Consider the following 72089-nt stretch of genomic DNA (forward strand, 5'->3'; position numbering starts at 1 on the left):
ACTCATGCCAAACACAGTGCTGCTAAAGGACAAGCAGAGACTATATAGCTATGGTGGAAGCGCACTGAAAGTGAGAGGTTACTGCAACCTGGGAAGCAAATACAAAGACCGATCAATATCAGTTCAGTACTACATTGTGGACTGCAATGGCCCACCCATTCTAGGCTACAAAGCATGCAAAGCACTAGGGCTTATCAAAGTCGTGTATGCAGTCACAGCCCCAATCAGAGAGTGTGACATACTGAAGGAGTACTCAGACATCTTCAAAGGAATTGGTGAATTCTCGGGTGAGTGCAGTTTCAGAATAGACCATAATGCAACACCAGTGACGTGCCCGCCAAGGAGAGTTCCTTTTGCACTCAGACATCGTCTGAAAAAAGAGCTAAAAAACATGGAAAGAGACAACATAATCCGTAAAGTAACAGAGCCCACTCAATGGGTGAATGCACTCGTAATATGTGAAAAACCCAAGACACAAAAACTACGCATATGCCTGGATCCACGTCCTCTGAACAAAGCTATAATGAGGCCGCATTACCCCCTTCCTACACTCGAGGATGTAATGAGCAAGTTGGCTGGAGCACAATATTTCAGTATACTCGCTGCAAGATCTGGCTAATGGGCCTGAAGCTGAGTAAAGAGTCATCACTGCTCACCACTTTTAATACTGTCTTTGGCAGATATCGCTTTCTCAGACTGCCCTTCGATATCGTGTCTGCACAGGATGAGTTCCAGTGGAGGGTAGATTAAACTTACGAAGGCTTGCAGGGAGTGGCTGGCATTGTAGACGACATCATCGTTTTTGGAAAAACAAAGGAGGAGCACGACTGCAACCTCAGAGCTATGCTCACCCGTACCAGAGAAAGAGGTTTAAAGCTGAACCCAGATAAATGTCGCATCTGCGTCACTGAGGTGAGTTTCTTTGGACACAGACTCACAGCTAATGGACTGAAACCCGGTCCTCTCAAGGTAAAGGCTATAAGGGACATGCAGCCACCAGAAAATGAGGCAGAGCTGGAAACAGTGTTCCAATGGAACAAAACACATGACAAAGCATTTCAGCAGATAAAAGAGACCATCCCAGCTGAACCAGGGCCAGTACTTGCCTACTTTGACCCTGAGAAAGAAGTAACCCTGCAAGTGGATGCATCAAAAAGTGGCTTGGGAGCAACAATCATGCAGGAGTCAGACCACAAGCCACTGGAAGCCATAAACCAGAAACCCTTAGCCCTCTCACCACCACGCCTGAAATGCATGCTGCTTGCCCTACAGAAATACAGCATAACTCTCGTCCACAAACCAGGCCAGGGAATCCCAGTGGCGGATACATTGTCCAGAAAATCTGTGGATGATGAGGACAGCTCGCTAGCTGAAGCTATGGAAACCCAAGTGCACACTGTCATCAGCACAGCACCAGTGAGTACGGACCGACTTGACGACATCAAAACAACCACAGTAAATGATGTGCTACAGCCTGCTCTCTAACGAGCTATTCAGACAGACTGGCCAGAAATAAGGAATAAATGTCCTCCACTCATCAGTGAGTTCTGGAACCACCGCTGTGAGATTGCTGAAGCAGACGGCATCGTCCTGAAAGGTGAAAAGATCATAATTCCTCACAAACTCAGACAAGATATGCTACAACGCATACATACTGGACATTTTGGCATAGAGGAGAGTAAACAAAGAGCCAGGGACATAATGTTCTGACCAGACATGACCAAGCAGATAGAGGAGATGGTAACAAAATGTGACATTTGCCAAAGCAAGTGTTGGAGCAGGGATTCATGGAAAACCTGCAGAACAACGGCCCTTGAGGACCCACATTGGACACCCCTGATTATAGCAAGCAGCGATGATTTGTGCATTTTAACTTTACATACAGATGTTGTAAAGTTATTTATTAATAATAATGAAAACAACAACTGTGGTGATCATTTTGCTGCCTCTGTATGTGAAACAGACGGTGTGACAAAAAACCAATTTATATCACATTTAATTAAGTAATAATACCAGTTCTTTCCTACAAACCAACGGATCAGCCTTTATGTGTTCCGGAGCCGAGAATAAAGTATTACAGGACAAAAAATCAGCGATTTCTTCCGTTATTTTCCCTTTGTTTAACCATAAATCAATAAGAAAATTCAAATTTCAGTAATGTTGTTCTAGTTTACCTCTGCAGAGCTTGAAACAAACACCTTATAATCTTTAACTACTTGTGTTTCATGATTTTATTCGAGTAACAGGTTTTGATTTCTGTTTTTAGTTTTTGTTTTAGCTAAAATTGATTTTAGTTTTCTGATAACATGCAAGTTAACAAGTTAAGAACATTTGAAATTCGGTTAAGATGTAAAAGGTTTTAACTGTTTTCTCACAAACTTCAGTGATGTGATTTCACACACACACACACACACACACACACACACACACACACATCTGGGGATGAATGTGTGGAGCTGGGTGCATCGTACATCAGATCACAAGCTTCATGGTGACCGTTATGAGGCGCTTTGAGATTTAAAACCTAATCTGAAGCCAACATTATTACCATTGATGGACAGTTTTGCTTTAGTCACACCCCTGAAATGAATAGAAAAATACTTTATTAATCTCCAAAGGGAAATTCAATATTGCAGTAGATAATAAACTAGAGGAGGTCTTGTTCCGGAGGCTGATGGCTGCTGGCAGGAATGATCTTCTGTATCTTTCAGTCTTACATCGGACCTGAAGAAGCCTCTCACTGAACACACTTTGTTGTTTCATCACTGTGTTGTGGAGAGGGTGTGAAGAATCCTCCGTCATCTTCATCAGCTTGTGCAGCATTCTTCTTTGGACAATCAGCTCCAGCGGCTCCAGAGTTACTCCAAGCACAGAAGCAGCTTTCTGGATCAGTTTTTTTGTCATAAAGGCTAAAACAGACATCTCCACGTAGGAAGTCTTTTTGGTATATAAAGAACTCTCCAATTGAGAAGATGAAATATATGTATTTTAGGTTAAAAGCGCAAACCTCCACCAAGGGCCACAGTAGTCCTCATACTGTAATTATTTCTTCTCTTCCTATGATGAAAAGTCCAAAGGCCCCGTATTTTGTCATATTCTGGATCACAGTATCCAGAAAGATTCTTCTACCTGGATCCGTCTTCGATATATTTTACAACCTGTTGGAAGTTTGTCCTGTGTTTTTTTCTAAGTGCTCCGACCATTTTTATTGGAGTTAAGTGCAGAAATGTTGAAAATAGCCCTATCTCACAGTGTCAAAGAATCCCTGTAAAAGTCCCTGGACATTTCCAACAACTCCTGAAAATTTAATTAAAATCCGTCCATAACTTTGAGAGGTTTTTTTTTAACACAAGCAGACAAACAAACAGATACAAACATGACCTCCTTGGGGGAGGAAATAAACATTTACTCTACATGAGTCCTTTCAGCCTGTTTCTGAAACAGTGAACTTTATTCTCCACGAGGCTGCAGAAGCAGAGAACTCTGCTGCCACCTGCTGGACAGATCGCGTTAACAACGTGAAATTAATTGATCTTTTTCATGTTTCTCTCCTTTCACTCTTTAAAAAGAATAAATAAGACTCTGAATTAATAAAAACATGTTTTCAAATCCTTTTCAATCCGTTTTTACCGAACATTGTTATGTTCTAGCAGTTATGTTTGTGTCGCTGTGGCCTGAAACAGCCACACTGTCTGTTTAATTTGCTAATGACCCACAACTATTCAGTGATATTTGTTTTGTAATAAAAAAAAACCCATTAATTTCCAGTTTGTACAGAGGAAGAACCCACACATATGTGGGGAAAACATGCAAAGTCCTCCCCAGCTGAGACTGGAACCAGCTGCTCGCTGTGGGGCAGCAGTACGAGCCATTACCCCACCATGCAGCCCCAACATGTAATGATTAAAATGATATTAAACACATATTATAAATGTTTCATGTTGTTTGTGTGAAATTCTTTTAAAGTGACAACGTCTTCACTTCATGTCTAAATTGTAATTTTATTCAATGTTTTCTATTTAAATCCAGAAATTATGGAAACAATAAAATGATATAAACAAGTGAAACCTTTTAATATGCTTTTATTTGTATGATTGATTCAGACTGATGTGAAATCATATTTATGAAAGTATCTTTTAGCAGACATGTTAGTGACGTCAGTGGAAACGATGTGACATCACGGTGTCAGGAGACGATGCACTACTGCACACGTCTCTGACAGATAAAGGATCTTCTGCTGCTGCACCTTTCATCGTTGGCGGAATATTGTCCTGAGAAGAGAAATTACAAACAAACATTTAGTGTATTTACTTTAGTTTAACATAACAAAAACAGATTTCATCTTTAAAAAGAGAATATTTGATCTTAAACAACGAGACCTTGAGATGTAACGAAGAATGGGGAAAAAATCTAATATCATCACACAACTGAATCATTTAGTTAAACAACCTGCAATGTGTTTGACCTCTGAAACAGTCATCAACAGGACATTTACTCATCTCTACCTCTGAGGTTCATCTCCATGCAACTTTCCCGCCCACCATTGTTGTTTGGTTCTCCTTTGGCCCAGGAGCTGAAGGTGAACCTTGACCCATCGCTCCACAGCCACACACCGTCCTGCCAGAGACGTAGAAACACATTTCCTTATTTGCAACCAGGCAGACTATGTAGAACTTTCAACCGTGGACTGCCAGGAGGTCGTTTTCTCACAGCAGCGTCGAGCCAGATGTTCTGCTTTTGGGATTTTATTTTCATGTGTGTGTGTTGAGGAGATCGCTGTGTTGTGTCCGTTGGTGTGTGAAAGCTTTATTTTAACGTGGACATTTTTCTTTTATTACGTAAAACACTTTGTTGCATGAAAAGTACTTTATAAATGAAATTTCATGTCATCAATATTAATAGTTGATATTAATAATAACGATAATAATTTTCTCATCACCGTCGTCATCACCAGTTAGATCCATGTCCAGGTTTCCGCGTGGTGATCTCCATGGCAACAGGATGAGGTTGATATGAGGACAGAGGGATCAAACTTTCTGATTGTCAGCTGATCACTCCTCAGTCCAACTCTAGCAGCTGGACTCAGAACTGAACTGGTTCTCAGACCCAAACAGAAGATAGCCGACCCAACGCGGCCCCCCTCCGGAGCGAGGGGGGGGGGACCTCGTCGTCAGCTGGACTGTTTATTCATTTCGTTTCATATAATCTATTTTCTGGTGTTTTAAAACTGAACTTTTCAGTGAGCTCTCTTATCTGCTGGTATTTTCCTGTCGTCCAGGTAACTGACTGAATGACTGACTCTATGATGTCGTGCGTTTCCATGACACCTAGAATTGCACAAAAAGCAAATATTGAAATAAAAAAAACTGATAATGGACACACATTGAAAAAAATACTGAAATATAGCTAAAAGGTTTTGACACTCACCAGGTGGTTTTTCAGATGTTTTGATATAGAAATATATTACAAAAGTGTAATGGAAACACGTTTTTTTACGTTTATGTGTCCGCGGACGTGACGTGGGGGTCATGACCAGGTCATTTTCAGTAAAGATGGCGCGGTATGGAACAAAAAACTGCAAGTTTCACAGTTTTAGGAATGAAAATGAGGAGAAAAGCTTTGAAAAATTGTCGAAAAGCCCAAAGTAACGCTACGTGGCTACTTTACATAAGCCAGGGAAAAAAAATACAGGAAAAGGTTTATTCTCAAGTTGCTGGTATATTTTATCACCCAGCAGAAACAGAACCAAAATCTTTTTTACCGTCTTAATTTTTAAGAATTTTGCTTTAATTATTAACAGTTGAAAATGATGAAAAGAGGTTTTATTGCTAAAGACACCATGATGCAGCAGCGGTTCCACTCCCTGCGTTTGGGACTAATCCCACTGAAAACATCCCTGTAAACAGCATATAGCAGCTTACCTCATCAGTTAAAGTCTCACCTTTACAGCATCATGACCTCCAACCCAGGTTCGTTTGTGGGAACTTGCGCTGCTGTAGATGAGATTTGTCAGGAAGGTATACACTGCATTGCTTTGGATGGAAGCCAGATTTCCTTGCTGAGAAATGCAGTAACTCTGCAGGGGAAGACAGAAAACTAACTAACTCATCACGTCAGCAGCACTAATGTCCACTGTTTATACCAGTTTACACCCCAGTTGCAGGTTTTCTCTCCCCAGTACAAGAAACATGATCTACACTGAATGGAAGGAAAGTAAATCCTGTAAAACAGCCTGATGTCAGGACATCTAACCCGTCTAACGTGGACGTTGGTGGATAAAAATGTTGCAACTGTTTGGTACCGATGAAGTCAAAAAGTCGTAAATCTGTTCATTTGCAAAACTAAAGCTGTCGTACCTCAGCAGAAGCCCAGTCCGTTTCAGTGTTTTGAAACAGGTAGCAGAAACTTCCATACTGCGTCCATCCGGAAGGGCAGGCTGCACAGCGATGGGAACATCAGAGGGGCCAACAAAGAAATAAAGTCATTTATTAACATTTCTTCACCTAAATCTTTATAAATCTAAATGCAATCAAAATTCTGTAAAATTCTGATAATGATGAAGCCGGGAGCATTGAAATATGTTGGAAATGGCTTCATAAAATTACAGACAAATTCAAAATGCTTGATAATTTTATTGGCTCTTGTTCTTTACTGGATTCCATCTGTAGAAAAAAAACAAACACTAACCTTGTCGAACACAAACACTCTGTGGATACAAAGAACAATGTATCAGTAACAAATACTGCATGAGCTTAATTCTCTTTTTAACATAATCATTTATGTTATTGGTTAAAGTTTTCTATTCAACAGCCTGCTGCTAGAAACAAGATCTTTGATTGAAGAAAAAGCATAAAATATAAAATAGGACTTGTCATCAAGTAATTTGATAAACAAATCAAAGCAAAAAGTGTATAACTAAAAGAATCAGGATCAAGTTCCAACCTGACTTAGGTCTGCTCCAATCAGCAGTCCACAGAAGAGCCAAAGAAGACGAGACGCCATCTGTGGAAAAATGACAGTTCATTCACACAACCTGCTCACAGAAAGAGGATCTGACTTAAATATGTTTGTTAAAAATCCTGACAGACAGGCATTGCCTGATGCTATGAGCTTCTGTAGGGACTTGTCTCCACGTTTACAGCCAATACGCCCGTTAAACCCAACAACAGAAACCTTTACCTTGCTGTGACAACGTGACGAGGAAGAATCAGCAGCTGCTAACAGGATGACTTGGAAAAGACAAGTCTGTCTTTATAAATTACCCTTTTGCTTTTATAAGCATGCATGTGATGATAGACCATCAAAAATAAATATTATCACAGTATTGATGAGAAACACTCAGTAAAAACATGGGCGTTAACACAGTTTAAACTGTAACCGAAGTGATGATCAATTATGAGTTTACATATCAGAGCGACACCCTGACGAACCTGACTGAGAAATAACCAGGATGTAGAGCTTAAAGACAAAAACATGGAGTTGATGAAAACGGTTATTTCTTGCTTTAATTTGATGGAAAACATCACGAGGTATCGTCGCCTCACTGGGTGTGTATTGATTTGAAATAATAACAGCAAGGTAAACATTTGAATACATTATTAGTGGTTGTTTTAATATGATTTAGTTGAAACACATTTATGATATAATTTACGTTATTCCAGCTAATAATCCAATTTATGAAAAGATCTTTCTAATAATAGTATCAAAAAGCCCCCGCTAGAGCCCCCTGTGGCCGCGGTAAAAGTTTCACATCATCACACATACACTACTCACAAAAAGTTAGGGATATTTGGCTTTCAGGTGAAATTTATGGAAAATGCAATATGTTCATGCTACAGTGATATAATATCATAAAAGCTAGACATTTAAGTAGAAGGATGCACTACTGATTTCCTCATCTCAAAAAATTCATTCAACACAAAAGGTAACAACAATGGTAGTTACACCACAACAAAAAATGTGAACGTCTCAATATCTGGTCATGTGCCCTTGAGCATCAATTACAGCTTGACAACGACGTCTCATGCTGTTCACAAGGCAACTTATTGCCTGCTGAGGCATGGCATCCCACTCTTCTTGAAGGGCAGCCCTCAGGTCATTGAGGTTCTGGGGTGCAGGGTCTCGAGCCTCTACACGACGGCTCAGCTGATCCCACAGGTTTTCCAATGGGATTCAGGTCTGGAGAGAGTGCAGGCCATTCCATTTGAGGTACACCAGTCTCCAACAACCGTTCCCTGATGATGCGGCCTCGATGAGCAGGAGCATTGTCGTCCATGAAGATGAAATTAGGCCTGTGCTGTTCATGTAGGGGCACAATCACTGGATTAATGATGTTATTCAGGTAGTATGGGCTTGTCACTGTACCATTCACAAAGTGTAGGGCAGTTCTGTACCAAGTGGACACCCCTGCCCACACTGTAACACTGCCACCACCAAAAGCTGGCCTGGTGACAACAGTGGCTGATGCATAGCGCTCTCCCTGACGTCTCCAACATCGTTGCCGGCCATCATTTCTGCTCAGTGTGAATCGACTTTCATCAGAGAACAGCACTGAGGCCCACTGGTTCCTCGTCCAGCGTAAATGCTCCCTGGCCCATGCAAGACGATGATGCCTGTGCCTGGTGGTGTGGTCAGGTACCCATGCAGGTCGTCTAGCACGCAGACCACGCTGATGGAAACGGTTTGGAATGGTCTGACGTGACACTTGGGTGCCTCTCACCTCTCTTAAACGTGCCTGGAGTTGAGTGGCATTCATCATCCGGTTTCTCAGGGCAGTGTTCACAATGTAGCGGTCATCAGCACGGGATGTGGCCAAAGGACGTCCACTTCTAGGCCTTTCTGTGACTCTTCCAGTCTCTCCATATCTCTGTTGCAACCTGCTGATGACACTCTGTGACACTCCAAGCTCAGTGGCCACTTCTGTCTGAGAACGTCCTGTTTGAAGCATCGCAGTGGCAAGGGACTGTTGTTCCATTGTTAGGTGTCGTCTTGGTCTCATGATGTCAAAATGTGAACAGCATGATGAGGACAACTGTTTAAACACCAGCTCTAATTGAACCAGGACATTTATTGGTCAATTCAAGGATCACACACCTGCCGTGATTTTTGCCGTTAAGCTCCTTGTTAGAGAACAGCAACTTGTGCAAAATTTATTGAAACATTTAACAGTTGGACATGTGCATTTAAAAGCTTAGAGAAGATCACATTAAGTTCACCTGTACAGGTTTGAATGCATTTTAGGCTTGTTGTGAAATTTCACCCAAAAGCTGAATATCCCTAACTTTTTGTGAATGGTGTATGTTCCTTTTCGACTAACATAACCCGAGGAAATACAAAATGCAGTTATTAAAATGTGGTTTGTTTTTATTAAGGAAAAAAAGCTACTGCCAGACCTGACCAATGAAGAGATGACTTAAACAGAAGCTGTGTGAGGAAGTGAAGCAGGCTGGAAGAGAAACACATCAAGCCGCCATGCAGAGACATTCAAGAACAAGTGAGACATTCAAGAACAAGAGAGAAACAAAGTGACTGAAATCTGACAGTTTGGAAAGGTTACAAGCCGTTTCTGATGCTTTAGGACTCCAGCCAACCAGTCAGACCCATTACCCACACACGGAGACAACTGGGAACAAGCCTTCCTGGAGGCGGTCGGCCTGCCAACACGACTCCAACAGCACGACGACGACTCCTCCAGGAGTCACAGAAGAACCCAGAACAACATGTAAAGAACTGCCGGCCTCATCTGCCTCAGTTTGGGTCAGAGTTCATGATTCAACAATGGAAAGAGACTGGACTGAAATGCATCATGGGAGAGTTCCAAGGCCAAACCACGACTGACCACAAGAAACACAAAGACTCGTCTCACATCTGCCAAGAAACATCTGGATGATCCCCAAGACTTCTGGAAGAATATTCCTCGGACTGACGAGACAGAAGCTGAACTTTCTGGAAGGTGTGTGTCCGGCTACGTCTGGTGTGAAAATAAAACATCATACCAGCAGTCCAGCACGGTGGGGGGAGTGTGATGGTCTGCAGCTGCTTTGCTGCTTCAGGACCTGGACGGCTTGCTGTGATTGATGGAACCATAAACTTCACGTCTACCAGAACATCATGAAGGACGATGTTCCGCCATCAGTTCATCACCTCAAGCTCAAGCAGAGTTTGGTTCTGCAACAGGACGACCCGAAAGACGGCAGCAGGTCCACCTCTGAATGGCTTCCAAACAACAAAATAAAGGCTTTGGAGGCGGAGTCAAAGTTCAGACTGGAATCCATTTGCAACGCTGTGTAATGGGACCTTAAACAGGCAGTTCATGGTGGAAAAGCCTCCAATGAGGCCGAGTTACAACAGTTCTGTAGAGAAGAGTGGGACAGAACTCTTCCACATCTATCCATCCATCTATCGGTAATTTCTTCATGTGAGGAGACAGAATAAAACAGAACTGTCCAGAACGTCTGTGTGTACACGTGGTTTCTGCGTGACTTGAACATGCTTGACTGTGAAAAATCAACTCGACTGAACTCACAGCAGTTCCAGTTGTTTACATGACATGAAGAACTAAAAGTCCTGCAATAACATGGGGGTGTATAACTTATGATCATCTCAAACTACACCAGTTATTTGATATAAATATGTTTCTCCGTTTATGCAGGTTTTGTGTTTAATTTGAATACCAACACTACAAATATTTGCATTTCCTCAGGTGGCTGTTTGTGTTGTAGCTGCAGTGCAACACAAACAGTGATGACCAACAAGCAGTGATGACTATTTGCATGGCTGTTGGGAAGATGCTTTGACACGGTTACTTTTGAACTGTAACTTTCTGAACTCTGCTGGTTGTTTGCAATGATCAAACTCAAATATTTACATAAACTATACTTTGTAACAAGTATTCCCAATACAGTAGAAAATCATGAACAAAATAAGCTTTTTTTTTTTTTTTTTAAATCTAGTTTTTAAAGACCTTATATTTCTTATTTGACTCCTGCAGTTCCGCTATCAGCTTTGTCATCTGTGTAAAATACTTTAATTTTGATCAGTTTTAACCCGTCTTACGTGCAACAATTTGCACAACTTTTGGCTCCATCTTTACACCGCTATATGACTGGATTATGACAAGTGATCCAGCTGGTGTTGGAGAGATTCATCTGTAGATCTATTCCAAGCAGCAACATCCAGCGCTTAAAGCCAGGCTAGGTGATGTTGGGGAGCTAGCAGGATGTGAAAGTGGTGCCCTGTCTTGGCCCCTCCCCTCTGGTTTTGCTCCTTGCATGATCCAAGGCTTTTTTTTTATTCACAGCTTTTTCCACCAACAATTTACTCGGCTGGTTAGCGGGAGGGTCGGGAAATCTTTCCCGCTGATATGTCCACTGCATGTCTGATCGGTGACATGCAATTACCTGTGCTGCTCAGCTGGAACACTGGAGAAAACGCAGGACTTCAGACGTGGCTTGGTTTGCTTTCTCCTACGAAATATGGAAAAAGGCTGTGATGTGCATGTTTGGGGGAGTGGGAGGGGTGTAGTGTGGCGCAGGCAGCTGCGTATGTCTCAGATTGGAGGGGGAGGAGCTAAGAGATGGCGCTACATTCAAATTGTTTGCCCCACTTTTAAACACATAAAACCCACTCTGAATGAAACTTGTGGCGTTGTTGAAACTCGCCATGAAGAGTCAGCAGTGGAGTTAATCGTCCTAGATCATCCATGAAAAAATAAATAAAAAAATAAAGACACCGGAAGGATGCATGACCAAAGTGTAAGTAAACTTGATTTTATTAACCAAAGCCTCACATGGCAGAGGAGTCGTCGCCTGCCGAGGTGGCGTCGCCAGCAGAGGAGTCATCGCCCGCCGAGGTGGCGTTGCCAGCACAGGAGTCGTCGCCCGCTGAGGTGGCGTCGCCAGCAGAGGAGTCGTCGCCTGCCGAGGTGACGTCGCCAGCAGAGGAGTCGTCGCCCGCCGAGGTGGCGTCGCCAGCAGAGGAGTCGTCGCCCGCCGAGGTGGCGTCGCCAGCAGAGGAGTCGTCGCCCGCCGAGGTGGCGTCGCCAGCAGAGGAGTCGTCGCCCGCCGAGGTGGCGTCGCCAGCAGAGGAGTCGTCGCCTGCCGAGGTGGCGTCGCCAGCAGAGGAGTCGTCGCCCGCTGAGGTGGCGTCGCCAGCAGAGGAGTCGTCGCCTGCCGAGGTGGCGTCGCCAGCAGAGGAGTCGTCGCCCGCCGAGGTGGCGTCGCCAGCAGAGGAGTCGTCGCCCGCCGAGGTGGCGTCGCCAGCAGAGGAGTCGTCGCCCGCCGAGGTGGCGTCGCCAGCAGAGGAGTCGTCGCCCGCCGAGGTGGCGTCGCCAGCACAGGAGTCGTCGCCCGCCGAGGTGGCGTCGCCAGCAGAGGAGTCGTCGCCCGCCGAGGTGGCGTCGCCAGCAGAGGAGTCGTCGCCTGCCGAGGTGGCGTCGCCAGCAGAGGAGTCGTCGCCCGCTGAGGTGGCGTCGCCAGCAGAGGAGTCGTCGCCTGCCGAGGTGGCGTCGCCAGCAGAGGAGTCGTCGCCTGCCGAGGTGGCGTCGCCAGCAGAGGAGTCGTCGCCTGCCGAGGTGGCGTCGCCAGCAGAGGAGTCTTCGCCTGCCGAGGTGGCGTCGCCAGCAGAGGAGTCGTCGCCTGCCGAGGTGGCGTCGCCAGCAGAGGAGTCGTCGCCTGCCGAGGTGGCGTCGCCAGCAGAGGAGTCGTCGCCTGCCGAGGTGGCGTTGCCAGCAGAGGAGTCGTTTCCTGCCGAGGTGGCGTTGCCAGCAGAGGAGTCGTTGCCCACCAACAAGCAACAGCTTGGTCATTTGGCCCAAATCCAAGCGCCCTCTCAGCTTCCACTTCATTGGCTTCCACTTGCACTGAAAGAAGAGTCAAAGTTTCCATGACAACACTGACTGTGGCTCCAGGTAATGGCAGATGTCGACCAGCAGACACACTGCTTACCCCCATCAGGTTGCTTCCACATGCAATTCAGTGACTGGAGGAATGAGATGGTCTTCTTGAAAGAAATCTTATTTGGAGAAAGAGCTGCAATACAAGAGGCAGGAAGTTAATAAAAAATAATTTCTCCTTATAGTCTGCATTTAATCTACTCCGTTTGTTTGACCACCTGGCATTAGTGACCCTGTAAGCATTGCAATGCAAGTATATTTTCAGCAAGTCTTTGAATACCAGTCAACAATTACAACAAGAAAAAGAAAAAAAAAAAAGAAAAACAACAAAGCGAACCTTGGCCAAGCTGACTGGTCAGGACACACAGAAGCAGAACCCAAACAATCCCCATTGTTCCACTCTCCAGCTAAAGGTGCAAAAGCTCAACTGAAGTTTAAATACGTCTCAGGCGTCAGGTGGCACAGTGTTCCCCCAAGTGATTATGCAACTGCATCTCAATCGTTCAGCATCAAAGGGCATTCAGAGTTGCTCTTCTGCTCTTTAGAGTTTAAATAGAGGATCAAACACGTTCGCACCTCCCGCTTATTTACACAGTCACTCGTACTAAATCACCTGCAAACTGGGTACTCTAAATATTTCATCCTTGTTTTAAAAAACAAAACAAACAAAAGAAAAATAGCTCAGAAAGACATTGTTTCATAAAAAGTGACATGTAAGACGACTAGTTAGTTCACCCCAAAAATCCACCAGTATATTTGCACATTGTCACATAAATTCTGCTCTTTGGTTTCAGGGAGGAAGAGTTGTGAAATTACTAAACCGATACTGGCACATAGAGCTGGTGAGAGACAAGCTCATAGACTTATGTACATATATCTTCATTATGTCTATGTTCAAGCTGAAGTTAATGCAGCTGATGGCTAACGGCACCAGTGTAGCATCGCTAACCTTAGCTTAGCTTAGTTTAGGGACGTTTGTATTTATAAAAGCAGCATCACAGGGGGTTTACAAGTTTAGAAGTGGGTATACTCTATGCTGTGTTACAGCCCGGCTCAAAGGCTGTAACTGAGAAGGGAGGCAGGCACAAAAGGGGGTGTTTGCTCCCACCTAAGCAATGCTAAGCAAAAGCCAGCTGACTGAAAAAGAAGTGGGTATACTCCATATACCCGCGTATACCCTGGACTACACCACTGTATCTAATACAAAGCCTTCCTACATGGAGATGTCAGTTTAAGTCTTGATGAAGCTTCTCAGATGAGTGTTACTGATTAGTATTTAGATTGTCAGCAGTCGACCAAAGAAAAACTATCACTCAACGACACTGTGGGTGATTGGCTTATTTAGGATCAGGTTTTAAATCTCAAAGCGTCGCAGTAATGGCTATCATGAAACTGTATGTACATCTATGGCTTATAAGTGTAGCCAACCTCCTCTCCAAACACAATCTGTTGGCTTCCGGACTTCCTCACAGAACGATCGCCATGTAAAAGTAAATGGTGTATTATCTGACATTGTTTTGTCATCCGCTGGATCCCCCAAGGTTGGGTCTTATCTCCACTTCTGTTTGTTTTGCATAAAAATTCTTTTTTTTTTTTTTTTGTCTTGTCCAGCATTTAGGTAGCAGAATGATGGTCTGGATGTTCTGCTGAGCAAATTTTCTCTGCCAAGGGAAGCTTTATAGATATAATGATCCCCTTGACTTTCTGAATTTTTATTTTATTTCTATATTTATTTTGTATTATTGTTTGAATTGTAGAATTTGTACTGCTGGACCGGAGAGGACAGACGAAAGACAGAAAGAGAAAGGAGAAAAAATACCTCCAAAAGGGTGTTTTGCATATAAATTCTTAGCGCAGTCAGTACGAAATTTGGGAAATTTGCTGATGTGTCTGTTATCATTTTATGAGCTGATCAGGGCAACTCTGACCATGGCCATTGCTACATGATATGTATAACACTGATTGTTTTCCTACAAAATTTGCTTTACTTTTACATTAAATCACCACTTTAATTGTGGTAATCAGTTTTTTCCCAAAGCTGTCATAATTAAATAAAGGGGACACCATTCTTTTTCACCCAGTAAAAAGCCTGGCTCCTCATTTCACCATGATGCACTTACCATTCATTCATTCATTCATTCATTCATCATCATCCTAACCATTTAGTCCCATTACGGGTTGTGGGGAAGCTGGAGTCTATACCAGCAGTCTTTGGGGAAAGGCAGGGTACACCCTTCTTACCATTTACATAAAACATATTTAAAAAGCTGTAAAACTACTTCATCTTTACACATTCAGACTCCTTTCATCTTTTAGCAGCATTTAAATGATTTGTTCTGTTACTGCCTTGAAAGAAGCACAAAGTAACTTTCTGATCTTAAAAATATGTTTCTGACTGATTTTAATGGCACATTAACATTCATTATGCAACAGATGCCGTTGCCCAGCAACCCCCTGAGACTGAGAAACCACACACAGCATTTTGCTTTATGGCACCATGTCAGACGCTAGCAACGGGACGTCCACACACACGAAGCGAAAACGTTAAAAACGTACTACGACGGATTTACAGCGTACCTCACCCCAAAGGCAAACCCCATATTTGCCAGGTACAAATTCCATGAAAAAACCCAAGGAGGCGGTGAGTCCTTCAAGCATTTTGTCACAGAGCTCAAACTTCTCATTAAAGACTGTAACTACAACAAAAGTGATGAGATGGTAAGAGACCGTATCGTTTTTGGCACCAACTCCCCAAAAGTAAGAGAAAAACTGCTAAGCCAAGGCCCTGAGCTAACGTTAGAGAAAGCAGTTGACATAGCCCGCTCCCACAAGCTAGCACAAGTTCAGCTAAAGGCTATGGCTAACGACAGCCACGAAGTAAATGCCATATGTTGCAAGACTGGAAAACCAGAATATGCTAAGCATACTAAAAGATCAAGTGAAGGCTCCAGAGTATCCACTAAACCTTGTAGTGCCTGAATGTCCAGCAAAGGGGAAACAATGCCTGAAGTGTAAAAAGTTTAACCACTTTGCTAAAGCATGCAGATCTAAGCCCCACACTGTATACAGAACAGGATACAAGGAGGCACACACTGTTGAAGAGCTCAGCCACTCCAACACGGAGCTGTTTGTGGACACTGTTACAGCAGCTGAATAAGATGAGGAGGACTGTGCATTCGCAAGCATCGAATCGGGACCAAACAGACTAAAGCTGGCGTTCAAGCTAGATACTGGAGCACAGACAAGTGTTATACCTGAAAAGGATTTCATCCAACTCATGCCAAACACAGTGCTGCTAAAGGACAAGCAGAGACTATATAGCTATGGTGGAAGCGCACTGAAAGTGAGAGGTTACTGCAACCTGGGAAGCAAATACAAAGACCGATCAATATCAGTTCAGTACTACATTGTGGACTGCAATGGCCCACCCATTCTAGGCTACAAAGCATGCAAAGCACTAGGGCTTATCAAAGTCGTGTATGCAGTCACAGCCCCAATCAGAGAGTGTGACATACTGAAGGAGTACTCAGACATCTTCAAAGGAATTGGTGAATTCTCGGGTGAGTGCAGTTTCAGAATAGACCATAATGCAACACCAGTGACGTGCCCGCCAAGGAGAGTTCCTTTTGCACTCAGACATCGTCTGAAAAAAGAGCTAAAAAACATGGAAAGAGACAACATAATCCGTAAAGTAACAGAGCCCACTCAATGGGTGAATGCACTCGTAATATGTGAAAAACCCAAGACACAAAAACTACGCATATGCCTGGATCCACGTCCTTTGAACAAAGCTATAATGAGGCCGCATTACCCCCTTCCTACACTCGAGGATGTAATGAGCAAGTTGGCTGGAGCACAATATTTCAGTATACTCGCTGCAAGATCTGGCTAATGGGCCTGAAGCTGAGTAAAGAGTCATCACTGCTCACCACTTTTAATACTGTCTTTGGCAGATATCGCTTTCTCAGACTGCCCTTCGATATCGTGTCTGCACAGGATGAGTTCCAGTGGAGGGTAGATTAAACTTACGAAGGCTTGCAGGGAGTGGCTGGCATTGTAGACGACATCATCGTTTTTGGAAAAACAAAGGAGGAGCACGACTGCAACCTCAGAGCTATGCTCACCCGTACCAGAGAAAGAGGTTTAAAGCTGAACCCAGATAAATGTCGCATCTGCGTCACTGAGGTGAGTTTCTTTGGACACAGACTCACAGCTAATGGACTGAAACCCGATCCTCTCAAGGTAAAGGCTATAAGGGACATGCAGCCACCAGAAAATGAGGCAGAGCTGGAAACATTTCTTGGTATGGTGAACCACCTTGCCAGGTTTTCCCCCAAGCTAGCAGAAACAAGCGCACCACTCCGGGGCCTGTTGCGTCAGGAAACAGTGTTCCAATGGAACAAAACACATGACAAAGCATTTCAGCAGATAAAAGAGACCATCCCAGCTGAACCAGGGCCAGTACTTGCCTACTTTGACCCTGAGAAAGAAGTAACCCTGCAAGTGGATGCATCAAAAAGTGGCTTGGGAGCAACAATCATGCAGGAGTCAGACCACAAGCCACTGGAAGCCATAAACCGGAAACCCTTAGCCCTCTCACCACCACGCCTGAAATGCATGCTGCTTGCCCTACAGAAATACAGCATAACTCTCGTCCACAAACCAGGCCAGGGAATCCCAGTGGCGGATACATTGTCCAGAAAATCTGTGGATGATGAGGACAGCTCGCTAGCTGAAGCTATGGAAACCCAAGTGCACACTGTCATCAGCACAGCACCAGTGAGTACGGACCGACTTGACGACATCAAAACAACCACAGTAAATGATGTGCTACAGCCTGCTCTCTAACGAGCTATTCAGACAGACTGGCCAGAAATAAGGAATAAATGTCCTCCACTCATCAGTGAGTTCTGGAACCACCGCTGTGAGATTGCTGAAGCAGACGGCATCGTCCTGAAAGGTGAAAAGATCATAATTCCTCACAAACTCAGACAAGATATGCTACAACGCATACATACTGGACATTTTGGCATAGAGGAGAGTAAACAAAGAGCCAGGGACATAATGTTCTGACCAGACATGACCAAGCAGATAGAGGAGATGGTAACAAAATGTGACATTTGCCAAAGCAAGTGTTGGAGCAGGGATTCATGGAAAACCTGCAGAACAACGGCCCTTGAGGACCCACATTGGACACCCCTGATTATAGCAAGCAGCGATGATTTGTGCATTTTAACTTTACATACAGATGTTGTAAAGTTATTTATTAATAATAATGAAAACAACAACTGTGGTGATCATTTTGCTGCCTCTGTATGTGAAACAGACGGTGTGACAAAAAACCAATTTATATCACATTTAATTAAGTAATAATACCAGTTCTTTCCTACAAACCAACGGATCAGCCTTTATGTGTTCCAGAGCCGAGAATAAAGTATTACAGGACAAAAAATCAGCGATTTCTTCCGTTATTTTCCCTTTGTTTAACCATAAATCAATAAGAAAATTCAAATTTCAGTAATGTTGTTCTAGTTTACCTCTGCAGAGCTTGAAACAAACACCTTATAATCTTTTAACTACTTGTGTTTCATGATTTTATTCGAGTAACAGGTTTTGATTTCTGTTTTTAGTTTTTGTTTTAGCTAAAATTGATTTTTTTCTGATAACATGCAAGTTAACAAGTTAAGAACATTTGAAATTCGGTTAAGATGTAAAAGGTTTTAACTGTTTTCTCACAAACTTCAGTGATGTGATTTCACACACACACACACACACACACACACACACACACACATCTGGGGATGAATGTGTGGAGCTGGGTGCATCGTACATCAGATCACAAGCTTCATGGTGACCGTTATGAGGCGCTTTGAGATTTAAAACCTAATCTGAAGCCAACATTATTACCATTGATGGACAGTTTTGCTTTAGTCACACCCCTGAAATGAATAGAAAAATACTTTATTAATCTCCAAAGGGAAATTCAATATTGCAGTAGATAATAAACTAGAGGAGGTCTTGTTCCGGAGGCTGATGGCTGCTGGCAGGAATGATCTTCTGTATCTTTCAGTCTTACATCGGACCTGAAGAAGCCTCTCACTGAACACACTTTGTTGTTTCATCACTGTGTTGTGGAGAGGGTGTGAAGAATCCTCCGTCATCTTCATCAGCTTGTGCAGCATTCTTCTTTGGACAATCAGCTCCAGCGGCTCCAGAGTTACTCCAAGCACAGAAGCAGCTTTCTGGATCAGTTTTTTTGTCATAAAGGCTAAAACAGACATCTCCACGTAGGAAGTCTTTTTGGTATATAAAGAACTCTCCAATTGAGAAGATGAAATATATGTATTTTAGGTTAAAAGCGCAAACCTCCACCAAGGGCCACAGTAGTCCTCATACTGTAATTATTTCTTCTCTTCCTATGATGAAAAGTCCAAAGGCCCCGTATTTTGTCATATTCTGGATCACAGTATCCAGAAAGATTCTTCTACCTGGATCCGTCTTCGATATATTTTACAACCTGTTGGAAGTTTGTCCTGTGTTTTTTTCTAAGTGCTCCGACCATTTTTATTGGAGTTAAGTGCAGAAATGTTGAAAATAGCCCTATCTCACAGTGTCAAAGAATCCCTGTAAAAGTCCCTGGACATTTCCAACAACTCCTGAAAATTTAATTAAAATCCGTCCATAACTTTGAGAGGTTTTTTTTTAACACAAGCAGACAAACAAACAGATAAAAACATGACCTCCTTGGGGGAGGAAATAAACATTTACTCTACATGAGTCCTTTCAGCCTGTTTCTGAAACAGTGAACTTTATTCTCCACGAGGCTGCAGAAGCAGAGAACTCTGCTGCCACCTGCTGGACAGATCGCGTTAACAACGTGAAATTAATTGATCTTTTTCATGTTTCTCTCCTTTCACTCTTTAAAAAGAATAAATAAGACTCTGAATTAATAAAAACATGTTTTCAAATCCTTTTCAATCCGTTTTTACCGAACATTGTTATGTTCTAGCAGTTATGTTTGTGTCGCTGTGGCCTGAAACAGCCACACTGTCTGTTTAATTTGCTAATGACCCACAACTATTCAGTGATATTTGTTTTGTAATAAAAAAAAACCCATTAATTTCCAGTTTGTACAGAGGAAGAACCCACACATATGTGGGGAAAACATGCAAAGTCCTCCCCAGCTGAGACTGGAACCAGCTGCTCGCTGTGGGGCAGCAGTACGAGCCATTACCCCACCATGCAGCCCCAACATGTAATGATTAAAATGATATTAAACACATATTATAAATGTTTCATGTTGTTTGTGTGAAATTCTTTTAAAGTGACAACGTCTTCACTTCATGTCTAAATTGTAATTTTATTCAATGTTTTCTATTTAAATCCAGAAATTATGGAAACAATAAAATGATATAAACAAGTGAAACCTTTTAATATGCTTTTATTTGTATGATTGATTCAGACTGATGTGAAATCATATTTATGAAAGTATCTTTTAGCAGACATGTTAGTGACGTCAGTGGAAACGATGTGACATCACGGTGTCAGGAGACGATGCACTACTGCACACGTCTCTGACAGATAAAGGATCTTCTGCTGCTGCACCTTTCATCGTTGGCGGAATATTGTCCTGAGAAGAGAAATTACAAACAAACATTTAGTGTATTTACTTTAGTTTAACATAACAAAAACAGATTTCATCTTTAAAAAGAGAATATTTGATCCTAAACAACGAGACCTTGAGATGTAACGAAGAATGGGGAAAAAATCTAATATCATCACACAACTGAATCATTTAGTTAAACAACCTGCAATGTGTTTGACCTCTGAAACAGTCATCAACAGGACATTTACTCATCTCTACCTCTGAGGTTCATCTCCATGCAACTTTCCCGCCCACCACTGTTGTTTGGTTCTCCTTTGGCCCAGGAGCTGAAGGTGAACCTTGACCCATCGCTCCACAGCCACACACCGTCCTGCCAGAGACGTAGAAACACATTTCCTTATTTGCAACCAGGCAGACTATGTAGAACTTTCAACCGTGGACTGCCAGGAGGTCGTTTTCTCACAGCAGCGTCGAGCCAGATGTTCTGCTTTTGGGATTTTATTTTCATGTGTGTGTGTTGAGGAGATCGCTGTGTTGTGTCCGTTGGTGTGTGAAAGCTTTATTTTAACATGCAGATTTTTCTTTTATTACGTAAAACACTTTGTTGCATGAAAAGTACTTTATAAATGAAATTTCATGTCATCAATATTAATAGTTGATATTAATAATAACGATAATAATTTTCTCATCACCGTCGTCATCACCAGTTAGATCCATGTCCAGGTTTCCGCGTGGTGATCTCCATGGCAACAGGATGAGGTTGATATGAGGACAGAGGGATCAAACTTTCTGATTGTCAGCTGATCACTCCTCAGTCCAACTCTAGCAGCTGGACTCAGAACTGAACTGGTTCTCAGACCCAAACAGAAGATAGCCGACCCAACGCGGCCCCCCTCCGGAGCGAGGGGGGGGGGGGGACCTCGTCGTCAGCTGGACTGTTTATTCATTTCGTTTCATATCATCTATTTTCTGGTGTTTTAAAACTGAACTTTTCAGTGAGCTCTCTTATCTGCTGGTATTTTCCTGTCGTCCAGGTAACTGACTGAATGACTGACTCTATGATGTCGTGCGTTTCCATGACACCTAGAATTGCACAAAAAGCAAATATTGAAATAAAAAAAAACTGATAATGGACACACATTGAAAAAAATACTGAAATATAGCTAAAAGGTTTTGACACTCACCAGGTGGTTTTTCAGATGTTTTGATATAGAAATATATTACAAAAGTGTAATGGAAACACGTTTTTTTACGTTTATGTGTCCGCGGACGTGACGTGGGGGTCATGACCAGGTCATTTTCAGTAAAGATGGCGCGGTATGGAACAAAAAACTGCAAGTTTCACAGTTTTAGGAATGAAAATGAGGAGAAAAGCTTTGAAAAATTGTCGAAAAGCCCAAAGTAACGCTACGTGGCTACTTTACATAAGCCAGGGAAAAAAAATACAGGAAAAGGTTTATTCTCAAGTTGCTGGTATATTTTATCACCCAGCAGAAACAGAACCAAAATCTTTTTTACCGTCTTAATTTTTAAGAATTTTGCTTTAATTATTAACAGTTGAAAATGATGAAAAGAGGTTTTATTGCTAAAGACACCATGATGCAGCAGCGGTTCCACTCCCTGCGTTTGGGACTAATCCCACTGAAAACATCCCTGTAAACAGCATATAGCAGCTTACCTCATCAGTTAAAGTCTCACCTTTACAGCATCATAACCCCCAACCCAGGTTCGTTTGTGGGAACTTGCTCTGCTGTAGATGAGATTTGTCAGGAAGGTATACACTGCATTGCTTTGGATGGAAGCCAGATTTCCTTGCTGAGAAATGCAGTAACGCTGCAGGGGAAGACAGAAAACTAACTAACTCATCACGTCAGCAGCACTAATGTCCACTGTTTATACCAGTTTACACCCCAGTTGCAGGTTTTCTCTCCCCAGTACAAGAAACATGATCCACACTGAATGGAAGGAAAGTAAATCCTGTAAAACAGCCTGATGTCAGGACATCTAACCCGTCTAACGTGGACGTTGGTGGATAAAAATGTTGCAACTGTTTGGTACCGATGAAGTCAAAAAGTTGTAAATCTGTTCATTTGCAAAACTAAAGCTGTCGTACCTCAGCAGAAGCCCAGTCCATTTCAGTGTTTTGAAACAGGTAGCAGAAACTTCCATACTGCGTCCATCCGGAAGGGCAGGCTGCACAGCGATGGGAACATCAGAGGGGCCAACAAAGAAATAAAGTCATTTATTAACATTTCTTCACCTAAATCTTTATAAATCTAAATGCAATCAAAATTCTGTAAAATTCTGATAATGATGAAGCCGGGAGCATTGAAATATGTTGGAAATGGCTTCATAAAATTACAGACAAATTCAAAATGCTTGATAATTTTATTGGCTCTTGTTCTTTACTGGATTCCATCTGTAGAAAAAAACAAACACTAACCTTGTCGAACACAAACACTCTGTGGATACAAAGAACAATGTATCAGTAACAAATACTGCATGAGCTTAATTCTCTTTTTAACATAATCATTTATGTTATTGGTTAAAGTTTTCTATTCAACAGCCTGCTGCTAGAAACAAGATCTTTGATTGAAGAAAAAGCATAAAATATAAAATAGGACTTGTCATCAAGTAATTTGATAAACAAATCAAAGCAAAAAGTGTATAACTAAAAGAATCAGGATCAAGTTCCAACCTGACTTAGGTCTGCTCCAATCAGCAGTCCACAGAAGAGCCAAAGAAGACGAGACGCCATCTGTGGAAAAATGACAGTTCATTCACACAACCTGCTCACAGAAAGAGGATCTGACTTAAATATGTTTGTTAAAAATCCTGACAGACAGGCATTGCCTGATGCTATGAGCTTCTGTAGGGACTTGTCTCCACGTTTACAGCCAATACGCCCATTAAACCCAACAACAGAAACCTTTACCTTGCTGTGACAACGTGACGAGGAAGAATCAGCAGCTGCTAACAGGATGACTTGGAAAAGACAAGTCTGTCTTTATAAATTACCCTTTTGCTTTTATAAGCATGCATGTGATGATAGACCATCAAAAATAAATATTATCACAGTATTGATGAGAAACACTCAGTAAAAACATGGGCGTTAACACAGTTTAAACTGTAACCGAAGTGATGATCAATTATGAGTTTACATATCAGAGCGACACCCTGACGAACCTGACTGAGAAATAACCAGGATGTAGAGCTTAAAGACAAAAACATGGAGTTGATGAAAACAGTTATTTCTTGCTTTAATTTGATGGAAAACATCACGAGGTATCGTCGCCTCACTGGGTGTGTATTGATTTGAAATAATAACAGCAAGGTAAACATTTGAATACATTATTAGTGGTTGTTTTAATATGATTTAGTTGAAACACATTTATGATATAATTTACGTTATTCCAGCTAATAATCCAATTTATGAAAAGATCTTTCTAATAATAGTATCAAAAAGCCCCCGCTAGAGCCCCCTGTGGCCGCGGTAAAAGTTTCACATCATCACACATACACTACTCACAAAAAGTTAGGGATATTTGGCTTTCAGGTGAAATTTATGGAAAATGCAATATGTTCATGCTACAGTGATATAATATCATAAAAGTAAGACATTTAAGTAGAAGGATGCACTACTGATTTCCTCATCTCAAAAAATTCATTCAACACAAAAGGTAACAACAATGGTAGTTACACCACAACAAAAAATGTGAACGTCTCAATATCTGGTCATGTGCCCTTGAGCATCAATTACAGCTTGACAACGACGTCTCATGCTGTTCACAAGGCAACTTATTGCCTGCTGAGGCATGGCATCCCACTCTTCTTGAAGGGCAGCCCTCAGGTCATTGAGGTTCTGGGGTGCAGGGTTTCGAGCCTCTACACGACGGCTCAGCTGATCCCACAGGTTTTCAATGGGATTCAGGTCTGGAGAGAGTGCAGGCCATTCCATTTGAGGTACACCAGTCTCCAACAACCGTTCCCTGATGATGCGGCCTCGATGAGCAGGAGCATTGTCGTCCATGAAGATGAAATTAGGCCTGTGCTGTTCATGTAGGGGCACAATCACTGGATTAATGATGGTATTCAGGTAGTATGGGCTTGTCACTGTACCATTCACAAAGTGTAGGGCAGTTCTGTACCAAGTGGACACCCCTGCCCACACTGTAACACTGCCACCACCAAAAGCTGGCCTGGTGACAACAGTGGCTGATGCATAGCGCTCTCCCTGACGTCTCCAACATCGTTGCCGGCCATCATTTCTGCTCAGTGTGAATCGACTTTCATCAGAGAACAGCACTGAGGCCCACTGGTTCCTCGTCCAGCGTAAATGCTCCCTGGCCCATGCAAGACGATGATGCCTGTGCCTGGTGGTGTGGTCAGGTACCCGTGCAGGTCGTCTAGCACGCAGACCACGCTGATGGAAACGGTTTGGAATGGTCTGACGTGACACTTGGGTGCCTCTCACCTCTCTTAAACGTGCCTGGAGTTGAGTGGCATTCATCATCCGGTTTCTCAGGGCAGTGTTCACAATGTAGCGGTCATCAGCACGGGATGTGGCCAAAGGACGTCCACTTCTAGGCCTTTCTGTGACTCTTCCAGTCTCTCCATATCTCTGTTGCAACCTGCTGATGACACTCTGTGACACTCCAAGCTCAGTGGCCACTTCTGTCTGAGAACGTCCTGTTTGAAGCATCGCAATGGCAAGGGACTGTTGTCCCATTGTTAGGTGTCGTCTTGGTCTCATGATGTCAAAATGTGAACAGCATGATGAGGACAACTGTTTAAACACCAGCTCTAATTGAACCAGGACATTTATTGGTCAATTCAAGGATCACACACCTGCCGTGATTTTTGCCGTTAAGCTCCTTGTTAGAGAACAGCAACTTGTGCAAAATTTATTGAAACATTTAACAGTTGGACATGTGCATTTAAAAGCTTAGAGAAGATCACATTAAGTTCACCTGTACAGGTTTGAATGCATTTTAGGCTTGTTGTGAAATTTCACCCAAAAGCTGAATATCCCTAACTTTTTGTGAATGGTGTATGTTCCTTTTCGACTAACATAACCCGAGGAAATACAAAATGCAGTTATTAAAATGTGGTTTGTTTTTATTAAGGAAAAAAAGCTACTGCCAGACCTGACCAATGAAGAGATGACTTAAACAGAAGCTGTGTGAGGAAGTGAAGCAGGCTGGAAGAGAAACACATCAAGCCGCCATGCAGAGACATTCAAGAACAAGTGAGACATTCAAGAACAAGAGAGAAACAAAGTGACTGAAATCTGACAGTTTGGAAAGGTTACAAGCCGTTTCTGATGCTTTAGGACTCCAGCCAACCAGTCAGACCCATTACCCACACACGGAGACAACTGGGAACAAGCCTTCCTGGAGGCGGTCGGCCTGCCAACACGACTCCAACAGCACGACGACGACTCCTCCAGGAGTCACAGAAGAACCCAGAACAACATGTAAAGAACTGCCGGCCTCATCTGCCTCAGTTTGGGTCAGAGTTCATGATTCAACAATGGAAAGAGACTGGACTGAAATGCATCATGGGAGAGTTCCAAGGCCAAACCACGACTGACCACAAGAAACACAAAGACTCGTCTCACATCTGCCAAGAAACATCTGGATGATCCCCAAGACTTCTGGAAGAATATTCCTCGGACTGACGAGACAGAAGCTGAACTTTCTGGAAGGTGTGTGTCCGGCTACGTCTGGTGTGAAAATAAAACATCATACCAGCAGTCCAGCACGGTGGGGGGAGTGTGATGGTCTGCAGCTGCTTTGCTGCTTCAGGACCTGGACGGCTTGCTGTGATTGATGGAACCATAAACTTCACGTCTACCAGAACATCATGAAGGACGATGTTCCGCCATCAGTTCATCACCTCAAGCTCAAGCAGAGTTTGGTTCTGCAACAGGACGACCCGAAAGACGGCAGCAGGTCCACCTCTGAATGGCTTCCAAACAACAAAATAAAGGCTTTGGAGGCGGAGTCAAAGTTCAGACTGGAATCCATTTGCAACGCTGTGTAATGGGACCTTAAACAGGCAGTTCATGGTGGAAAAGCCTCCAATGAGGCCGAGTTACAACAGTTCTGTAGAGAAGAGTGGGACAGAACTCTTCCACATCTATCCATCCATCTATCGGTAATTTCTTCATGTGAGGAGACAGAATAAAACAGAACTGTCCAGAACGTCTGTGTGTACACGTGGTTTCTGCGTGACTTGAACATGCTTGACTGTGAAAAATCAACTCGACTGAACTCACAGCAGTTCCAGTTGTTTACATGACATGAAGAACTAAAAGTCCTGCAATAACATGGGGGTGTATAACTTATGATCATCTCAAACTACACCAGTTATTTGATATAAATATGTTTCTCCGTTTATGCAGGTTTTGTGTTTAATTTGAATACCAACACTACAAATATTTGCATTTCCTCAGGTGGCTGTTTGTGTTGTAGCTGCAGTGCAACACAAACAGTGATGACCAACAAGCAGTGATGACTATTTGCATGGCTGTTGGGAAGATGCTTTGACACGGTTACTTTTGAACTGTAACTTTCTGAACTCTGCTGGTTGTTTGCAATGATCAAACTCAAATATTTACATAAACTATACTTTGTAACAAGTATTCCCAATACAGTAGAAAATCATGAACAAAATAAGCTTTTTTTTTTTTTTTTTTTTTTTAAATCTAGTTTTTAAAGACCTTATATTTCTTATTTGACTCCTGCAGTTCCGCTATCAGCTTTGTCATCTGTGTAAAATACTTTAATTTTGATCAGTTTTAACCCGTCTTACGTGCAACAATTTCCACAACTTTTGGCTCCATCTTTACACCGCTATATGACTGGATTATGACAAGTGATCCAGCTGGTGTTGGAGAGATTCATCTGTAGATCTATTCCAAGCAGCAACATCCAGCGCTTAAAGCCAGGCTAGGTGATGTTGGGGAGCTAGCAGGATGTGAAAGTGGTGCCCTGTCTTGGCCCCTCCCCTCTGGTTTTGCTCCTTGCATGATCCAAGGCTTTTTTTTTATTCACAGCTTTTTCCACCAACAATTTACTCGGCTGGTTAGCGGGAGGGTCGGGAAATCTTTCCCGCTGATATGTCCACTGCATGTCTGATCGGTGACATGCAATTACCTGTGCTGCTCAGCTGGAACACTGGAGAAAACGCAGGACTTCAGACGTGGCTTGGTTTGCTTTCTCCTACGAAATATGGAAAAAGGCTGTGATGTGCATGTTTGGGGGAGTGGGAGGGGTGTAGTGTGGCGCAGGCAGCTGCGTATGTCTCAGATTGGAGGGGGAGGAGCTAAGAGATGGCGCTACATTCAAATTGTTTGCCCCACTTTTAAACACATAAAACCCACTCCGAATGAAACTTGTGGCGTTGTTGAAACTCGCCATGAAGAGTCAGCAGTGGAGTTAATCGTCCTAGATCATCCATGAAAAAATAAATAAAAAAATAAAGACACCGGAAGGATGCATGACCAAAGTGTAAGTAAACTTGATTTTATTAACCAAAGCCTCACATGGCAGAGGAGTCGTCGCCCGCCGAGGTGGCATCGCCAGCAGAGGAGTCATCGCCCGCCGAGGTGGCGTTGCCAGCAGAGGAGTCGTCGCCCGCCGAGGTGGCGTCGCCAGCAGAGGAGTCGTCGCCTGCCGAGGTGGCGTCGCCAGCAGAGGAGTCGTCGCCTGCCGAGGTGGCGTCGCCAGCAGAGGAGTCGTCGCCCGCCGAGGTGGCGTCGCCAGCACAGGAGTCGTCGCCCGCTGAGGTGGCGTTGCCAGCAGAGGAGTCGTCGCCTGCCGAGGTGGCGTCGCCAGCAGAGGAGTCGTCGCCTGCCGAGGTGGCGTTGCCAGCAGAGGAGTCGTCGCCTGCCGAGGTGGCGTTGCCAGCAGAGGAGTCGTCGCCTGCCGAGGTGGCGTTGCCAGCAGAGGAGTCGTCGCCCGCCGAGGTGGCGTTGCCAGCAGAGGAGTCGTCGCCCGCCGAGGTGGCGTCGCCAGCAGAGGAGTCATCGCCTGCCGAGGTGGCGTCGCCAGCAGAGGAGTCGTCGCCCGCCGAGGTGGCGTTGCCAGCAGAGGAGTCGTCGCCCGCCGAGGTGGCGTTGCCAGCAGAGGAGTCGTCGCCCGCCGAGGTGGCGTCGCCAGCAGAGGAGTCATCGCCTGCCGAGGTGGCGTTGCCAGCAGAGGAGTCGTCGCCTGCCGAGGTGGCGTTGCCAGCAGAGGAGGCGTTGCCAGCAGAGGAGTCGTCGCCTGCCGAGGTGGCGTCGCCAGCAGAGGAGTCGTCGCCCGCCGAGGTGGCGTTGCCAGCACAGGAGTCGTCGCCCGCTGAGGTGGCGTTGCCAGCAGAGGAGTCGTCGCCTGCCGAGGTGGCGTTGCCAGCAGAGGAGTCGTCGCCCGCCGAGGTGGCGTTGCCAGCAGAGGAGTCGTCGCCCGCCGAGGTGGCGTTGCCAGCAGAGGAGTCATCGCCCGCCGAGGTGGCGTCGCCAGCACAGGAGTCGTCGCCTGCCGAGGTGGCGTCGCCAGCAGAGGAGTCGTCGCCTGCCGAGGTGGCGTCGCCAGCAGAGGAGTCGTCGCCGGCCGAGGTGGCGTCGCCAGCAGAGGAGTCGTCGCCTGCCGAGGTGACGTCGCCAGCAGAGGAGTCATCGCCCGCCGAGGTGGCGTCGCCAGCAGAGGAGTCGTCGCCTGCCGAGGTGGCGTCGCCAGCAGAGGAGTCGTCGCCTGCCGAGGTGGCGTCGCCAGCAGAGGAGTCGTCGCCCGCCGAGGTGGCGTCGCCAGCAGAGGAGGCGTTGCCAGCACAGGAGTCATCGCCTGCCGAGGTGGCGTCGCCAGCAGAGGAGTCGTCGCCCGCCGAGGTGGCGTTGCCAGCACAGGAGTCGTCGCCTGCCGAGGTGGCGTCGCCAGCAGAGGAGTCGTCGCCTGCCGAGGTGGCGTCGCCAGCACAGGAGTCGTCGCCCGCCGAGGTGGCGTCGCCAGCACAGGAGTCGTCGCCTGCCGAGGTGGCGTCGCCAGCAGAGGAGTCGTCGCCTGCCGAGGTGGCGTCGCCAGCACAGGAGTCGTCGCCTGCCGAGGTGGCGTCGCCAGCACAGGAGTCGTCGCCCGCCGAGGTGGCGTTGCCAGCACAGGAGTCATCGCCCGCCGAGGTGGCGTCGCCAGCAGAGGAGTCGTCGCCTGCCGAGGTGGCGTCGCCAGCAGAGGAGTCGTCGCCCGCTGAGGTGGCGTCGCCAGCAGAGGAGTCGTCGCCTGCCGAGGTGACGTTGCCAGCAGAGGAGTCGTCGCCCGCCGAGGTGGCGTCGCCAGCAGAGGAGTCGTCGCCCGCCGAGGTGGCGTCGCCAGCAGAGGAGTCGTCGCCCGCCGAGGTGGCGTTGCCAGCACAGGAGTCGTCGCCCGCCGAGGTGGCGTCGCCAGCAGAGGAGTCGTCGCCCGCCGAGGTGGCGTCGCCAGCAGAGGAGTCATCGCCCGCCGAGGTGGCGCTGCCAGCAGAGGAGTCATCGCCTGCCGAGGTGGCGTTGCCAGCAGAGGAGTCGTTGCCCACCAACAAGCAACAGCTTGGTCATTTGGCCCAAATCCAAGCGCCCTCTCAGCTTCCACTTCATTGGCTTCCACTTGCACTGAAAGAAGAGTCAAAGTTTCCATGACAACACTGACTGTGGCTCCAGGTAATGGCAGATGTCGACCAGCAGACACACTGCTTACCCCCATCAGGTTGCTTCCACATGCAATTCAGTGACTGGAGGAATGAGATGGTCTTCTTGAAAGAAATCTTATTTGGAGAAAGAGCTGCAATACAAGAGGCAGGAAGTTAATAAAAAATAATTTCTCCTTATAGTCTGCATTTAATATACTCCGTTTGTTTGACCACCTGGCATTAGTGACCCTGTAAGCATTGCAATGCAAGTATATTTTCAGCAAGTCTTTGAATACCAGTCAACAATTACAACAAGAAAAAGAAAAAAAAAAAAGAAAAACAATATAGCGAACCTTGGCCAAGCTGACTGGTCAGGACACACAGAAGCAGAACCCAAACAATCCCCATTGTTCCACTCTCCAGCTAAAGGTGCAAAAGCTCAACTGAAGTTTAAATACGTCTCAGGCGTCAGGTGGCACAGTGTTCCCCCAAGTGATTATGCAACTGCATCTCAATCGTTCAGCATCAAAGGGCATTCAGAGTTGCTCTTCTGCTCTTTAGAGTTTAAATAGAGGATCAAACACGTTCGCACCTCCCGCTTATTTACACAGTCACTCGTACTAAATCACCTGCAAACTGGGTACTCTAAATATTTCATCCTTGTTTTAAAAAACAAAACAAACAAAAGAAAAATAGCTCAGAAAGACATTGTTTCATAAAAAGTGACATGTAAGACGACTAGTTAGTTCACCCCAAAAATCCACCAGTATATTTGCACATTGTCACATAAATTCTGCTCTTTGGTTTCAGGGAGGAAGAGTTGTGAAATTACTAAACCGATACTGGCACATAGAGCTGGTGAGAGACAAGCTCATAGACTTATGTACATATATCTTCATTATGTCTATGTTCAAGCTGAAGTTAATGCAGCTGATGGCTAACGGCACCAGTGTAGCATCGCTAACCTTAGCTTAGCTTAGTTTAGGGACGTTTGTATTTATAAAAGCAGCATCACAGGGGGTTTACAAGTTTAGAAGTGGGTATACTCTATGCTGTGTTACAGCCCGGCTCAAAGGCTGTAACTGAGAAGGGAGGCAGGCACAAAAGGGGGTGTTTGCTCCCACCTAAGCAATGCTAAGCAAAAGCCAGCTGACTGAAAAAGAAGTGGGTATACTCCATATACCCGCGTATACCCTGGACTACACCACTGTATCTAATACAAAGCCTTCCTACATGGAGATGTCAGTTTAAGTCTTGATGAAGCTTCTCAGATGAGTGTTACTGATTAGTATTTAGATTGTCAGCAGTCGACCAAAGAAAAACTATCACTCAACGACACTGTGGGTGATTGGCTTATTTAGGATCAGGTTTTAAATCTCAAAGCGTCGCAGTAATGGCTATCATGAAACTGTATGTACATCTATGGCTTATAAGTGTAGCCAACCTCCTCTCCAAACACAATCTGTTGGCTTCCGGACTTCCTCACAGAACGATCGCCATGTAAAAGTAAATGGTGTATTATCTGACATTGTTTTGTCATCCGCTGGATCCCCCAAGGTTGGGTCTTATCTCCACTTCTGTTTGTTTTGCATAAAAATTCTTTTTTTTTTTTTTTTTGTCTTGTCCAGCATTTAGGTAGCAGAATGATGGTCTGGATGTTCTGCTGAGCAAATTTTCTCTGCCAAGGGAAGCTTTATAGATATAATGATCCCCTTGACTTTCTGAATTTTTATTTTATTTCTATATTTATTTTGTATTATTGTTTGAATTGTAGAATTTGTACTGCTGGACCGGAGAGGACAGACGAAAGACAGAAAGAGAAAGGAGAAAAAATACCTCCAAAAGGGTGTTTTGCATATAAATTCTTAGCGCAGTCAGTACGAAATTTGGGAAATTTGCTGATGTGTCTGTTATCATTTTATGAGCTGATCAGGGCAACTCTGACCATGGCCATTGCTACATGATATGTATAACACTGATTGTTTTCCTACAAAATTTGCTTTACTTTTACATTAAATCACCACTTTAATTGTGGTAATCAGTTTTTTTCCCAAAGCTGTCATAATTAAATAAAGGGGACACCATTCTTTTTCACCCAGTAAAAAGCCTGGCTCCTCATTTCACCATGATGCACTTACCATTCATTCATTCATTCATTCATTCATCATCATCCTAACCATTTAGTCCCATTACGGGTTGTGGGGAAGCTGGAGTCTATACCAGCAGTCTTTGGGGAAAGGCAGGGTACACCCTTCTTACCATTTACATAAAACATATTTAAAAAGCTGTAAAACTACTTCATCTTTACACATTCAGACTCCTTTCATCTTTTAGCAGCATTTAAATGATTTGTTCTGTTACTGCCTTGAAAGATGCACAAAGTAACTTTCTGATCTTAAAAATATGTTTCTGACTGGTTATAATGGCACATTAACATTCATTATGCAACAGATGCCGTTGCCCAGCAACCCCCTGAGACTGAGAAACCACACACAGCATTTTGCTTTATGGCACCATGTCAGACGCTAGCAACGGGACGTCCACACACACGAAGCGAAAACGTTAAAAACGTACTACGACGGATTTACAGCGTACCTCACCCCAAAGGCAAACCCCATATTTGCCAGGTACAAATTCCATGAAAAAACCCAAGGAGGCGGTGAGTCCTTCAAGCATTTTGTCACAGAGCTCAAACTTCTCATTAAAGACTGTAACTACAACAAAAGTGATGAGATGGTAAGAGACCGTATCGTTTTTGGCACCAACTCCCCAAAAGTAAGAGAAAAACTGCTAAGCCAAGGCCCTGAGCTAACGTTAGAGAAAGCAGTTGACATAGCCCGCTCCCACAAGCTAGCACAAGTTCAGCTAAAGGCTATGGCTAACGACAGCCACGAAGTAAATGCCATATGTTGCAAGACTGGAAAACCAGAATATGCTAAGCATACTAAAAGATCAAGTGAAGGCTCCAGAGTATCCACTAAACCTTGTAGTGCCTGAATGTCCAGCAAAGGGGAAACAATGCCTGAAGTGTAAAAAGTTTAACCACTTTGCTAAAGCATGCAGATCTAAGCCCCACACTGTATACAGAACAGGATACAAGGAGGCACACACTGTTGAAGAGCTCAGCCACTCCAACACGGAGCTGTTTGTGGACACTGTTACAGCAGCTGAATAAGATGAGGAGGACTGTGCATTCGCAAGCATCGAATCGGGACCAAACAGACTAAAGCTGGCGTTCAAGCTAGATACTGGAGCACAGACAAGTGTTATACCTGAAAAGGATTTCATCCAACTCATGCCAAACACAGTGCTGCTAAAGGACAAGCAGAGACTATATAGCTATGGTGGAAGCGCACTGAAAGTGAGAGGTTACTGCAACCTGGGAAGCAAATACAAAGACCGATCAATATCAGTTCAGTACTACATTGTGGACTGCAATGGCCCACCCATTCTAGGCTACAAAGCATGCAAAGCACTAGTCGTGTATGCAGTCACAGCCCCAATCAGAGAGTGTGACATACTGAAGGAGTACTCAGACATCTTCAAAGGAATTGGTGAATTCTCGGGTGAGTGCAGTTTCAGAATAGACCATAATGCAACACCAGTGACGTGCCCGCCAAGGAGAGTTCCTTTTGCACTCAGACATCGTCTGAAAAAAGAGCTAAAAAACATGGAAAGAGACAACATAATCCGTAAAGTAACAGAGCCCACTCAATGGGTGAATGCACTCGTAATATGTGAAAAACCCAAGACACAAAAACTACGCATATGCCTGGATCCACGTCCTCTGAACAAAGCTATAATGAGGCCGCATTACCCCCTTCCTACACTCGAGGATGTAATGAGCAAGTTGGCTGGAGCACAATATTTCAGTATACTCGCTGCAAGATCTGGCTAATGGGCCTGAAGCTGAGTAAAGAGTCATCACTGCTCACCACTTTTAATACTGTCTTTGGCAGATATCGCTTTCTCAGACTGCCCTTCGATATCGTGTCTGCACAGGATGAGTTCCAGTGGAGGGTAGATTAAACTTACGAAGGCTTGCAGGGAGTGGCTGGGATTGTAGACGACATCATCGTTTTTGGAAAAACAAAGGAGGAGCACGACTGCAACCTCAGAGCTATGCTCACCCGTACCAGAGAAAGAGGTTTAAAGCTGAACCCAGATAAATGTCGCATCTGCGTCACTGAGGTGAGTTTCTTTGGACACAGACTCACAGCTAATGGACTGAAACCCGATCCTCTCAAGGTAAAGGCTATAAGGGACATGCAGCCACCAGAAAATGAGGCAGAGCTGGAAACATTTCTTGGTATGGTGAACCACCTTGCCAGGTTTTCCCCCAAGCTAGCAGAAACAAGCGCACCACTCCTGGACCTGTTGCGTCAGGAAACAGTGTTCCAATGGAACAAAACACATGACAAAGCATTTCAGCAGATAAAAGAGACCATCCCAGCTGAACCAGGGCCAGTACTTGCCTACTTTGACCCTGAGAAAGAAGTAACCCTGCAAGTGGATGCATCAAAAAGTGGCTTGGGAGCAACAATCATGCAGGAGTCAGACCACAAGCCACTGGAAGCCATAAACCGGAAACCCTTAGCCCTCTCACCACCACGCCTGAAATGCATGCTGCTTGCCCTACAGAAATACAGCATAACTCTCGTCCACAAACCAGGCCAGGGAATCCCAGTGGCGGATACATTGTCCAGAAAATCTGTGGATGATGAGGACAGCTCGCTAGCTGAAGCTATGGAAACCCAAGTGCACACTGTCATCAGCACAGCACCAGTGAGTACGGACCGACTTGACGACATCAAAACAACCACAGTAAATGATGTGCTACAGCCTGCTCTCTAACGAGCTATTCAGACAGACTGGCCAGAATTAAGGAATAAATGTCCTCCACTCATCAGTGAGTTCTGGAACCACCGCTGTGAGATTGCTGAAGCAGACGGCATCGTCCTGAAAGGTGAAAAGATCATAATTCCTCACAAACTCAGACAAGATATGCTACAACGCATACATACTGGACATTTTGGCATAGAGGAGAGTAAACAAAGAGCCAGGGACATAATGTTCTGACCAGACATGACCAAGCAGATAGAGGAGATGGTAACAAAATGTGACATTTGCCAAAGCAAGTGTTGGAGCAGGGATTCATGGAAAACCTGCAGAACAACGGCCCTTGAGGACCCACATTGGACACCCCTGATTATAGCAAGCAGCGATGATTTGTGCATTTTAACTTTACATACAGATGTTGTAAAATTATTTATTAATAATAATGAAAACAACAACTGTGGTGATCATTTTGCTGCCTCTGTATGTGAAACAGACGGTGTGACAAAAAAAACAATTTATATCACATTTAATTAAGTAATAATACCAGTTCTTTCCTACAAACCAACGGATCAGCCTTTATGTGTTCCGGAGCCGAGAATAAAGTATTACAGGACAAAAAATCAGCGATTTCTTCCGTTATTTTCCCTTTGTTTAACCATAAATCAATAAGAAAATTCAAATTTCAGTAATGTTGTTCTAGTTTACCTCTGCAGAGCTTGAAACAAACACCTTATAATCTTTTACTACTTGTGTTTCATGATTTTATTCGAGTAACAGGTTTTGATTTCTGTTTTTAGTTTTTGTTTTAGCTAAAATTGATTTTTTTCTGATAACATGCAAGTTAACAAGTTAAGAACATTTGAAATTCGGTTAAGATGTAAAAGGTTTTAACTGTTTTCTCACAAACTTCAGTGATGTGATTTCACACACACACACACACACACACACATCTGGGGATGAATGTGTGGAGCTGGGTGCATCGTACATCAGATCACAAGCTTCATGGTGACCGTTATGAGGCGCTTTGAGATTTAAAACCTAATCTGAAGCCAACATTATTACCATTGATGGACAGTTTTGCTTTAGTCACACCCCTGAAATGAATAGAAAAATACTTTATTAATCTCCAAAGGGAAATTCAATATTGCAGTAGATAATAAACTAGAGGAGGTCTTGTTCCGGAGGCTGATGGCTGCTGGGAGGAATGATCTTCTGTATCTTTCAGTCTTACATGGGACCTGAAGAAGCCTCTCACTGAACACACTTTGTTGTTTCATCACTGTGTTGTGGAGAGGGTGTGAAGAATCCTCCATCATCTTCATCAGCTTGTGCAGCATTCTTCTTTGGACAATCAGCTCCAGCGGCTCCAGAGTTACTCCAAGCACAGAAGCGGCTTTCTGGATCAGTTTTTTTGTCATAAAGGCTAAAACAGACATCTCCACGTAGGAAGTCTTTTTGGTATATAAAGAACTCTCCAATTGAGAAGATGAAATATATGTATTTTAGGTTAAAAGCGCAAACCTCCACCAAGGGCCACAGTAGTCCTCATACTGTAATTATTTCTTCTCTTCCTATGATGAAAAGTCCAAAGGCCCCGTATTTTGTCATATTCTGGATCACAGTATCCAGAAAGATTCTTCTACCTGGATCCGTCTTCGATATATTTTACAACCTGCTGGAAGTTTGTCCTGTGTTTTTTTCTAAGTGCTCCGACCATTTTTATTGGAGTTAAGTGCAGAAATGTTGAAAATAGCCCTATCTCACAGTGTCAAAGAATCCCTGTAAAAGTCCCTGGACATTTCCAACAACTCCTGAAAATTTAATTAAAATCCGTCCATAACTTTGAGAGGTTTTTTTTTAACACAAGCAGACAAACAAACAGATACAAACATGACCTCCTTGGGGGAGGAAATAAACATTTACTCTACATGAGTCCTTTCAGCCTGTTTCTGAAACAGTGAACTTTATTCTCCACGAGGCTGCAGAAGCAGAGAACTCTGCTGCCACCTGCTGGACAGATCGCGTTAACAACGTGAAATTAATTGATCTTTTTCATGTTTCTCTCCTTTCACTCTTTAAAAAGAATAAATAAGACTCTGAATTAATAAAAACATGTTTTCAAAATCCTTTTCAATCCGTTTTTACCGAACATTGTTATGTTCTAGCAGTTATGTTTGTGTCGCTGTGGCCTGAAACAGCCACACTGTCTGTTTAATTTGCTAATGACCCACAACTATTCAGTGATATTTGTTTTGTAATAAAAAAAAACCCATTAATTTCCAGTTTGTACAGAGGAAGAACCCACACATATGTGGGGAAAACATGCAAAGTCCTCCCCAGCTGAGACTGGAACCAGCTGCTCGCTGTGGGGCAGCAGTACGAGCCATTACCCCACCATGCAGCCCCAACATGTAATGATTAAAATGATATTAAACACATATTATAAATGTTTCATGTTGTTTGTGTGAAATTCTTTTAAAGTGACAACGTCTTCACTTCATGTCTAAATTGTAATTTTATTCAATGTTTTCTATTTAAATCCAGAAATTATGGAAACAATAAAATGATATAAACAAGTGAAACCTTTTAATATGCTTTTATTTGTATGATTGATTCAGACTGATGTGAAATCAGATTTATGAAAGTATCTTTTAGCAGACATGTTAGTGACGTCAGTGGAAACGATGTGACATCACGGTGTCAGGAGACGATGCACTACTGCACACGTCTCTGACAGATAAAGGATCTTCTGCTGCTGCACCTTTCATCGTTGGCGGAATATTGTCCTGAGAAGAGAAATTACAAACAAACATTTAGTGTATTTACTTTAGTTTAACATAACAAAAACAGATTTCATCTTTAAAAAGAGAATATTTGATCTTAAACAACGAGACCTTGAGATGTAACGAAGAATGGGGAAAAAATCTAATATCATCACACAACTGAATCATTTAGTTAAACAACCTGCAATGTGTTTGACCTCTGAAACAGTCATCAACAGGACATTTACTCATCTCTACCTCTGAGGTTCATCTCCATGCAACTTTCCCGCCCACCATTGTTGTTTGGTTCTCCTTTGGCCCAGGAGCTGAAGGTGAACCTTGACCCATCGCTCCACAGCCACACACCGTCCTGCCAGAGACGTAGAAACACATTTCCTTATTTGCAACCAGGCAGACCATGTAGAACTTTCAACCGTGGACTGCCAGGAGGTCGTTTTCTCACAGCAGCGTCGAGCCAGATGTTCTGCTTTTGGGATTTTATTTTCATGTGTGTGTGTTGAGGAGATCGCTGTGTTGTGTCCGTTGGTGTGTGAAAGCTTTATTTTAACATGCAGATTTTTCTTTTATTACGTAAAACACTTTGTTGCATGAAAAGTACTTTATAAATGAAATTTCATGTCATCAATATTAATAGTTGATATTAATAATAACGATAATAATTTTCTCATCACCGTCGTCATCACCAGTTAGATCCATGTCCAGGTTTCCGCGTGGTGATCTCCATGGCAACAGGATGAGGTTGATATGAGGACAGAGGGATCAAACTTTCTGATTCCTCAGTCCAACTCTAGCAGCTGGACTCAGAACTGAACTGGTTCTCAGACCCAAACAGAAGATAGCCGACCCAACGCGACCCCCCTCCGGAGCGAGGGGGGGGGGACCTCGTCGTCAGCTGGACTGTTTATTCATTTCGTTTCATATCATCTATTTTCTGGTGTTTTAAAACTGAACTTTTCAGTGAGCTCTCTTATCTGCTGGTATTTTCCTGTCGTCCAGGTAACTGACTGAATGACTGACTCTATGATGTCGTGCGTTTCCATGACACCTAGAATTGCACAAAAAGCAAATATTGAAATAAAAAAAAACTGATAATGGACACACATTGAAAAAAATACTGAAATATAGCTAAAAGGTTTTGACACTCACCAGGTGGTTTTTCAGATGTTTTGATATAGAAATATATTACAAAAGTGTAATGGAAACACGTTTTTTTACGTTTATGTGTCCGCGGACGTGACGTGGGGGTCATGACCAGGTCATTTTCAGTAAAGATGGCGCGGTATGGAACAAAAAACTGCAAGTTTCACAGTTTTAGGAATGAAAATGAGGAGAAAAGCTTTGAAAAATTGTCGAAAAGCCCAAAGTAACGCTACGTGGCTACTTTACATAAGCCAGGGAAAAAAAATACAGGAAAAGGTTTATTCTCAAGTTGCTGGTATATTTTATCACCCAGCAGAAACAGAACCAAAATCTTTTTTACCGTCTTAATTTTTAAGAATTTTGCTTTAATTATTAACAGTTGAAAATGATGAAAAGAGGTTTTATTGCTAAAGACACCATGATGCAGCAGCGGTTCCACTCCCTGCGTTTGGGACTAATCCCACTGAAAACATCCCTGTAAACAGCATATAGCAGCTTACCTCATCAGTTAAAGTCTCACCTTTACAGCATCATGACCTCCAACCCAGGTTCGTTTGTGGGAACTTGCTCTGCTGTAGATGAGATTTGTCAGGAAGGTATACACTGCATTGCTTTGGATGGAAGCCAGATTTCCTTGCTGAGAAATGCAGTAACGCTGCAGGGGAAGACAGAAAACTAACTAACTCATCACGTCAGCAGCACTAATGTCCACTGTTTATACCAGTTTACACCCCAGTTGCAGGTTTTCTCTCCCCAGTACAAGAAACATGATCTACACTGAATGGAAGGAAAGTAAATCCTGTAAAACAGCCTGATGTCAGGACATCTAACCCGTCTAACGTGGATGTTGGTGGATAAAAATGTTGCAACTGTTTGGTACCGATGAAGTCAAAAAGTCGTAAATCTGTTCATTTGCAAAACTAAAGCTGTCGTACCTCAGCAGAAGCCCAGTCCGTTTCAGTGTTTTGAAACAGGTAGCAGAAACTTCCATACTGCGTCCATCCGGAAGGGCAGGCTGCACAGCGATGGGAACATCAGAGGGGCCAACAAAGAAATAAAGTCATTTATTAACATTTCTTCACCTAAATCTTTATAAATCTAAATGCAATCAAAATTCTGTAAAATTCTGATAATGATGAAGCCGGGAGCATTGAAATATGTTGGAAATGGCTTCATAAAATTACAGACAAATTCAAAATGCTTGATAATTTTATTGGCTCTTGTTCTTTACTGGATTCCATCTGTAGAAAAAAACAAACACTAACCTTGTCGAACACAAACACTCTGTGGATACAAAGAACAATGTATCAGTAACAAATACTGCATGAGCTTAATTCTCTTTTTAACATAATCATTTATGTTATTGGTTAAAGTTTTCTATTCAACAGCCTGCTGCTAGAAACAAGATCTTTGATTGAAGAAAAAGCATAAAATATAAAATAGGACTTGTCATCAAGTAATTTGATAAACAAATCAAAGCAAAAAGTGTATAACTAAAAGAATCAGGATCAAGTTCCAACCTGACTTAGGTCTGCTCCAATCAGCAGTCCACAGAAGAGCCAAAGAAGACGAGACGCCATCTGTGGAAAAATGACAGTTCATTCACACAACCTGCTCACAGAAAGAGGATCTGACTTAAATATGTTTGTTAAAAATCCTGACAGACAGGCATTGCCTGATGCTATGAGCTTCTGTAGGGACTTGTCTCCACGTTTACAGCCAATACGCCCGTTAAACCCAACAACAGAAACCTTTACCTTGCTGTGACAACGTGACGAGGAAGAATCAGCAGCTGCTAACAGGATGACTTGGAAAAGACAAGTCTGTCTTTATAAATTACCCTTTTGCTTTTATAAGCATGCATGTGATGATAGACCATCAAAAATAAATATTATCACAGTATTGATGAGAAACACTCAGTAAAAACATGGGCGTTAACACAGTTTAAACTGTAACCGAAGTGATGATCAATTATGAGTTTACATATCAGAGCGACACCCTGACGAACCTGACTGAGAAATAACCAGGATGTAGAGCTTAAAGACAAAATCATGGAGTTGATGAAAACAGTTATTTCTTGCTTTAATTTGATGGAAAACATCACGAGGTATCGTCGCCTCACTGGGTGTGTATTGATTTGAAATAATAACAGCAAGGTAAACATTTGAATACATTATTAGTGGTTGTTTTAATATGATTTAGTTGAAACACATTTATGATATAATTTACGTTATTCCAGCTAATAATCCAATTTATGAAAAGATCTTTCTAATAATAGTATCAAAAAGCCCCCGCTAGAGCCCCCTGTGGCCGCGGTAAAAGTTTCACATCATCACACATACACTACTCACAAAAAGTTAGGGATATTTGGCTTTCAGGTGAAATTTATGGAAAATGCAATATGTTCATGCTACAGTGATATAATATCATAAAAGCTAGACATTTAAGTAGAAGGATGCACTACTGATTTCCTCATCTCAAAAAATTCATTCAACACAAAAGGTAACAACAATGGTAGTTACACCACAACAAAAAATGTGAACGTCTCAATATCTGGTCATGTGCCCTTGAGCATCAATTACAGCTTGACAACGACGTCTCATGCTGTTCACAAGGCAAGTTATTGCCTGCTGAGGCATGGCATCCCACTCTTCTTGAAGGGCAGCCCTCAGGTCATTGAGGTTCTGGGGTGCAGGGTCTCGAGCCTCTACACGACGGCTCAGCTGATCCCACAGGTTTTCAATGGGATTCAGGTCTGGAGAGAGTGCAGGCCATTCCATTTGAGGTCCACCAGTCTCCAACAGCCGTTCCCTGATGATGCGGCCTCGATGAGCAGGAGCATTGTCGTCCATGAAGATGAAATTAGGCCTGTGCTGTTCATGTAGGGGCACAATCACTGGATTAATGATGTTATTCAGGTAGTATGGGCTTGTCACTGTACCATTCACAAAGTGTAGGGCAGTTCTGTACCAAGTGGACACCCCTGCCCACACTGTAACACTGCCACCACCAAAAGCTGGCCTGGTGACAACAGTGGCTGATGCATAGCGCTCTCCCTGACGTCTCCAACATCGTTGCCGGCCATCATTTCTGCTCAGTGTGAATCGACTTTCATCAGAGAACAGCACTGAGGCCCACTGGTTCCTCGTCCAGCGTAAATGCTCCCTGGCCCATGCAAGACGATGATGCCTGTGCCTGGTGGTGTGGTCAGGTACCCGTGCAGGTCGTCTAGCACGCAGACCAGCTGATGGAAACGGTTTGGAATGGTCTGACGTGACACTTGGGTGCCTCTCACCTCTCTTAAACGTGCCTGGAGTTGAGTGGCATTCATCATCCGGTTTCTCAGGGCAGTGTTCACAATGTAGCGGTCATCAGCACGGGATGTGGCCAAAGGACGTCCACTTCTAGGCCTTTCTGTGACTCTTCCAGTCTCTCCATATCTCTGTTGCAACCTGCTGATGACACTCTGTGACACTCCAAGCTCAGTGGCCACTTCTGTCTGAGAACGTCCTGTTTGAAGCATGGCAGTGGCAAGGGACTGTTGTTCCATTGTTAGGTGTCGTCTTGGTCTCATGATGTCAAAATGTGAACAGCATGATGAGGACAACTGTTTAAACACCAGCTCTAATTGAACCAGGACATTTATTGGTCAATTCAAGGATCACACACCTGCCGTGATTTTTGCCGTTAAGCTCCTTGTTAGAGAACAGCAACTTGTGCAAAATTTATTGAAACATTTAACAGTTGGACATGTGCATTTAAAAGCTTAGAGAAGATCACATTAAGTTCACCTGTACAGGTTTGAATGCATTTTAGGCTTGTTGTGAAATTTCACCCAAAAGCTGAATATCCCTAACTTTTTGTGAATAGTGTATGTTCCTTTTCGACTAACATAACCCGAGGAAATACAAAATGCAGTTATTAAAATGTGGTTTGTTTTTATTAAGGAAAAAAAGCTACTGCCAGACCTGACCAATGAAGAGATGACTTAAACAGAAGCTGTGTGAGGAAGTGAAGCAGGCTGGAAGAGAAACACATCAAGCCGCCATGCAGAGACATTCAAGAACAAGTGAGACATTCAAGAACAAGAGAGAAACAAAGTGACTGAAATCTGACAGTTTGGAAAGGTTACAAGCCGTTTCTGATGCTTTAGGACTCCAGCCAACCAGTCAGACCCATTACCCACACATGGAGACAACTGGGAACAAGCCTTCCTGGAGGCGGTCAGCCTGCCAACACGACTCCAACAGCACGACGACGACTCCTCCAGGAGTCACAGAAGAACCCAGAACAACATGTAAAGAACTGCCGGCCTCATCTGCCTCAGTTTGGGTCAGAGTTCATGATTCAACAATGGAAAGAGACTGGACTGAAATGCATCATGGGAGAGTTCCAAGGCCAAACCACGACTGACCACAAGAAACACAAAGACTCGTCTCACATCTGCCAAGAAACATCTGGATGATCCCCAAGACTTCTGGAAGAATATTCCTCGGACTGACGAGACAGAAGCTGAACTTTCTGGAAGGTGTGTGTCCGGCTACGTCTGGTGTGAAAATAAAACATCATACCAGCAGTCCAGCACGGTGGGGGGAGTGTGATGGTCTGCAGCTGCTTTGCTGCTTCAGGACCTGGACGGCTTGCTGTGATTGATGGAACCATAAACTTCACGTCTACCAGAACATCATGAAGGACGATGTTCCGCCATCAGTTCATCACCTCAAGCTCAAGCAGAGTTTGGTTCTGCAACAGGACGACCCGAAAGACGGCAGCAGGTCCACCTCTGAATGGCTTCCAAACAACAAAATAAAGGCTTTGGAGGCGGAGTCAAAGTTCAGACTGGAATCCATTTGCAACGCTGTGTAATGGGACCTTAAACAGGCAGTTCATGGTGGAAAAGCCTCCAATGAGGCCGAGTTACAACAGTTCTGTAGAGAAGAGTGGGACAGAACTCTTCCACATCTATCCATCCATCTATCGGTAATTTCTTCATGTGAGGAGACAGAATAAAACAGAACTGTCCAGAACGTCTGTGTGTACACGTGGTTTCTGCGTGACTTGAACATGCTTGACTGTGAAAAATCAACTCGACTGAACTCACAGCAGTTCCAGTTGTTTACATGACATGAAGAACTAAAAGTCCTGCAATAACATGGGGGTGTATAACTTATGATCATCTCAAACTACACCAGTTATTTGATATAAATATGTTTCTCCGTTTATGCAGGTTTTGTGTTTAATTTGAATACCAACACTACAAATATTTGCATTTCCTCAGGTGGCTGTTTGTGTTGTAGCTGCAGTGCAACACAAACAGTGATGACCAACAAGCAGTGATGACAATTTGCATGGCTGTTGGGAAGATGCTTTGACACGGTTACTTTTGAACTGTAACTTTCTGAACTCTGCTGGTTGTTTGCAATTATCAAACTCAAATATTTACATAAACTATACTTTGTAACAAGTATTCCCAATACAGTAGAAAATCATGAACAAAATAAGCTTTTTTTTTTTTTTTTTTTTTTTAAAATCTAGTTTTTAAAGACCTTATATTTCTTATTTGACTCCTGCAGTTCTGCTATCAGCTTTGTCATCTGTGTAAAATACTTTAATTTTGATCAGTTTTAACCCGTCTTACGTGCAACAATTTGCACAACTTTTGGCTCCATCTTTACACCGCTATATGACTGGATTATGACAAGTGATCCAGCTGGTGTTGGAGAGATTCATCTGTAGATCTATTCCAAGCAGCAACATCCAGCGCTTAAAGCCAGGCTAGGTGATGTTGGGGAGCTAGCAGGATGTGAAAGTGGTGCCCTGTCTTGGCCCCTCCCCTCTGGTTTTGCTCCTTGCATGATCCAAGGCTTTTTTTTTATTCACAGCTTTTTCCACCAACAATTTACTCGGCTGGTTAGCGGGAGGGTCGGGAAATCTTTCCCGCTGATATGTCCACTGCATGTCTGATCGGTGACATGCAATTACCTGTGCTGCTCAGCTGGAACACTGGAGAAAACGCAGGACTTCAGACGTGGCTTGGTTTGCTTTCTCCTACGAAATATGGAAAAAGGCTGTGATGTGCATGTTTGGGGGAGTGGGAGGGGTGTAGTGTGGCGCAGGCAGCTGCGTATGTCTCAGATTGGAGGGGGAGGAGCTAAGAGATGGCGCTACATTCAAATTGTTTGCCCCACTTTTAAACACATAAAACCCACTCCGAATGAAACTTGTGGCGTTGTTGAAACTCGCCATGAAGAGTCAGCAGTGGAGTTAATCGTCCTAGATCATCCATGAAAAAATAAATAAAAAAATAAAGACACCGGAAGGATGCATGACCAAAGTGTAAGTAAACTTGATTTTATTAACCAAAGCCTCACATGGCAGAGGAGTCGTCGCCCGCCGAGGTGGCATCGCCAGCAGAGGAGTCATCGCCCGCCGAGGTGGCGTTGCCAGCACAGGAGTCATCGCCCGCCGAGGTGGCGTCGCCAGCAGAGGAGTCGTCGCCTGCCGAGGTGGCGTCGCCAGCAGAGGAGTCGTCGCCTGCCGAGGTGGCGTTGCCAGCAGAGGAGTCATCGCCCGCCGAGGTGGCGTCGCCAGCAGAGGAGTCGTCGCCTGCCGAGGTGGCGTTGCCAGCACAGGAGTCATCGCCCGCCGAGGTGGCGTCGCCAGCAGAGGAGTCGTCGCCTGCCGAGGTGGCGTCGTCAGCAGAGGAGTCGTCGCCTGCCGAGGTGGCGTTGCCAGCAGAGGAGTCATCGCCCGCCGAGGTGGCGTCGCCAGCAGAGGAGTCGTCGCCTGCCGAGGTGGCGTTGCCAGCAGAGGAGTCATCGCCCGCCGAGGTGGCGTCGCCAGCACAGGAGTCGTCGCCTGCCGAGGTGGCATCGCCAGCAGAGGAGTCGTCGCCCGCCGAGGTGGCGTCGCCAGCACAGGAGTCGTCGCCCGCCGAGGTGGCGTTGCCAGCACAGGAGTCGTCGCCTGCCGAGGTGGCGTCGCCAGCAGAGGAGTCGTCGCCCGCCGAGGTGGCGTTGCCAGCAGAGGAGTCGTCGCCCGCTGAGGTGGCGTCGCCAGCAGAGGAGTCGTCGCCTGCCGAGGTGGCGTTGCCAGCAGAGGAGTCGTCGCCCGCCGAGGTGGCGTTGCCAGCACAGGAGTCGTCGCCTGCCGAGGTGGCGTTGCCAGCAGAGGAGTCGTCGCCCGCCGAGGTGGCGTCGCCAGCAGAGGAGTCGTCGCCCGCTGAGGTGGCGTCGCCAGCAGAGGAGTCGTCGCCCGCCGAGGTGGCGTCGCCAGCAGAGGAGTCGTCGCCCGCCGAGGTGGCGTCGCCAGCAGAGGAGTCGTCGCCCGCCGAGGTGGCGTCGCCAGCAGAGGAGTCGTCGCCCGCCGAGGTGGCGTCGCCAGCAGAGGAGTCGTCGCCCGCCGAGGTGGCGTCGCCAGCAGAGGAGTCGTCGCCCGCCGAGGTGGCGTCGCCAGCAGAGGAGTCGTCGCCCGCCGAGGTGGCGTCGCCAGCAGAGGAGTCGTCGCCCGCCGAGGTGGCGTCGCCAGCAGAGGAGTCGTCGCCCGCCGAGGTGGCGTCGCCAGCAGAGGAGTCGTCGCCCGCCGAGGTGGCGTCGCCAGCACAGGAGTCGTCGCCCGCCGAGGTGGCGTTGCCAGCACAGGAGTCGTCGCCCGCTGAGGTGGCGTTGCCAGCAGAGGAGTCGTTGCCCACCAACAAGCAACAGCTTGGTCATTTGGCTCCAGGTAATGGCAGATGTCGACCAGCAGACACACTGCTTACCCCCATCAGGTTGCTTCCACATGGAATTCAGTGACTGGAGGAATGAGATGGTCTTCTTGAAAGAAATCTTATTTGGAGAAAGAGCTGCAATACAAGAGGCAGGAAGTTAATAAAAAATAATTTCTCCTTATAGTCTGCATTTAATCTACTCCGTTTGTTTGACCACCTGGCATTAATGACCCTGTAAGCATTGCAATGCAAGTATATTTTCAGCAAGTCTTTGAATACCAGTCAACAATTACAACAAGAAAAAGAAAAAAAAAAAAGAAAAACAATATAGTGAACCTTGGCCAAGCTGACTGGTCAGGACACACAGAAGCAGAACCCAAACAATCCCCATTGTTCCACTCTCCAGCTAAAGGTGCAAAAGCTCAACTGAAGTTTAAATACGTCTCAGGCGTCAGGTGGCACAGTGTTCCCCCAAGTGATTATGCAACTGCATCTCAATCGTTCAGCATCAAAGGGCATTCAGAGTTGCTCTTCTGCTCTTTAGAGTTTAAATACAGGATCAAACACGTTCGCACCTCCCGCTTATTTACACAGTCACTCGTACTAAATCACCTGCAAACTGGGTACTCTAAATATTTCATCCTTGTTTTAAAAAACAAAACAAACAAAAGAAAAATAGCTCAGAAAGACATTGTTTCATAAAAAGTGACATGTAAGACGACTAGTTAGTTCACCCCAAAAATCCACCAGTATATTTGCACATTGTCACATAAATTCTGCTCTTTGGTTTCAGGGAGGAAGAGTTGTGAAATTACTAAACCGATACTGGCACATAGAGCTGGTGAGAGACAAGCTCATAGACTTATGTACATATATCTTCATTATGTCTATGTTCAAGCTGAAGTTAATGCAGCTGATGGCTAACGGCACCAGTGTAGCATCGCTAACCTTAGCTTAGCTTAGTTTAGGGACGTTTGTATTTATAAAAGCAGCATCACAGGGGGTTTACAAGTTTAGAAGTGGGTATACTCTATGCTGTGTTACAGCCCGGCTCAAAGGCTGTAACTGAGAAGGGAGGCAGGCACAAAAGGGGGTGTTTGCTCCCACCTAAGCAATGCTAAGCAAAAGCCAGCTGACTGAAAAAGAAGTGGGTATACTCCATATACCCGCGTATACCCTGGACTACACCACTGTATCTAATACAAAGCCTTCCTACATGGAGATGTCAGTTTAAGTCTTGATGAAGCTTCTCAGATGAGTGTTACTGATTAGTATTTAGATTGTCAGCAGTCGACCAAAGAAAAACTATCACTCAACGACACTGTGGGTGATTGGCTTATTTAGGATCAGGTTTTAAATCTCAAAGCGTCGCAGTAATGGCTATCATGAAACTGTATGTACATCTATGGCTTATAAGTGTAGCCAACCTCCTCTCCAAACACAATCTGTTGGCTTCCGGACTTCCTCACAGAACGATCGCCATGTAAAAGTAAATGGTGTATTATCTGACATTGTTTTGTCATCCGCTGGATCCCCCAAGGTTGGGTCTTATCTCCACTTCTGTTTGTTTTGCATAAAAATTCTTTTTTTTTTTTTTTGTCTTGTCCAGCATTTAGGCAGCAGAATGATGGTCTGGATGTTCTGCTGAGCAAATTTTCTCTGCCAAGGGAAGCTTTATAGATATAATGATCCCCTTGACTTTCTGAATTTTTATTTTATTTCTATATTTATTTTGTATTATTGTTTGAATTGTAGAATTTGTACTGCTGGACCGGAGAGGACAGACGAAAGACAGAAAGAGAAAGGAGAAAAAATACCTCATAAGAAAAGTGAAAGAGATAAAGGGAGAGGAAAGGGTGTTTTGCATATAAATTCTTATCGCAGTCAGTATGAAATTTGGGAAATTTGCTGATGTGTCTGTTATCATTTTATGAGCTGATCAGGGCAACTCTGACCATGGCCATTGCTACATGATATGTATAACACTGATTGTTTTCCTACAAAATTTGCTTTACTTTTACATTAAATCACCACTTTAATTGTGGTAATCAGTTTTTTCCCAAAGCTGTCATAATTAAATAAAGGGGACACCATTCTTTTTCACCAAGTAAAAAGCCTGGCTCCTCATTTCACCATGATGCACTTACCATTCATTCATTCATTCATTCATTCATCATCATCCTAACCATTTAGTCCCATTACGGGTTGTGGGGAAGCTGGAGTCTATACCAGCAGTCTTTGGGGAAAGGCAGGGTACACCCTTCTTACCATTTACATAAAACATATTTAAAAAGCTGTAAAACTACTTCATCTTTACACATTCAGACTCCTTTCATCTTTTAGCAGCATTTAAATGATTTGTTCTGTTACTGCCTTGAAAGAAGCACAAAGTAACTTTCTGATCTTAAAAATATGTTTCTGACTGGTTTTAATGGCACATTAACATTCATTATGCAACAGATGCCGTTGCCCAGCAACCCCCTGAGACTGAGAAACCACACACAGCATTTTGCTTTATGGCACCATGTCAGACGCTAGCAACGGGACGTCCACACACTGCTTGTTTTTAATGTGCACTACATGACAGCCACAACATGGTGTCAGAGAATAGACTACTGACCCGCTACTGAAAAAACAAAAATGAAAGCATACGGAGTTCCGACCCCGTGATTGGACTGGAAATCATCCAACCTGCTGGACGCATGATGCCATTTCAAGCAACGCGTCGACCTTATGTTCATGGGACCACGCAAACCGAGATCGGAGGACCAGAAATGTAGTTTTCTATTGTTATGAGCGGAGACAAAGGTCGGGACATTAGCAACACGTGGAACCTTACGGAGGACGAAGCGAAAACGTTAAAAACGTACTACGACGGATTTACAGCGTACCTCACCCCAAAGGCAAACCCCATATTTGCCAGGTACAAATTCCATGAAAAAACCCAAGGAGGCGGTGAGTCCTTCAAGCATTTTGTCACAGAGCTCAAACTTCTCGTTAAAGACTGTAACTACAACAAAAGTGATGAGATGGTAAGAGACCGTATCGTTTTTGGCACCAACTCCCCAAAAGTAAGAGAAAAACTGCTAAGCCAAGGCCCTGAGCTAACGTTAGAGAAAGCAGTTGACATAGCCCGCTCCCACAAGCTAGCACAAGTTCAGCTAAAGGCTATGGCTAACGACAGCCACGAAGTAAATGCCATATGTTGCAAGACTGGAAAACCAGAATATGCTAAGCATACTAAAAGATCAAGTGAAGGCTCCAGAGTATCCACTAAACCTTGTAGTGCCTGAATGTCCAGCAAAGGGGAAACAATGCCTGAAGTGTAAAAAGTTTAACCACTTTGCTAAAGCATGCAGATCTAAGCCCCACACTGTATACAGAACAGGATACAAGGAGGCACACACTGTTGAAGAGCTCAGCCACTCCAACACGGAGCTGTTTGTGGACACTGTTACAGCAGCTGAATAAGATGAGGAGGACTGTGCATTCGCAAGCATCGAATCGGGACCAAACAGACTAAAGCTGGCGTTCAAGCTAGATACTGGAGCACAGACAAGTGTTATACCTGAAAAGGATTTCATCCAACTCATGCCAAACACAGTGCTGCTAAAGGACAAGCAGAGACTATATAGCTATGGTGGAAGCGCACTGAAAGTGAGAGGTTACTGCAACCTGGGAAGCAAATACAAAGACCGATCAATATCAGTTCAGTACTACATTGTGGACTGCAATGGCCCACCCATTCTAGGCTACAAAGCATGCAAAGCACTAGGGCTTATCAAAGTCGTGTATGCAGTCACAGCCCCAATCAGAGAGTGCGACATACTGAAGGAGTACTCAGACATCTTCAAAGGAATTGGTGAATTCTCGGGTGAGTGCAGTTTCAGAATAGACCATAATGCAACACCAGTGACGTGCCCGCCAAGGAGAGTTCCTTTTGCACTCAGACATCGTCTGAAAAAAGAGCTAAAAAACATGGAAAGAGACAACATAATCCGTAAAGTAACAGAGCCCACTCAATGGGTGAATGCACTCGTAATATGTGAAAAACCCAAGACACAAAAACTACGCATATGCCTGGATCCACGTCCTCTGAACAAAGCTATAATGAGGCCGCATTACCCCCTTCCTACACTCGAGGATGTAATGAGCAAGTTGGCTGGAGCACAATATTTCAGTATACTCGCTGCAAGATCTGGCTAATGGGCCTGAAGCTGAGTAAAGAGTCATCACTGCTCACCACTTTTAATACTGTCTTTGGCAGATATCGCTTTCTCAGACTGCCTTTCGATATCGTGTCTGCACAGGATGAGTTCCAGTGGAGGGTAGATTAAATTTACGAAGGCTTGCAGGGAGTGGCTGGGATTGTAGACGACATCATCGTTTTTGGAAAAACAAAGGAGGAGCACGACTGCAACCTCAGAGCTATGCTCACCTGTACCAGAGAAAGAGGTTTAAAGCTGAACCCAGATAAATGTCGCATCTGCGTCACTGAGGTGAGTTTCTTTGGACACAGACTCACAGCTAATGGACTGAAACCCGATCCTCTCAAGGTAAAGGCTATAAGGGACATGCAGCCACCAGAAAATGAGGCAGAGCTGGAAACATTTCTTGGTATGGTGAACCACCTTGCCAGGTTTTCCCCCAAGCTAGCAGAAACAAGCGCACCACTCCGGGACCTGTTGCGTCAGGAAACAGTGTTCCAATGGAACAAAACACATGACAAAGCATTTCAGCAGATAAAAGAGACCATCCCAGCTGAACCAGGGCCAGTACTTGCCTACTTTGACCCTGAGAAAGAAGTAACCCTGCAAGTGGATGCATCAAAAAGTGGCTTGGGAGCAACAATCATGCAGGAGTCAGACCACAAGCCACTGGAAGCCATAAACCGGAAACCCTTAGCCCTCTCACCACCACGCCTGAAATGCATGCTGCTTGCCCTACAGAAATACAGCATAACTCTCGTCCACAAACCAGGCCAGGGAATCCCAGTGGCAGATACATTGTCCAGAAAATCTGTGGATGATGAGGACAGCTCGCTAGCTGAAGCTATGGAAACCCAAGTGCACACTGTCATCAGCACAGCACCAGTGAGTACGGACCGACTTGACGACATCAAAACAACCACAGTAAATGATGTGCTACAGCCTGCTCTCTAACGAGCTATTCAGACAGACTGGCCAGAATTAAGGAATAAATGTCCTCCACTCATCAGGGACATAATGTTCTGACCAGACATGACCAAGCAGATAGAGGAGATGGTAACAAAATGTGACATTTGCCAAACACACCATGCATCCAACCAAAAGGAGCCCATGATCTCGATGACTGTCCCAGATAATCCGTGGCACACCGTGTCCACAGATTTATTCTTCTGGAATTCTGAAAACTATATTGTCATATGTGACCACCTTAGCAGGTACTTCAAAATGGAGCACCTTCCCAACACCACCTTTGCCGCTATCACCCACAAGACGAAAGCTGCATTCGCAAGACACGGCATCCCAAGAAGGGTCTTGAGCGATAACGGCCCATGCTACAGTTCCTGTGAATTCCAGCAGTTTGCAGAGGCATGGGGCTTTCAGCACATAACGTCAAGCCCACATTACCCCCAGAGCAATGGCTAAGCCCGAAAAGACAGTTCGGACTGCAAAGCGAATCCTCACAAAAGCCGGAGAGGACAAGAAGGACCCTTACCTTGCCCTTCTAGAGTACAGGAATCCTCCCATTGATAGTCTGAAATCACCAGCCTAAATCCTTATGAGCCGCAGACTCCGCTCCATCTTACCTACAACACCAGAACAGCTGCGACCATGTGTGACTCCACAGAACATAGTTAAGGCAAGGAGAGAGGAATGCCAGCTTCGACAGAGACAACATTACAACAAAACTGCCAGGCCCCTGCCACCGCTGCATGCTGGAGCACCGATCCGTCTCCAACAAGAGGATGGCCAGTGGCAGCCAGCCACAGCCAGCCCAGCAGAAACTCCACACAGTTATCACATAAAGACCAGCAGTGGACAGACCCTGAGACGCAACCGACGACACCTCCACAAGAAAAATCACCCACCCCACTGCAATCGGACCCCAGCTCTAGTGTTCCAGCTAATTTAGAGCCAGCATCAGGGGTGCAACCACTTCAGGTCCCACCAGGTAAACTGGCACACATTAAGCCACCTGACTGCACCCGATATGGCCGTGCCATAAGACCAAGGCAAGTCATGGACTTATAATTAAACAGCAATGAAAAAAAAACAAAAACAAAAGAAGAATAACACTAATGCTTTTTTGTTGTTGTTAATGTTCAGTTGTTTAAATATTAAACTAATGTTGAAATGTTTATTTTTAACATATGGAAGGGAAATTTTCAAACATGAGGTTAAATGTTTGCGTCATAACCAAACACATGAGAAGTTATTTCTGTTATCTTTTTTTTGTCGAGGGAGATGTAATGTTTAAATCTACTCACTGAATGTGAATCTTATTTTGAAAGCCGGGTTACCGGAACCGGATGTATACATATGAGTGTTACGGATTGACGGAGGTTGTTGTAGCCCGAGCGGCAGCCGTGAAAGACGTAATAAAAAGAGCCAGTTGGCATCAACAACACACATATGGTGTGACAGGATTCTTCACAGGCAGACAGCCAGAACACAAACAAGGTTCAAAAGTAACCGTGTCAAAGCATCTAACAGCTATGCAAATTGTCATCACTGCTTGTTGGTCATCACTGTTTGTGTTGCACTGCAGCTACAACACAAACAGCCACCTGAGGAAATGCAAATATTTGTAGTGTTGGTATTCAAATTAAACACAAAACCTGCATAAACGGAGAAACATATTTATATCAAATAACTGGTGTAGTTTGAGATGATCATAAGTTATACACCCCCATGTTATTGCAGGACTTTTAGTTCTTCATGTCATGTAAACAACTGGAACTGCTGTGAGTTCAGTCGAGTTGATTTTTCACAGTCAAGCATGTTCAAGTCACGCAGAAACCACGTGTACACACAGACGTTCTGGACAGTTCTGTTTTATTCTGTCTCCTCACATGAAGAAATTACCGATAGATGGATGGATAGATGTGGAAGAGTTCTGTCCCACTCTTCTCTACAGAACTGTTGTAACTCGGCCTCATTGGAGGCTTTTCCACCATGAACTGCCTGTTTAAGGTCCCATTACACAGCGTTGCAAATGGATTCCAGTCTGAACTTTGACTCCGCCTCCAAAGCCTTTATTTTGTTGTTTGGAAGCCATTCAGAGGTGGACCTGCTGCCGTCTTTCGGGTCGTCCTGTTGCAGAACCAAACTCTGCTTGAGCTTGAGGTGATGAACTGATGGCGGAACATCGTCCTTCATGATGTTCTGGTAGACGTGGAGTTTATGGTTCCATCAATCACAGCAAGCCGTCCAGGTCCTGAAGCAGCAAAGCAGCTGCAGACCATCACACTCCCCCCACCGTGCTGGACTGCTGGTATGATGTTTTATTTTCACACCAGACGTAGCCGGACACACACCTTCCAGAAAGTTCAGCTTCTGTCTCGTCAGTCCGAGGAATATTCTTCCAGAAGTCTTGGGGATCATCCAGATGTTTCTTGGCAGATGTGAGACGAGTCTTTGTGTTTCTTGTGGTCAGTCGTGGTTTGGCCTTGGAACTCTCCCATGATGCATTTCAGTCCAGTCTCTTTCCATTGTTGAATCATGAACTCTGACCCAAACTGAGGCAGATGAGGCCGGCAGTTCTTTACATGTTGTTCTGGGTTCTTCTGTGACTCCTGGAGGAGTCGTCGTCGTGCTGTTGGAGTCGTGTTGGCAGGCCGACCGCCTCCAGGAAGGCTTGTTCCCAGTTGTCTCCGTGTGTGGGTAATGGGTCTGACTGGTTGGCTGGAGTCCTAAAGCATCAGAAACGGCTTGTAACCTTTCCAAACTGTCAGATTTCAGTCACTTTGTTTCTCTCTTGTTCTTGAATGTCTCACTTGTTCTTGAATGTCTCTGCATGGCGGCTTGATGTGTTTCTCTTCCAGCCTGCTTCACTTCCTCACACAGCTTCTGTTTAAGTCATCTCTTCATTGGTCAGGTCTGGCAGTAGCTTTTTTTCCTTAATAAAAACAAACCACATTTTAATAACTGCATTTTGTATTTCCTCGGGTTATGTTAGTCGAAAAGGAACATACACTATTCACAAAAAGTTAGGGATATTCAGCTTTTGGGTGAAATTTCACAACAAGCCTAAAATGCATTCAAACCTGTACAGGTGAACTTAATGTGATCTTCTCTAAGCTTTTAAATGCACATGTCCAGCTGTTAAATGTTTCAATAAATTTAGCACAAGTTGCTGTTCTCTAACAAGGAGCTTAACGGCAAAAATCACGGCAGGTGTGTAATCCTTGAATTGACCAATAAATGTCCTGGTTCAATTAGAGCTGGTGTTTAAACAGTTGTCCTCATCATGCTGTTCACATTTTGACATCATGAGACCAAGACGACACCTAACAATGGAACAACAGTCCCTTGCCACTGCGATGCTTCAAACAGGACGTTCTCAGACAGAAGTGGCCACTGAGCTTGGAGTGTCACAGAGTGTCATCAGCAGGTTGCAACAGAGATATGGAGAGACTGGAAGAGTCACAGAAAGGCCTAGAAGTGGACGTCCTTTGGCCACATCCCGTGCTGATGACCGCTACATTGTGAACACTGCCCTGAGAAACCGGATGATGAATGCCACTCAACTCCAGGCACGTTTAAGAGAGGTGAGAGGCACCCAAGTGTCACGTCAGACCATTCCAAACCGTTTCCATCAGCGTGGTCTGCGTGCTAGACGACCTGCACGGGTACCTGACCACACCACCAGGCACAGGCATCATCGTCTTGCATGGGCCAGGGAGCATTTACGCTGGACGAGGAACCAGTGGGCCTCAGTGCTGTTCTCTGATGAAAGTCGATTCACACTGAGCAGAAATGATGGCCGGCAACGATGTTGGAGACGTCAGGGAGAGCGCTATGCATCAGCCACTGTTGTCACCAGGCCAGCTTTTGGTGGTGGCAGTGTTACAGTGTGGGCAGGGGTGTCCACTTGGTACAGAACTGCCCTACACTTTGTGAATGGTACAGTGACAAGCCCATACTACCTGAATAACATCATTAATCCAGTGATTGTGCCCCTACATGAACAGCACAGGCCTAATTTCATCTTCATGGACGACAATGCTCCTGCTCATCGAGGCCGCATCATCAGGGAACGGCTGTTGGAGACTGGTGGACCTCAAATGGAACGGCCTGCACTCTCTCCAGACCTGAATCCCATTGAAAACCTGTGGGATCAGCTGAGCCGTCGTGTAGAGGCTCGAGACCCTGCACCCCAGAACCTCAATGACCTGAGGGCTGCCCTTCAAGAAGAGTGGGATGTGTGCTGGAAAAATCTTTGTGGATGAGAAACAACGATGCTGAGTCAAACTGCCTTTGTTAGTTTATTCACACAAATGATACATGTAAGTCATACATGGAGAGATCTCTGAGAAGTAACGAAAGTCGCCAGCTTATATAGTTTCGGAACTCCTCCTATGTTGCTGGGCAGACCATATGAAACAATCATTATCTCTTATTTAAGACTAAACTGAACTCACTAAGCATCAATCACTTACTATATTACTTTATTGCCTTTAACCTTTAAACAACTGGTCAACCAAGCAGTTGACAAAAACAGATGCACTGCAGGAAACGCTTCCTGCCTCAAACATTACCAGCGCATTCCATTGAGAGGTCATATATGAGTTAAAGAAAGCAGTTCACAATGAGTACAATGTCTAAACTTTATCTACATGGACTACAAAATACAACAAATCAATGCATATATGTCTAATATCTAATACAAATCAAACTCATAATTTTCCTATACAGATGCCATGCCTCAGCAGGCAATAAGTTGCCTTGTGAACAGCATGAGACGTCGTTGTCAAGCTGTAGTTGATGCTCAAGGGCACATGACGAGATATTGAGACGTTCACATTTTTTGTTGTGGTGTAACTACCATTGTTGTTACCTTTTGTGTTGAATGTATTTTTTGAGATGAGGAAATCAGTAGTGCATCCTTCTACTTAAATGTCTTACTTTTATGATATTATATCACTGTAGCATGAACATATTGCATTTTCCATAAATTTCACCTGAAAGCCAAATATCCCTAACTTTTTGTGAGTAGTGTATGATCCAATCTGATTCCGTGTGTGCTGTTGTTGAGATGTGAACTGTATGAAGGCACGGTATGGTGTGGGACCATCCTGTGGCTGGGTTAAGCACATGCACATTGAGCTGGACAGGGAAAGGGGACAAAAATGTGATATTTTCTAAACTTCTGGTCCATTTCCTAAAACTGCACTTTTTTGCTTCAGACCAACATGAAAGAAACAACACTCCACCACAGTCTGTCTGCAGTTAGGGGCTCATCCAGGTCTATTTATTATTAAAAACAAAAACATTATGCACTTAGTTAGAAATGTGTTGAAATAAACTAAACTTACTAATATTCGAACCTGTTCTTTAACCCTCTGGAGCCCTCGCTGCTGCATGTGGATAAAGTAAACTTCTTCTACAAAAACGCTCCTAATGTCTTTAAAGATTAAAATTGTACCTATTGTTTCATTTCCAACTGACTGCAAAAAAAATATTACAAAATAAAAAAATTAAAACTGTTTTTGCATTTCATATGACATCCGTGTGTCACAGTGAACTGAAAGCAAGACGTTTCAATTCCAAAACTTAGACAAGAAAAACTACAAATTCACACACAATGAGCCAGCAGTGGGAACAGAAACCAAGGGCTATAAATACAGGGAAACAGAACAAGACACAGGTGTATTGACTAAACTAACTGAGTCCAGGTGAACTTAATGAAAAGGAGGCAAACTGGAAACAAGATAGGAGGGAACAAAACAAGGAAAACTACTAAATAAAACAAGAAACAGGAACTAAAGAAGACACTAAAAGTCCAAACTGTGACAGTTTGTCATTCATTCATTTGAGTCAAGTAAATAAAAGATTACATCAGAGGTATCCGGCAGGGTTTAGTTGTTTCCCTGCACCAACACACCTGATTCAATTCAAGCAGATCCAACGATGTCCTGTCAACCTATTTGTTCATGTCGGTCAGGTGTGCTGGAGCATGGCTGTACCTGCAGGATGACGGCCCTCCAGGACGGGAGTTTGACACCCGTGGATCACATGATGTTGATGTCTGGCTGATGCACAGAAAGGATCAGTTTACAATACGAGACTGTGATCAGATCCGAGGTCTTCTGTTTACACAAAACATTTAGTTCTAATTAAGATTTTAATCTGAATACTTGTTCATGTAAACAAGGCTGATGTTGTTCTGGTCAGAAGTGAATAACTGGAGCTGCTTCACATGTACAAAGGTTGGAATAAAAATAAATTCAAATTGGAACAAAATAAAAAATGAACAGCCAGTGGAAAATGGCAAACTAACCAAATAAACTGGATTAAAATGAAACCAAAATAAAATAAAATCGGTTGGAAGGAGATGAAATTTTACCAGAGGACTGAACGGGTTTCGTGGCTTCACAACAACCTCTTGCTACACCGTTGTAAAGGTAATACAGGCCAACTGTTGTCATGTTCATCATTTATTTCATAAACCAGAGGCGTGAATGTTGAGACTGATTTTATTCTCTGGTCATTCAACAACTTTCTGCTTAGATATGACATAAACAATATTATGTTTATATTAAATGCACTTATATGATTGTTGCCGTTACAGCAGATGTCTCGCTGTGATTCAGAATAATAAAGAACAAGGTTGGTGAGTATTTTGGAACAATGCACAGCTGAGGATGTAGTTCAAGGTCAAGGTCACTTTATTATACAGTCATGTTCACGTGTACCGGCAACCTGCCAGTAAATACGGGAAACTTCTGACACTGATTTTGAATTGTGGTTCAACAGACATTAAAAAAAATATATCATAATGGAACCTTAAAATTATTCTTTTCAACCACAGTTCAACAGCAGTGTCTTTTCACTCAATAACAATTTAGCAAATTGTAATTTATTATCCCTTTTTTTAGTTTCTAGTCATTTGAGAGACAGCTCTAGCCTTCTTTAAAGGGAGGATGCCAGTACGAGCACGACTGTACCAGCAGGTAGTCATAAGAGACAACATTCCCTGCTGAAGAACAAATCATCGCCTCCAGATTCAGCTTCAGCTCATCGTCATTCAGCTAAATTACAGCAGAGATGCTCCACAGAACAAGATAATGATCCAGTCATTAATAAAACAGAATAAAAACACTGGACATACAATCAGTAATAAATACTGATATGAAGTGCAGAATTCCTACGAGGCTGCGAGTCCTCTGTTGTCAGAAACCCGAAAATCAAAAATCACAACCTTACACGAGCTGAGACGGTGAAACACTTCAGCCTGCCACGTGTGATACTCTTTATGCTTCAATAGAAGCAACAAGAACAGAGAATCTCCAGCAAACATCACCAGAAAGCACCTTTTCTCCGTAACTTTCAGAGAAACGGATGTGTAGTGGGTAGAAGAGTTCGGGTGAGGCACTACGTTCATCACCAGGCATGCAGCCCAGTTTCAAGCTGGCATGGCCACTGGGCTCATAAGGGTTGTGTGGTCAAACTCTGCTGGAAAAAGACCATCACTGTGGTGAAAAAAAAAGGGTCATTAAAGCAGGGGTGGAGCTAGAGGGGTGGTCAGGGTGGCACCAGACACTTCGGAAATCTGCCTGGACATCCAGGGTCCCATCTCAGCTGATTGATAGGAGGAGGAGGACAGAAATGTGATTCCAGACCTGCACCGGTATCACTCCACCAGTTTGAAGTCAATTTTAAGCTGGTTTTCTCATTATTTATACTTTAAAAATATTGCATCACATTTCTATTGGAGTTTTATTCCTCTGTAAGTAAACTGTGAATGTTATGAAAGACTGTTAGCTGAAGCTAGGGTTGCCACGCATCCCGTAAAATACGGAATCTTCCTTTAATTGAAAAACAAATGTCGCGTCCCGGATTGAACTAATACAGGACGCACTCAGTTCATTCGTTTTCAATGGTCTACTCATGTCGGTCACGTTGAAAAAAGCTAGCTCAGTAGCTACGTGACAAAAACGTGGCGATAAGTAACTCTCAGACACTGTTGCTGGATTTCCACAGTGCTTCCATTTATCAACACTCATCAACCTTACAAAGCCCAGTTGGACGGCTGCGGCCTCATCAGACATAATAAAACACAACCCACATGTTGCGATGACAACAGGAACTGATAGTGAGCAGAACGTTCTCCGTTTTGTTCGCCACCAGTTCACATCCCAACCTGCTTGGTGCTGTTTGATGACATCACTATTAGTGGACAGCCGAAGTGTTCTTAAAGGGCCATTCCACAATTACAGCTGTTGCAACATCAACACTAAATCTAAAAATAATTTACGAAAACAGTTAGTCAGCACTGTGGCCTCACAGCAAGAAGGTCACTGGTTCGATCCTTGGCTGGGGAGGGGTTTGGTCAGTGGCCTTTCTGTGTGGAGTTTGCATGTTCTCCCTGTGTATGCGTGGGTTCTCTCCGGCTTCCTCCCACCATCCAAAGACATGCATGTTAGGTTAATTGGTTACTCTAAATTGCCCCTAGGAATGAGTGTGAGTGTGAGTGGTTGTTCGTCTCTCTGTGTGGCCCTGCGATGGACTGGCGAGCTGTCCAGGGTGTACCCTGCCTGTCGCCCAAAGCCGGCTGGGATAGGCTCCAGCTTCCCCGCAACCCTGAATTGGATTAAGCGGTTCAGAAAATGAATGAATGAATGAAAACAGTTGGTACGTCTACCATAATATGCAATATTCACAGCCTATTTTGTGCATCTTAGGAGGAGTTAATATAAATATGTGACTTTATCACCTAGAGGGTTGCCACCTTTCAGAAATTAAAATAAGGAACGCCCATCACAGCTCTAAGTGTGTGTGTGCGTGTGTTTTGTGCTAGTGTGACAAGTAAAGTTGTGACGAAGTAATCAATTACTGAAACTTAAAGATTGAAATTCTTCATTGGAAATTATTAAATTCTTTGTTGTGCAATATTGTTGGATGAATTAGGCGACATAAAGCTGTGATTACATGGATCTCTGCTAACACGTGAGGATAACACTTGATATAATAAAGTGCCGTCTGCACAATACTTAGCTACTGTAATTAATTAACCATCAAGAAGATTTCTGTGTGTAGAATGTGCAACAAATAACTTTACAAATAATAACTGTTACGTCCCAGTGCTTGTGCATATCTGACTGTGATCTCCACGAGACTTGGCTGACGGCTTTGTTTCCAACCAACCAACAACACCTGCACTGCTCCTTCCAGGATCCTCATCATCATCACCTTCAGCTGGGCCAGCTCGTCAGCCTTATTTCAGGAGCAGGCTGGCAATCGTTCAGGGCAGCTGAGTGTGGATGGCTCAGTTTGCCTGACTTTGGCTAGGTTGTCAGCCTGGGACAGTGGTTTTGTGCTGTAGTACGGATCTTTGTATTTGTGAGCCCAGTAGGGGTGATTTGTAAGCTGTCTTAAAAGCAGTGGTTTAGTTGTGGGTAGTTTGTCACCCTTAGTGTTGTTCAGGGTGTGACGCAAAGCCTGTTACAGACCTTTGTGTTGCTTCTTCCTGCCTGTGTGTCATGGGCAACAACAGTGTTGCCTACAAATAAAAACCTTTATTCTGAAAGGAACTTATTTGTGGGTTTAATGTTTACAAAGCTTTTCCCCTTTTCACTGGCAAGCTGGGGTTTGTAACATAACACCTGTGTCACTTCACTTGCATGCGGTAAGAGGGGAGGAGTGGGATGAATTCATATCATTTATACCGTGGTCACTAATAGTTGGGTATATGAAATTACTGTCCTATCATTCTGTTACAGGCATCACCATAGCAACGCGTTAATCAGCTGGTTCAGTTCAGCTGACTTTTGACAGGTGACAAACGTGAAAACTGCTGTTTGGCAATAAAACTAGAGGCCAACATAAAATGGTTCCTATAGGCTACTTTAGCATATTTAGCTAGTTTTGTTAAAAAAACAAAAACCATTTGTTATAAAACATTTCCAGTGTGGGACCATGGTGACGACGCTGCGTTGTGCCATCTACACTCCGTAACGAGCTGTGAAATGCGGCTCCTTGTTTAATCCTACATATTGGACTAGATATTTTTCCTGCCCATCTCATGATGCGAAGGGAAGTCATGTCATCAAAACAGTTTAACAACTCTAATAAATAGGCTAATTTATCAAATGATCACTTAACACAGATTCCTTAAAAAGACTGAAAAACATCAAGCTGTTTCATGTTAGAAATGCATATAAAAATAACTTTATACATATTTTTGTGTGTATTTATTAACTCATCCTTTGAAAATACATTTTTAATGGGTATATACGGTATTTATATTGGCTAACGGAACAAAGTGCATCCTGTATTGGGTCAATCAGGGACGAAATGTTTGTCAATCAAAGGACGATTCCTTATTTTACGGGGCGGGTGGCAACCCTGTGTGATCTATCAAACCTGAGAGCAATGTTGCTGACAGAGACTGTCTATATTTAACACGTTTCTAAAGGACGTGTAAACAATGAATGTGAGGAATTGCACACGTGGCTGCAGTTATTGTCACAAGGAGACATGGAAACAAAGCAAGGAGACACAGAACGCCTTTTTTTGTGAATCTTTCTGGGATGAATGTGAAACAATCAAAACATGTGGCTTATCCAGCATTTTGGAGCTGTTGGAGGAACTTAGGAAGGATGTGGAGAGGAGTCATGCATACCTGATGACAGATGTTGCGTGTCACAGTTGGGATCCTCCAGATGTGCTGTCAGATGTTCTAAATGCCATGTGTCGCCTGATAGTCTCGGTTATTAGGTTTCCACTCTGTAGGAACAACTGAGACCAAACAATTTCTTTTTTCACCTTCTAATGTCTTTATACCAACTTTCTACTTCATCCCCTGTTCACATCGTTTTACCTACAGCCTCTACTTTTTCATAAATTTGCTGCCATACAGTGTTTATTTGTGTCAATCACATTTCTTTGCTGTAGGTGATGTTTTCTCTCTAAACTCACCATGCTGCAAACCAGGTCACACGCAAAACCCTCATTACTGTGAATGTCCGTTGGGCATTCACAGTATTGAGATCCAGTTCTTCACAATTACTGTGAGTGCCCATAGCACCTTATTATTCCAACATACATAAGCATGCTACTCCTCCTACACCGTTCAGGTCACTTCAACCGTTCACATCTTCAACCCTGCAGCTCCTTCAGGAGATGAGTGCTATGACTTATGTCATTTCCAAATCTTTGAAGTTTGAGATATTTAGCAATTTGTAAAAATAAGTTCCACCTTGTGATTGGATGAAAGTCCTTCAAACCAAATGCAGACTATTGAAATATTAGCAACTGTGAATTCCCATTTATTGAACTATTCTGAATGATTGAAATGAAATTGCTTCAGTATAAGAAATTGAAAAAAAAAAAAAAAAAAGCACAAGTGACGTTTTCTCTAATTGCCCCACATCAGGATTGAACCCATGAACTTCTGCATTGAAGCACACTGACTGACTACGCCAGTAGTACTGTTAATTGCAATTTGGACAAAGCACTTAAAATGTTTTCCAGTTGGGATGGGCAAGCCCTTTTTTCCCCGCAGCATGAGGAAGCTGGAGGAGGAGGAACCCAGCAATCACTGGGAAAGAGGCAGGATACACCCTTGACAGGTCACCAGTCCCTCACAGGCCTCTAAACTATAATTGCTCACAATTTTGTGGGGTAAACCAGCTGTCTTTAAAGATTTACCTTTGGTATGTCGTTCATTGAATGATGACAATCTCCATGATGTGGCAAGTGTCAGATTTGTACATAAAAACACTTATTTCTGATGTAATGAAACAGTCAACACTTTCACCTCAGCTGGGATGTCAGATGCCTTAGCTTTCTCTGATTTTAAGAGACTAAATTCTGATTCTATCCCTTTGATGTGGAAATAAATACATCTTTGTGTTAATATTACAAAATAGGTGAAGGTAGAGTTGTACAGGAAGAAAGTTTATAGCCATACACAGACAGACTGGCAAACCAGCATTTTACTGGTAGCCTGATGTGTTGTGGGGCCAACAGTGTATTCATTGGTCTAACTGCTTCATAAATCTCAGATCTCTGGTGTTTCTTTACAGGAAACTGATAAAAAACTATCCCCACTTGACTTTCCTCTTGTGACGAATCCATGTTCAGCAGCTTTTCAGCATTTTTCCTCCATTATCCAGACCCATTTTCAGCACAGAACCTGAAAACACCTATAATAATCCAAGTTCAATATCATCCATGAAAAAAAAAGACACCTGGAAGAGGAGGCGTCGCCCGCCGAGGAGGCGTCAATCAATGCAACAGCTTGGTCATTTGACCCAAATCCAAGCGCCATCTCAGCTTCCACTTCATTGGCTTCCACTTGCACTGAAAGAAGAGTCAAAGTTTCCATGACAACACTGACTGTGGCTCCAGGTAATGGCAGATGTCGACCAGGAGACACACTGCTTACCCCCATCAGGTTGCTTCCACATGCAATTCAGTGATTGGAGGAATGAGATGGTCTTCTTGAAAAAAATCTCATTTGGAGAAAGAGCTGCAATACAAGAGGCAGGAAGTTAATAAAAAATAATTTCTCCTTATAGTCTGCATTTAATCTACTCCGTTTGTTTGACCACCTGGCATTAATGACCCTGTAAGTTAGAAATAAAATCAAGTTTACCAAGACTTTGGTTGCGTTGCAATACAAGTATATTTTCAGCAAGTCTTTGACTACCAGTTAACAACAACAACAACAACAACAACAACAACAACAACAACAACAACAACAACAACAACAACAACAACAACAACAACAACAACAACAACAACAACAAAGCGAACCTTGGCCAAGCTGACTGGTCAGGACACACAGAAGCAGAACCCAAACAATCCCCATTGTTCCACTCTCCAGCTAAAGGTGCAAAAGCTCAACTGAAGTTTAAATACGTCTCAGGCGTCAGGTGGCACAGCTGATCCTCATCAGCTTTAAGTTTTTCCAAATCGGTGCTCACTGAGGTTTAGAAGTTCCTCTAACGATCACACTGATCAGCTTGCTACTTTTTAGATTTGCTTCTCACTCTACTTGTATTCTTTCATGTGTTGCATAGATGTCATTTTATTTGATGTTAGATGTTGAAACCATTTTAGATATGAAATAAAAGCCATGAAATGAGAAAGGATTTTTATTGAAAATGTGTTCAATTAAGAAGGAGAAGGGCAGCTGTGAGAAATTTACAAGGCCAGTTCTGAGAAACCTGAGAAATGAGACAATCTGTTCTGTTTTCCAGGTCTGGGAAACCACTTTATTTGGAAGCTAGTGTCGTTCTTCTTGTCTTCTGACAAGGTGACGTTACAGTCTGGACACATTCTGTAGCAAAGTTAAAAGACTGGAACCGTAAAGGGTCAGTTGAGTAATTTATTCTTCGTAGGCGGTGGCGACACATCTCCACCTGAAACACATCTCATCCTACACATTTAAAAACTCACAACTTCTTGGATTTAAAAAATTAATCTCTAAATGTGAAGAAACTACAGCAGAGTATGATGAATGTTTTTAAACCTAATTCACAGTCCGTTTGGAAAACTGGCAGAGAGGAAGAATGACAGAGCTGATTATCTACATGTTCTGGTCAAACTCTACAGATGTCAGATATAAAGCCGAATGTGAAACATCAAACATTTTGGATGGACCCACTTATTGGATGGATAACCCTGTGAACATTATTTGCTTCATACTTCCTCTTTAAGCAGAAAGTCTGTGTTTTTACATCAGGGTCAGTTTTCTTCTTTTTTTTTGTCAAGCATCATTCCCACCCCCCCCCCCCTTTTTTTTTTTTTTTTTTTTTTTTTTAACCCTGTCTCTGTTTCCTTCTGGATTAGTCACAGTATGTTCAGTTCTACTGTCTTCACCCTCTCATCCCTTCTCATCACCTTCACCAGCTTTTCAGCACATTTCGGACACTAGTCTAACTTTACGGGTATGTACGTTTATGTATGTGAGTGTGATGGCCAGACCAACGGCCACACATGTAAAGGCGGTAACTGCAAGAAGCACCAACACATTTTTAGGATCAGCCGGCACTGGGGGGCAGGAGAGTGCAGAGGAGGGAAGCCAGTGAACAGGAAGTACCGTGGGCCCTTTGAAGGCCTCATCTTCAGAGGGGGAGATCATGAGTTTAATTTAGTTTCTTTAAATGTTTGTTATATGCGTTTGTTTGCTCTTGTTCACATGTTTGTGGGTTTGCATCCCAATGTGGTAACTTGATAAATCCAGTTGGATAGTTGTGATTATGCAACTGCATCTCAATCGTTCAGCATCAAAGGGCATTCAGAGTTGCTCTTCTGCTCTTTCTAGTTTAAATAGAGGATCAAACACGTTCGCACCTTCTGCTTATTTCACTTGTACTAAATCACCTGCAAACTGTGGTCCAGCTCCACACACAGTATTCTAGATTGCACACGCCATGGGAACATACCAGACCCGGCTTCTGCTGTAACTGTTACACATGTGAAATTGCGCATCCATGTCAGAGAACTGGGCCTCGGGTGTTTGAGTTCACACAGGGCCCCGCACCCCCTGTGCAACGGCCCCGAGAAGCAACATTTGATTTTAAAGTAATTACCGCCTGAAAATGTAGAAAATTTTCATCCTGTAGTCAGTCTGTTTATCCAGAGAAAGATGTAATAATGAAGAAAAGGGATTTACTTTTTCTTTTTATAAGTTATAGCTTCATATCTAATCACTGGTGTAGTGGTCCCTTGAGAAGAGGGTATACTAATATATAATATTTCATCCTTGTTTTAAAAAACAAAACAAAAGAAAAATAGCTCAGAAAGACATTGTTTCATAAAAAGTGACATGTAAGACGACTAGTTAGTTCACCCCAAAAATCCACCAGTATATTTGCACATTGTCACATAAATTCTGCTCTTTGGTTTCAGGGAGGAAGAGTTGTGAAATTACTAAACCGATACTGGCACATAGAGCTGGTGAGAGACAAGCTCATAGACTTATGTACATATATCTTCATTATGTCTATGTTCAAGCTGAAGTTAATGCAGCTGATGGCTAACGGCACCAGTGTAGCATCGCTAACCTTAGCTTAGCTTAGTTTAGGGACGTTTGTATTTATAAAAGCAGCATCACAGGGGGTTTACAAGTTTAGAAGTGGGTATACTCTATGCTGTGTTACAGCCCGGCTCAAAGGCTGTAACTGAGAAGGGAGGCAGGCACAAAAGGGGGTGTTTGCTCCCACCTAAGCAATGCTAAGCAAAAGCCAGCTGACTGAAAAAGAAGTGGGTATACTCCATATACCCGCGTATACCCTGGACTACACCACTGTATCTAATACAAAGCCTTCCTACATGGAGATGTCAGTTTAAGTCTTGATGAAGCTTCTCAGATGAGTGTTACTGATTAGTATTTAGATTGTCAGCAGTCGACCAAAGAAAAACTATCACTCAACGACACTGTGGGTGATTGGCTTATTTAGGATCAGGTTTTAAATCTCAAAGCGTCGCAGTAATGGCTATCATGAAACTGTATGTACATCTATGGCTTATAAGTGTAGCCAACCTCCTCTCCAAACACAATCTGTTGGCTTCCGGACTTCCTCACAGAACGATCGCCATGTAAAAGTAAATGGTGTATTATCTGACATTGTTTTGTCATCCGCTGGATCCCCCAAGGTTGGGTCTTATCTCCACTTCTGTTTGTTTTGCATAAAAATTCTTTTTTTTTTTTTTTGTCTTGTCCAGCATTTAGGCAGCAGAATGATGGTCTGGATGTTCTGCTGAGCAAATTTTCTCTGCCAAGGGAAGCTTTATAGATATAATGATCCCCTTGACTTTCTGAATTTTTATTTTATTTCTATATTTATTTTGTATTATTGTTTGAATTGTAGAATTTGTACTGCTGGACCGGAGAGGACAGACGAAAGACAGAAAGAGAAAGGAGAAAAAATACCTCATAAGAAAAGTGAAAGAGATAAAGGGAGAGGAAAGGGTGTTTTGCATATAAATTCTTATCGCAGTCAGTACGAAATTTGGGAAATTTGCTGATGTGTCTGTTATCATTTTATGAGCTGATCAGGGCAACTCTGACCATGGCCATTGCTACATGATATGTATAACACTGATTGTTTTCCTACAAAATTTGCTTTACTTTTACATTAAATCACCACTTTAATTGTGGTAATCAGTTTTTTCCCAAAGCTGTCATAATTAAATAAAGGGGACACCATTCTTTTTCACCCAGTAAAAAGCCTGGCTCCTCATTTCACCATGATGCACTTACCATTCATTCATTCATTCATTCATTCATCATCATCCTAACCATTTAGTCCCATTACGGGTTGCAGGGAAGCTGGAGTCTATACCAGCAGTCTTTGCGGAAAGGCAGGGTACACCCTTCTTACCATTTACATAAAACATATTTAAAAAGCTGTAAAACTACTTCATCTTTACACATTCAGACTCCTTTCATCTTTTAGCAGCATTTAAATGATTCGTTCTGCTACTGCCTTGAAAGAAGCACAAAGTAACTTTCTGATCTTAAAAATATGTTTCTGACTGGTTTTAATGGCACATTAACATTCATTATGCAACTGATGCCGTTGCCCAGCAACCCCGAGACTGAGAAACCACACACAGCATTTTGCTTTATGGCACCATGTCAGACGCTAGCAACGGGACGTCCACACACTGCCTGTTTTTAATGTGCACTACATGAACATGAGATTTATTTATTTACGTTATTAGAAGAAGAGTGGGAAATAAACAGAAGGAGCAACTGAAGAAGAGACAAGACAAGCCAACACTGGACTGACTTTTACTGGCTGGTGAGACCTCAGAGAAGAGACAAGTGGTGTACAATATTAACCACCTTTAGGGGTGAATTAGGATAAGCAGCTTTAACGACTTGTATCATACTTTTATGTTATTACACAAAGAAGCTGATAGTGCAAGAAAAGTTTATTTATATCGGTCAAAGAAAAAAAATCAACAAAACCACTTCAGAACTTGATTCTGTGTTGATGTCCACACGTTATGGTCTTGACTTCCAGTGTCCACATAGTTTCAGATACACTGTGTGACAATTTTTTACTGGCTTTGACTTTTTTTAAAATCTAAAAATGATTAAACATGATTAATGATTACATATTCATTTAATTTCAACAATAATTATATTGATATTGTCTTGATTTCAGTCTTCAATCTCAGGACCTGCAAAGGAACAGAAAGACATAAAAGTTCAGACGGACACATTTTCCTCTGAGGACACAAAATATGTTCCAAATTAATCTGAACGTCATCATCAGTCATTGATCCATGATAACTACGTCTCTTCTAATGAAACAAACTTCCACTCTGATTCCAATCATGAGATCTTCTTCAATATCAACACTTGTGCTGTTAAACCGAAGCAAAACTATCATGTTTAAACCAGTTTTCTAAGAACCACCAGGTCCACCTGCTAAAAAAAAAAGCCAATAAAATTCAGCATCCCTTGCATCTATTCTGAACTGTTCCAGAAATATTCATTCCGTGTCTCACAAATATGTTTCTGTAAAGAAAAACTGGGTTTGCTCCTGTAGCTCCAAGCGCTTAAACTAAACGTTAGCATGTGCACGTGTGTTGTGTTGGTATGGATGCTGATCAGAGCTGAGAAATGTTGATTACACACCTTTAATTTCCACCCCGTGTCCAGATGTCAGTGGGTGTTTGTGCTTGTGTGCAGTAATGATGGTGGATTTAACTAGCTGTCTTGGCAGCTGTTTCCACACTTGAAAACCTGTTTAAAGACACAACTGGGGTGATGGCGCCTTTTCAGATGCTGCTCCTAAGATATGGAATAGCCTTCCCCTTCACATCAGAGCTGCTCAATCTGGCTCTGATTTTAGGTCTGTCCTTACAATCCACTTCTTTGCGCTGGCATTTGGTCATACCTGAGCTTTTTCTTTGTGTATTTTAATATTTTTACTTTTATTTAAGATTTTTGTTTTGTGTCCAGATTTGATTTATTTTTTAATGTGCAGTGTTTGATTTGGAAATGTGGAGTGTTGTTGTTTTATTGTTCAGCACTTTGGGCAGCTGCTGCTGTAGAAATGTGCTCTATGAATAAACTGGAACTTGAACTTGAACTACTATTGGCCTAAAAGTTGCTTTAGCAGAGAAGTAATGACTCTACTGAATATTTCATTCTGCTTTCTAATAAACTTTACAACTTTAGTCTCTTACTGACATTCAAACTCAGCACAATTCCTATTAAAGCTTCTTTCATTTACATCATTTTATGCTTCTTTTATGGGATGGCAAAAATGTGAATAAAAAACATCCAGTTAAGAGTTAGTAAAGCATTCTGAGACTGTTGCTGTAAGAAACTCTGTAAAGTGAGCGAAATCAGCATCTGTCGTATCATTCCAGCTATGTGGCCATGAAGGTTGAAAGTGACTAAATATCTTCAACAGTCTACATGCCCCTGAATGCACCACGAGGAGCACTGAGCATGTATACCTGAATGCACCGGTGTCCCAGGTATTGTCTTTATGATTTTTCTGCTTGCTTTACCTGTCCAGGTTTTTACTGGACCTCATTTTAGTTTTTATTTCTGAATTAACTGTGTGGACAAAAGTCCAACAGCTGCTGTTTTCATTAGTTTTGTGCGTTTGTTTCATTTGTGCACCAGCGGTGTGTAACTGCAAAGGAACCAAATTAGGCTGCAAAATTTAATTGAAATAATCAATTTTACCGATAAAATAACTGATGTTCAGTTACGTGATTCAGAGTTGAAATGAAGATAAAAAGAGAAAAGTTAGCATGTTAACTTACTGATAACAGCAAGCCAGTGTTTTTTTTATTTTTCTTCCCCTCAGACGGCTGTTGTGGATTAAAGCTAGCGCTAATTTTACACCGTCATGTTACGTTAGAAAGTTTTCACCATTTTACATGTGAACAACAGAATTTAACCCTTTAAAACCTGCTGTTGCATCCAATATAATATGTATTCTTGGGAATGGCGTGACCCTTCGACTGTTGATGTGACCGACATAATTCCAGCTGACTGTGAAAGCTGAGAAATGTTACGGTAGAAGCACCGCTGCAGGGTAGGGGAGGGTTTTACAGGCTTTTCTGTGTCACTTTACTGTAGGATATAAATATGTTACTTTTACCAACTTTTGTACACTTAAATAACTGCAGCATTTCAATCACAAGATCCTCAAAGAAAAGTCAAAAGGTAATCCAATTTATCAGTTAACTAATCACTTATAACACCATATTAATTGATCATTGTTTTGTGGTCGTTGCAACTTCACTGCATTGTTGCCATCCTGCGGTGGAGCCACACAGACGTACCAGAAATCAACTGGGCTCCTTCTTTACTGAAGAATCCCTTCAGATAACTTACTCTTACAGATGTAGGCCACCTCCAGGTACTTGTAGGTGCCTCCACAGGGGTCACCACACACTGAGTTACTCGCTTTGACAGAACAGGAGTTTTTCCCGTTACAGCTGTGGGTGCAACACAGGATTTGACATGAAACAGAGGAACATAGGTGTCAGTGAATAGAGGATTAGAGTAAAACCATATTTTTACCTCTCAGCAACTTTACTAGTAGGGTTGGAGCACTGGACATATTGAACCTGCTCAGGGGGACGTCCATAAATGCATGTTGACTGGTCACTACGTCCATAATCAGCTGCAAGGACAGATATAATCTGCCCCTGATCTGCCCGAGAGAAAAGTTCCAAACTTTCATGATGAAAGCAAATAAATTCAAATACGTTTAGTTAAGAGAAATAAGGATAGTATTAAACTGAATCTGTGATCGTACCACACTGGAGGTAAGCCAGAGAACGCTCGCAGGTCACACTGTGGACTGTGGAAGCAACATATGATTAGAAACCACTTAAATCTGTCCATGTGTGATGACTTCATGCTCACTGATGCAACAGACCTGCTGGGAAGCAGCTGTAGGTGGTGTCCAGGTACTTGTAGATGCCTTGGCAGGGATCAGAAGTACGAACCACGTTGGTATTTATCTCACATACCTTTTTGCCGTCACATCTGCAGAGGCACAACGAGAGAAAAGAGCAAGTTTCCAGGTTTAGGTATGGAGTCTGATTCTGATTTTGTGGGCAACCATCTTCTTCCTGGAAGAAATGTGGTGGGATTAAAAATGTTGAAGAGCTAGCAAGTTGTGAAAGTGGCGCCCTGTATTGACTCCTCCCCCTGTATAGGCCCTTCCCCCTCTGATTCTGCTCCTTGCGTGATCCAAAGCGTATTTCTTCGCAGCTTTTTCCAGCAATGATTTTCTCTTTCTCGGCTGTTTAGCGGGAGGAGGCAAAT

The 72089-nt window shown here is 43.5% G+C and overlaps 1 protein-coding gene across 1 annotated transcript; it reads right to left on the reverse strand.

Annotated features, from left to right (window-relative positions):
• Positions 1-20742: 20742 nt before the first annotated feature.
• LOC306755272 (galactose-specific lectin nattectin-like) lies at positions 20743-32819 on the reverse strand (the record flags this gene model as incomplete). The annotated part of the gene is made up of 6 exons (XM_079239597.1): positions 20743-20868; positions 22197-22331; positions 22612-22691; positions 22942-22960; positions 23197-23256; positions 32739-32819. The coding sequence occupies 6 exons, from the start codon at positions 32817-32819 to the stop codon at positions 20743-20745; spliced, it is 501 nt and encodes a 166-aa protein (XP_079095723.1).
• Positions 32820-72089: the final 39270 nt, after the last annotated feature.

Source organism: Telmatherina bonti (assembly GCF_933228915.1).
Source record: "Telmatherina bonti genome assembly, chromosome: 4".
NCBI classification, from domain to species: Eukaryota; Metazoa; Chordata; class Actinopteri; order Atheriniformes; family Telmatherinidae; genus Telmatherina; species Telmatherina bonti.